At 44.4% G+C, this 72,089-nt stretch overlaps 1 protein-coding gene and 1 pseudogene across 1 annotated transcript in view; both read right to left on the bottom strand.

The window, feature by feature from the left end:
* Positions 1-16,923: 16,923 nt before the first annotated feature.
* LOC101611556 lies at positions 16,924-28,799 on the bottom strand (annotated as a pseudogene).
* Positions 28,800-57,860: 29,061 nt separating this feature from the next.
* Positions 57,861-72,089, bottom strand: part of LOC123456068 — a 22,459-nt gene continuing 8,230 nt past the window's right edge. The window contains exon 3 of the mRNA XM_045138694.1: positions 57,861-58,174. Within this exon, the coding sequence (XP_044994629.1) occupies positions 57,861-58,174 (314 nt within the window). The remainder of the gene's footprint in view (positions 58,175-72,089) is intronic.

Below are 72,089 nucleotides of genomic sequence, written 5' to 3'. Positions count from 1 at the left end.
TTCTCCCTCTCTACCTGCCTCTTTCTCTGCCTATCACTTTCAAATAAATAAATGAATAAAAATAAACAAAAGAAATTTTTTGAAGTTCATTAAAAAAAAGAATAGCTATGTTTCCTTTGTGATTGTGGCCAAGTGTGTCACATTCCAAGAGGATGAGTGTCTCTCCTAGAAGTTAAAATAATAGGGGTCCCTCCTCACGTCCTCACTGCTCATCTCTGATACACAAGGCACAGCAAGTCTTCTTTTATCATTTAACCCTTATTTTGTGCTGTGGCAGGGAAAGTCATTGAACATACTATCTTCTCAGTCTTCACATGAAATTCCCAGAGGCAAGGCAAGAGATCCAGAAAGAAGAGATGTCTAGAAAGAAGAGATGCCTAGCCTTCTGTCTCCAAGCCATCAACCTTGCTGATTGATGACATCATTTTTCTCTTAATTACCAATGTCTATCTGTGGGCATCCATTACAGAAGAGCCAGCCTTTCCCTTCAATAGTAAAGAACAGGAGAAAGAAACTGGCTTGGCAGCTGAGGGTAGCTGGGCCCCAAAAGTGAATGTTTGTTTTTCTTTTCCCCCCTCTTGGGTAGAAGTGAGAAATGTCCTTGTGCCTGTAAGAGGAGGACTTTTCCCCCCTTTACTTCTTTTTTCCCTGAAGAACTCCTCACAGACTTCACCTAGCAGGAGGCCAGAAATGTCAGGAGAAGGGTCTGATCTGCCCTTACCTCATTCTCGCTAAAGGAGTTCCCCTTCCCTAGGAACAGAAGGAAAGAGCCCAGTAAGACTGCATGGGGCTACATTCCTGGCATGGGAACTGGTCATCCCGGCTCATCCCCCATCCAGCAAGGTCATCCCTGTAAGAAAGCCCAGGGTCCCCTGTAGCAAGCCCCAGACCAGAAATCAACTTCCAGACCACCTGAATAAGGACTTTAAAAGGAGAGTCTTGATTAGCCAGCTGGCGACTGTCCCTCACAGCCAGCCACTGAGAAGGAGAGCAGGCCTGTCTTAACTTATCAGTGAGCTTTTAAGGCAAAACACCCACATTTTTTTTATAATAGGTCACAAAACCACATTCTTGTACAATGATGGCATTCTCCCACCCACACAATCCTATTTTTCAAGGCAAGCAAGCATGATTAGAAAAAGCACAGCTTTGCCGTTAGCACAGGGTGTGGGACAGATACCAGATGTCTTAACTGGTACCACATCCTCATTCTTGTTTTTATGGCTCTTTGTTGAACTTCAACCTTAGGTGAGGCCTTTGTTTATTATTATGAAAATGGCTGGGTGTCTTAAGATGGCTTTCCTAGGTGAAGCTATCTGTTTCACACCAAGCAGATCACTTGCTCCGGACCCCTCCCAAGTCATTTTTCTGTTTTACCTACTTACATCTTGCTTAACAGTAATCTGTCTAAACCTCACCCTCTGTGATCCATGGATCTTATTTGTTGAATTCATGAGACAAGAATCTGGAGGCCACTGACTTAGTAGAAATTTTGTGTGACTATGAGCATCTGGCACCCTAACTCCCTGGTTAAAAGCCAAGAGCAAGAGCTGAGAATGACTCTGTTCATCTCAAAGGCACCCCAAACTTCCATATTACCAACATCAGCCTTGTATAGGTCCTGAGTACTCAACTCATTCTAATGCTTCCAGCACAGTTCCTATGGCCTATAGTTTTCTACATAGGCTGGGCACTGTCCAAGCATTTTTCTGGGTCATTCCACTTGATGCAAACAACCATGCAAAGAGGTGTGCACACGCTTCTCACTGGCAATGCTTACATACCTTGTCAGTACTTGTAGGCTAAAGGAGCTGGGTTCCGTGTGGCAGACCAGTTGCACTTATGGCCCTGAGTCTTCATCCTTCTTCACCCTTCCTGTGCCATTGTCCTGTGCTGTGTGGTTTTCCATTGTTTAATGCTGAGCTGAGCCCTGTGATTTGATTTGCACAATGAGATTAGAACAGGCATAATACACATGGAAGCATGAAGACGTGTTTGTGCGTTTCTGTTCCTTTTCACGGGCATGTACAAAAGCATGTCCAGACCAGGCTGTTGGAGGATGGAGACCCACTGGTCAGACCCAAGTAATCCCATCGGTCCCGTGTTGGCTGGTCTGCATTCAGCTTATTTCCAGACTTGTGGGAACAGCCGAGACGGGTATGCTGCCCATCTGTCTGAGCTCTAGAATCCATTTGTACAGTAATTTCTAATCAAGTCATCTCCCTATTAAAACCCACCCAGTTAACCAACTTACTTGTATTAGAGTTTTCCAGAGAAAGAATCAGAATGAGCTGGGTAGATGTTGATGCATAAGAGGGGATTTACTATGGGAATGGCTCTCGTGATTATGGAGGTTTAGTCACATAATGGCCGATCTACAAGTATAAGCCTATGGCATGTTGATAGCATGTCTCAGTTCAGATGCAAAAGCCTCAGAACCAAGGAAGCCAATGGCATAATTCTCAGACTCAGCCAATGGCCTGAAAGCCTCAGGGGTAAGTGTCAGGGTCCAAAGGCTAGGGAACTTGGAGCTCTGAGGCTCAAGGGCAGGAAGGAGAGGCATGTTGCTCTGGAAAACAGAGGAAGATAATTTCCCTTTTTGTTAACTGTTTGTTCCATCTTGGCACCCAGCTAATAGGATGGTGCGGGGTACTCAGGCTCCTGACTCACATGCCATCTCTACAGGAAACAGCTTCACAGACATATCCAGAAACAAAGCTTCTCTAGCCTTCTTGGCATCCCATAGTCCAGCCACGTGGATGTCTAACTTTACCTGTCATCCTACCCAGTTTTCAACAACTCAGTTGTAACTGCCTAAAAGGTAAAGCACAGACTTTATGGTTTCATATCTGGCAAGTGAAAAGCCTCCAAATAGGGGCTAGAGAGATGGGTTAGCAATTAAGTTGCCTGCCTGCAAAGCCTAAGAACCTAGGTCTGATTCCCCAGTATCCACCTAAGCCAGATGCACAAGGTGACACATGAGTCTGGAGTTCATGCCTTGTGGTGGCTAGAGGCCCTGGCATAACCATCCTCTCTCTCTGCCTCTTTCTTTCTCTCTCTTTCAAAAAAAATAAATGAAATATTTTTAAAATAAAACTAAAATAAATAAATAAATAAATACAAACAATTCTCTTCAGAGCTATAGGAGAATTTTGTTCACAGGGCAAACCTCTGCCCTCAAGCTTGGAGAAACAAACAGGCAGATATGGGGAATCATTACTTACCTAAGCATAGACCTCCATGGAAATCAGTGGTAGGGCAATGTAATTGATGAAATGTAATTGAGGAGTTGCTAACAGCTCAGTGTGGATAAGTGTCTGTGAGGTAAGAACTCCAGGAGACTCTGTGTAAACTCTACTATGTTTTTATCCTGAAGGCGGCGGCGGGGGGGGGGGGTGCCTCTTCATGCTTCTGGCATGGAAATGAAGTAGCCATCTTGAAATATACCACAGTTCTCTGTTCTTTAAAAGGTATGTCTTCAAGAGAAGCTATTTTATCACAGTCTAACCTAGGAATTTTGACAGCATATCAAGCCCAAGCAAAGGAAAAAAAATCCAATTTTATCCCTCTCCAGTCACCCTTTCCCACCTAAGGTGGAGAGAGAAACTGAGTCATGTGTGACGTTCATAGGTGAGGTGCACAGCCTCATCTAAAGACTGAGACCTAACCAGGGAACAACAGAATACGCCCCCTTTCTGACCTCTTACCACCATATCACAAAAGATCAACTTACTGTTGTTCCTCTCAGCCAATATATAATACCCAGATTTCAACCCAAGAAAATACAAGGTGTTTATACTGAAAAGGAGAAATAAACAACTACTAAAAACCTACCACATGGTTGGTGGGAACAGAGCAAGCACCACAGGCAGACTCAGGAATGGCAGGATTATTGAAATTATTAGATGGTGAGTTTGCATCACCATGATTCCTATGCTAGAGGAGCCAAGCGGGAACTTAGACAACATGTAAGAACAACAAGCAGATAAGCAGAGATGAGAAAGCTAAGGGTCAAAACTTCTTGAGGAAAAAAGCTCTGTGATAGAAATTAAGACTATCGTTGGTTGGAGTATTAGTAGAAAAGACCAGAACTTCTTGATATTTTCCACTCATGATTGCACTTTGCTTAAGAAAGTTTTGTACAATCCTGGCTATACCGGTATATAAAATAGGCAGCCAGCCTGGCATGGTACACCTTTAATCCCAGCGCTTAGGAGGAGAGGCAGAGGCCCAGATACTATAAAGCGAATTCCAGGTCAGCCTGAACTACAGGAGGCCCCTACTTCTCCCTCCGCAAAAATAATAAGAAGAGTAAAAATAGGGATACAAATCAAACGTTTTCTGATAAAAATCATAAAGAAATTTATTTGAAAACAACTCTTAGGCTGGGGAAATGACTCTGTGGGTAAGAGTGCTTGCCATGCAAGCATGAGGGCCTGGGAGGGGCCTGAGGCCACCTGAGTTCGATGCCCCACATACAAGGGTGAGAAGGCCACAGAACTGTAAACCCCAGTTTTGTGAGGAACAGAGACCAGAGAATCACTGGGGTTACTGGTCAACCTGTCTTCATTGAAAAATGGCAGCTCCTGGTTTAGTGAGAGACACTGTCTCAAAGAGAAAGGATGGGAAAGCATTAGAGGAGGTCACTTGGTGTTCTCCTCTGTCCTCTGCCTGCACACATGGAGCATGTGCATCCGCATACAACTGTACATACACACGTGCCACACACCACACCACGCGTGCTACCATACTACACACACACACACACACACACACACACACCCCAACTCCTCCCAGCCCAATTCTTTGATATCTATAACTTTTCATTTTATTAAAGAAAAAAGTCAGTTTGCATACTAATGAAATGGATATACTTGCTTGTCCCAACACAAGCCAATGCAAAGTTATACTAATGCCCAGGAATATAGTATGAGATAATGCAATTTAGCTATTATTTTTCTATCAGAGCATAGGCTGCAATATGAGTTTTCAGGCAGATTTTGTTGGGGCTGCACGGTGGGGTAGCATGTGCAAGGCCAAGTGTGTGTGTCGTGGGTTCAGAAGCGTGGCTGCAGGGAAGTCCTGTGACACAAGATGAGTGAGCACTGCCAGAGACACCTTGGATGCATTACGAATTTCATTATATTTATTTTATTCGTTCATTTATTTTTACACTTTTTTATTTTTTATTTTCATGGGAGGGAGGGAGAGAGAGAGAGAGAGAGAGAGCAACAGAGAGAGAGGGAGAGAGAATGGGTGTGCCAGGGCTTCCAGCCACTGCAAACGACACATGTGCCCCTTGTGCATCTGGCTAACGTGGATCCTGGGGAATCAAACCTGGGTCCTTTGACTTTGCAAGCAAACACCTTAACCACTAAGCCATCCCTCCAGCCCTATATTTTTTTAAGTTTTTGGTCTTTTGAGGAAGAGTCTCATTCTGGCCCAGGCTGACCTGGAATTCACTATGTAGTCTCAGGATGGAACTCCATGATGATCCTCTGACCTCTGCCTCCCAAGTGCTGGGATTAAAGGTGTGTGTCACCACACCTGGCACATAATTCATTTTAAATTAATTTTTGGTCACTGCATGTTTAGAAATCTTTTACTGTTTTGAAGTTTTTTTGCAAGTTGCACATTCAGCTTTGTGATCTCATATATTAAGACCCTTTGGATATGGCTGAGGAAAGAATCTCTGAGGTTAATACCTGGAGAGTAAATAATATACACCAAGATACACATGGATCAAAGAAAACAGTCTTAAAATTAAAAAAAATATTTTCAGTGGAATGGGGATGGGAAGCGAAGGTGACTAAGAATATGGCCTTTATATGACCAAGGAGCTCGCCTGCAAAGCCTAAGGACCCATGCTTGACTCTTCAGGTCTCACATAAGCCAGATGCACAAGGTGATGCAAGAAAGCAAAGTTGCATATGTGTACAATGTGGTATACACATCTGGAGTTCAATTGAAGTGGCTGGAGGCCCTGGAGTGCCAATTCTCTCTCTCTCTCATAAAAAATTAATTTAAAAATATTTTATATAAATAAAAATTTAAAATATGTGACATGAGATGAAAATAAACACCTCAAAATTTGCAGTATGCACTGAAAACACTGTTTCAAGGAATATTTATAGCATTGGATGCAGTAATAAAAATGAAGAGAGATACAAGATCAATTATGTAAACATCAGTATTAAGAAACTGAGAAAAAAGAGAAAATTAAATCTAATATAAGCAGAAGAAAAGCAATGATAAAAATTAGAGCAGTAATCAATAAAACTGGAATCAATGAACCAATCACCTTTGAAACTCTATGTCCAAAAGCTTGATCACCTATATGAGATGGGAATGTTCCTTGGGAGACACAATCTGCTAAAACTCTTACAAGAAAAATGGACAAGATGAAGGTAGACCTATAATATAATTATGAAAAAAATTGAGTCAATAATAAATTTATCTTTCCAAAGAGAAAGCACCAGACCTAGATGGGTTCAATAGTGAATTCTACGAAGCATTAAAGGAAGAAATGACACAAATTCTCTATAATTTTTTTTCCAGAAGACCGAAGGGGAGGAATACATCCTAATTCTTTTTATTAGATTAGCATTATCCTATTGCTAAAACCAAATGAAAGCATTACAAGAAAAGAGAGCTATATATCAGTATCTCTCATAGCATAGATGTAAAAGTCCTCAACACAACTTTAGTAAATCATGCCCATATGGTGTCACATGTCTGTCTTCCCAGCACTCAGGAGGTGGAAGTGTGAAGGTAGCAATTGTGAGTGTGGTGCTTTGATTCGGGTGTCCCCCATAAACTTAGACGTTCTGAATGCTACGTTCCCAGTTGATGGAGATTTGGAAGTTAACGCCTCCTGGAGGTGGTGTATTGTTGGGGGTGGGCTTATGGGTGTTATAGCCAGTGTCCCTTTGTCAGTGTTTGGCACAGTACCCTGTAACTATTGTTCACCTTATATTGGCTAGGGGGTGATGTCCACCCTCTGTTCATGCCATTTTTTTCTCCTGTTGTCATGGAGTTTCCCCTTGAGTCTGTAAGCCAAAATAAATTTCCCCCTCATTTTTTCTCCAAAAGCTGCTTTTGGTTGGGTGATTTTTGCCAGTAACGTGAACCTGTCTGCAACAGTGAGTATGCAGTCAGATGCTCTACCGGTGAGCTATACTCCCAGATAATGAGTATGAGCTACCCTGGGTCATTTAGTGAGTGCCAGACCACAGTGACCCCATAGTGAGATCTCGTCTCAAGTGTGTGTGTGTGTGTGTGTGTGTGTGTGTGTGTGTGTGTGTGTTAGCAAATCACATCCAGCGAAGATGATATAAAAAGAATTATATAGCATGACCAAGTAAGATTTATTCCATGAAGGTAAAGCTAACTCAACATATGAAAATCAATTACCATAATCTATCAATAATCTAAAGAAGAAAAAGCAGATGTTTACATCAAAAAAAGCAAAAACATTTGGTAAAATGTAATACCAAGTCATGACTGAAAAAAAGAAGACAAGAAAAAACATTCTCAACAGACAAGGAACTCATCAGTTTGATTTGAGTATTTACAAGCCCAAGATGGTGGTAGATATCTGTAATCCCAAAACTTTGGAGAGTAAGGTAGGAGGATAATGAGTCTGAGGCCAACCTGGTATACACAGTGACACTCTGTCTCAAAAGCCAAATGGGCTGGGGAGAGATGGCTCATTCAGCAAAGCACTTGCTGAACAAGCTTGAGGCGCTGAGTTTGGATCTTGGCATCCACATAACTGCCATGCAGGCATGAGAACCACCTGTGATTCCAGCACTCCAGATGCACAGCTAGGATCGCCTGGGCAAGCTGGGTAGCTAGACTAGTCAAACCAACGAGCTATGAATAGAATAAACAACCAGCAAACAAAACTACTGTAAAGTCTTAGCTAACGCTATAAGACAGGAAAATAAATTAGTTAAATATATACATATTGAGACGGAAGCAATAACTTTTTCTTTGTAGTTCACACAGTTGTCCATGTGGAAAATTTTAAAGAAGAGGTGAGAGTAAACTTGAAAATCATATGTGTTGGTTAGGTTTTCAGGATACAAAATGAATCCACAAAAGTTCATCATATTTCTATGTACCAATAATAAGCAGATTGAATTTGAAATTAAAAGCACATGATTATGCACATAAGGACCCTTACAATGTAATACCTAGGTATAAATACAACAAAACGTATAAGTTCTATGTGAGGAAAATGACAAAACTTGGATGAAAGAAGCTAAAAATCACAGGAACCAAGATATTCCATACTCATGGATAGGAAACAGTATTGTTAGGATGTCATTTCCTTTAATGTGGTCCATATAATCTATGTAAATGCAGTCAGAATCCTAGCAATTTATTTTGTGTGATTACTAACAAACATGTTCTGTAGTTTATTTGGAAGGCAAAAGGTGCAGCATATCCCACACAATATCAAAATATAAGCACAAAGTTGGAGGATTGAAACTACCTGATTCAAAATTACAGTGTTTTTTGATAAAAGAAAGGATAATTAATAGACCAGTGGAATCAAACAGCTCAGAATTATACCCACAGAGAGATAATACAGTCAGTTGATCTCTGACAACACAATGACAAAGTGATAATTTTGTCAGTATAAGATACTAGAACATCAGAAATCCACATGTCAAAATAAAATCTAGATACAAACCTTATGATCTAGTCAAAAATTGATTCACAGGGCTGGAGAGATGGCTTAGTGGTTAAGGCGCTTGCTTGCAAAGCCTAAGGACCCAGGTTCAATTCTACAGTTCCCATGTAAAGCCAGATGTACAAGATGGCACATGCATCAGTAGTTCATTTGCAGTAGCTTCAGGCCCTGGAATACCCATTCTCTCTCTCTCTCCTAAATAAATATAAATAAATAAATTGACTCACAGGTCTGAATGCACATATACAAAACAGGTGTGGTGTAATCCCACTCTTAAGAGACTAAGGAGAGACTGAGGACAAGGGCCATGAGTTTGAGACCAGCCTGAGCAAGACCCTGTCTCAAAAATAAGGGTGGGAAATCATGTGCCTACTATATGCAGAATCCTGGGTCCAACCCCTAAAATTCATTTTGCCTGGTTAAACCTTTCTCCCTGTGTGGCTATTTGTGATATAGCCAACTTGTTCCCATCTCAATGACTGAACTCATTATAGCATATAGCTGTAGACACAATAAAATACAACTATCAATAACAACTGTAAATATTTCCCCCTTTTGTACGTTCTTTCTTTAAACTAGCCAAGTACTGTGGGAAAACCCTGGACCATACAAAAAACATGGCCCCTCAGATCCTTTCTATGGAACTTCCGGCCTTCTCCAGACTTTCTGATATACTCAAGCAGCACTCTGATCTTTGGTATGGATAAATAATAAATTTCTTCTCCTTCATGCATTTTGATTTCATTTCCTCATTGTGTCTCTCCTGACACACCTACCCAAAAGTTACTAACTCAATCTTGAGACTAGCCGCTCCTCAAGAGCCCTTCTCTTGACCTACCCTCGTAAGGGAGACCTCAGGATCAAATCAGGAAAGAGTCACAACACAGAAGGTAATGTTTGACAGAACCAAGAGGACCTCAGGTTTGATAATGACTCTGCAGATACACTATAAAAAGCATAATACATGAAAGAAATAACTGATAAGATGGACTTCATTAAAATTTAAAGCTGTTTTGTGAAAGATGCCATTAAGAAAATGAGGAGACATGCCACAGATAGGGAGAAAATGTTTGCAGAGACTTTTTGTCGGGGGAGAGGTGGGGAGAGAGAGAGAAAGAAACAGAATGAATTGGTGCACCAGGGCCTCCAGCCACTGCATTCAAACTCCAGTTGCATGCGCCACCTTGTGCACATGTGCAACCTTGCACACTTGCATCACCTTGTGCATCTGGCTTACATGGGACCTGGAGAGTCGAACATGGGTCCTTGGGGTTCACAGGCAAGTGCCTTAACTGCTAAGCCACCTCTCTAGCCCATGCAGAGACTTTTATGATAAAGAGCTAAGGTCCCTTTATATGATCCAAAATATAAAGAACTCTTAAAACTCAACAATGAGAAAATGAGCAACTCAACTTTAAAATGGGAGTATGTCTGGAAAGACACCTTACTAAAAAAGGTAGATAGATGACAAATACACCCATGAACAGGTCCTGCATACCACACGCGTGGTGCTTTGAGTGTATAGTGTCCTCCATAGCCTCCTATGTTGGAATAATTGATCCCTAGTTGGTGGTACTGTCTGGGAGGCCTGTGGAGCCTTAGAGAGGTGGAACTTTGCTGATGGAAGTGTGTTACCATGGGCAGGCCTGAAGGTGTTATGTTGCCCAGCCTCACTTGCTATACTCAGCTCGCTCATTCTACTTCTTTCTTGCTGATGTGAAGATGTGATGTCCAGATGTCTGCACCTGCTATGCTCTTCCCACCATGATGAAACTTCCCCTTGAAGTTGTAAGCTGGAAGTAAACTCTTTCCTTCCATAAGCTGCTTCTGGTCGGGTGCTTTGTCCCAGCAATGAGAGGGTACCGAATACAACATGCCTCTTAGGAAATTCACTTGCAAACAAAGATGAGATATGCCACTCTCCACTTATTAGTAATGATAAAAATCTGAAATATCCATGTCACCAGTGCTGATGACTAGGGTATGGTGGATGAAGATCTAAAACGGCGCAGCTAGAAGATAGCTTGGTGTTCTTTTACAAAACCAAACATACTTTTACCCTATTATCCATGTGTTCCTTGTATTTATCCAAAGTAGTGCAAATATGATGTTTCACAAAGAACTGAATATAAAGAGATGGGTATGGGGCTGGAGAGATGGCTTAGCGGTTGAGCGCTTGCCTGTGAAGCTAAGGACCCCGGTTCGAGGCTCAGTTCCCCAGGTCCCACGTTAGCCAGATGCACAAGGGGGCGCATGCGTCTGGAGTTCATTTGCAGAGGCTGGAAGCCCTGGCGCACCCATTCTCTCTCTCTCCCTCTATCTGTTTTTCTGTCTGTGTCTGTCGCTCTCAAATAAATAAATAAAAAATTAAAAAAATATTTTTTTTAAAAAAGAGATGGGTATGGAGGGATGAGTGGTGAAGAGTGGGGATGGAGGGACAAAAACATATTTATGACATGTAAATCGAAGAAAAATACAGGGTAGGGGGATTTAGGAGAAAGAGAGGGAGATGATTAGAAGAGGGACAAAAATCAACAAAAACAAGTTGCATTTGAAAGTGCCATAAGGAAAATAAAATAAAATAAAATGTGGAAGGAACCTTTGAGAAGTGACTCGAGTTGGCTAAGGTCACCAGGGTATAGCCTTCATGATTTGAATCCTGATGGCTTCGTTAGCAGAGAGACCTGCAGACACCTGTGCTTCCTGTCCCTTGCCATGTGACGCTCTGCGTTGCCTCAGGACACAACAAGCAAGAGCTGTCACCAAAATGATGTCTTTCCACCTTGTACCATCAGAACTATGAGGCAAAATTAACCCCTTTTCTTTATAAAGGGTAACAAATGATGTTTCGCACAAACATTTGCATGTGGGCTATAGTGATTCAAAACCTTGGATGCAGCAAGTTGCCTAAGAATAGGTGGTATATCTAAACAATGAGATCTCACTCAGTGTTAAAAAGACATGGAAGAAACTCACATGCACAGGACTCTGTGAAAGCAGCTACTTTGAGAAGGCTGCATACTGTATGATTTCAACTATGACAATGTACAAAGCAAATCTATGACTATGATAGAAACGTTACTGGTTGTCAGGATTGGGGTGGGAGGAATGAATGGAGAAGTAGGAGAGGTTTTAGGGCTATGAACTCTTGATATAATAATGGTGGACACCTGTCCTCATACAGCTATGAAAATTCAGGACACACGAGTGAACCCTAATGTAAGATGTGGACTTCGGGTGATAATGATGCATCAATGTGGGTTCAGTTGCAATACACGTGCTCCACGCAGGGGTGTTCTGGAGGGCTGGGGACACATGAGAACTATATGGACTTCCTGCTTGATTTTCCAGTTTTCCTAAGACTGCTCTATAAGACATTAAGTCTATTTAAAAAGGGGGAAATTAAATTGCTAACAACAGCCTCAAAATTAAGAGATTCAATCCTGACAAAGGGGACCTGGAAACCTTACTTCCTCAATGTTGCATCATAACATTTGCCCAAGCCAGGGCAGCATATTTGAGGTCCCCCCAAATATTCCTCATCATTTCCCGTGTATTCCTATTGTCCTAACCCCTTCCTTCAACCACATCCGGCCATTCTAACAATTCGATGTTTTTCTACCTCCTCTGGAAGACCTTCTTAATTTATCCTCTGTCTCTGGCCTCTGAACTCCCCCTGCAACTGTGCCAAGCACATGACAGCTAGCCCTCGCTACCTAGTGTGTGTGTGTGTGTGTGCGTGCGTGTGCGTGTGTGTGTGTGTGTGTGTGTGTGTGTGTGTGGTCTAGAGTAGTATATTGGTTGTTCTGTATTATCTTCCACTTTTGTTTTCTTTCTTTCTTTCCTTCTTTCTTTCTTTCTTTCTTTCTTTCTTTCTTTCTTTCTTTCTTTCTTTCTTTCTTTCTTTTTTCAAGGTAGGGTCTCACTCTAGCCCAGGCTGACCTGGAATTCACTAAGTAGTCTCACACTGGCCTCGAACTCTTGCTGATCCTCCTACCTCTGCCTCCTGAGTGCCTGGATTAAAGGTGTGCCTCACCACGCCCGGCTCCCTTTTGTTTTCTTGAGGGGCCATTGCTCACTGAAACCTGAGCTGCTGTTTTTCAGTCAGATTAGCTGACCAGGGAGCCTCAGTTGTCCTTTGGTCTCTGTCCCCAACAGAGAGCTGGGTTTACAGGTGTATGTGGTCCCGCCAGCTTTTCACGTTGGTCCTGGGGATTAAACTCAAGTCCTCTCAGTCCCTTGCGCTATGGGACAAGAGCTCTCAACAACTGAGCCATCTCCCAATCCTAGCACATGGTTTCTATGTATCATATCAGTTGTTGAGTGTGCAAATTCTTGCCTTGTGCTTTGTGGCATCTCCTTCAGACTTGCTGGCATGTAATTTATGGATTAAATCAAGGTATCAACACCTACATTAAAACTTCAGAGCAGGGCTGGGGTTATGACTCAGTTGCCAAAACACTTGTCACACAAAGTGTGAGTGCCTAAGTTTGACCCCAGCACATACATAAATGCCTGGGCATGGCGGTACACACCTGCCATTGTAGTGTTCAGGAGGCAGAGACAGGAGAATCCTTGGAGCAAGCCAGTCGGCTACTAGCTGAACGAACGAGCTTGGGGTTTGGCGAAAGACCCTAATCCCAGTATAATAAAGAGAGACTGAAAACACTTGACATTGGTTTCTGGCCTCCACACCATTCATCCCCACACATATGTGTGCCCAACACACATAGAAACATAAACACACATGCATGTACAACACACACGTACATGCAACGAGATGATACCTGCTTCAGAGCGCTGAGTGGCCACGACGTTTTCACATGGGAAGGTGCATCTCAGTATCGTGAGTCACGGATGGAAACTTGAAAGCAGCTTTCCGAGTCACCTCCTGGTCTCCAAGGTGACGCTGGGGGCTGTTACTCTTCCCTTGAGGGTGTCTGTGTTTCTTAGGGGTCTGGAAAGCCTTCTTAGCAGAGGACTCATACCTCTCTATGTTCACTGTAGGAAGAGATGGAAGACAAACCCTTTTCCAAGTTTAATGATCGAAGGCCTTTCCCCCCATGGTGTTAAGAGCACAGGAGGGATACTTCACATTCCCTTAGTGCTCCAGAGCAGTGATTATCAACTGGGTGGAGGAGGGAGGGGTAGCGTTCAGATTTGATGGTGGAGATGAGAAAGGGCATACAAAAGCCCCCCTGTGGATCCCATCAAACTCACCCACACCCATACTGAGAACCGGGTTCTAACAGTTCAATTTTTGGCATAAGGGAGTGTCTGTCTTCTCAACAGTGCTTATGCTACCGGGGAAATCAGATTCCTCCTCAGTGTTCCTTAAGTATATGGATATTTTGGGGCTGGGAAGATGGCTCAGTAGATGAGCCATGCAAGTGTGAGGACCCAAGTTCTTATCCTCAGCACCCATATAAATGCCAAGTGGGCATGTTGGCTGGCTTCTAATCCCAGTGCTGGAGGGGTGGGGGCAGAGGATCCTCAAGGTAAGGCTGGCTGAATTGGTGAGCTCTGGGTTCAAGTGAGAGCCCTTGTCTCAGTCAAGTGGCGAGCGATCAAGGAAGACACCTGACGTCACTCTCTGGCCTTCACATGCACAAGTGTGCACACGCACCTGCACACACATGCAAACATGCACACGCACACATACAGAAACAAAAGATGGAAAGCCGGGATAGCACAAGACTCTAGTCCCAGCACTCTGGAGGCTGAGGTATGAGGATCCCCGAGAGTTTGAAGCCAGCCTGGAGCTACAGAGAGTTCCAGGTCAGCCTGGGCTAAAGTGAGACGCTACCTCAAAAACAAAAGGGGGGCTGGAGAGACAGCTTAGTGGTTAAGACACTTGCCTGTGAAGCCTAAGGACCCAGGTTTGCCTTGCCAGAACCCATGAAAGCCGGATGCAGAAGGTGAGGCCTGCATACGGAGTTCATCTGTAGGAGCTAAGACCCTAGTGCACCAATTCTTTTCTCTCTCTCTCTCTCTCTCTCTCTCTCTCTCGCTTCCTCTCCATGAAAAGAGAAAGAAAGAAAGAAAGAAAGAAAGAAAGAAAGAAAGAAAGAAAGAAAGAAAACAAAATAAAACAACCAACAACAACCAACCCATCAGGGACAGGGACTTCGCCTTGTTCTATCTGAATCATGATTTCAATCTGTCCATTTTAATAGTCCTGACCTTAGGATATTCAGTGTAACTTGTTTTATAAAGTTCATTTGTCTTTGTGAACCCAAATAATTAAACAGGATTTTAATAACACATATGTATTTATGATGTATACAGGAAGATGCAGGCATAACACACTAATTGAATCATTCTGAAAACACAAATATTTAGCTAGGCTAAAAAAACACATATTAAATATCCAAATCTCCAAACTGCTAAAAACCAGCACCTTTTCTGACAAAGAGAGCAGTTTAATAACAGTGTTGGAAATCTGGCAATATGTTTGTTAAGATCTTTAATTAGGGACAGACTTTCCCAGAGGCCTCTGAAGGCAAAAGGTGTAAATGGAGAAACTGTCCCAGCCTGCACGCTCCGAGGTGGCTGGGCTCTGAGCACAGATGGGCTGGTGAGGAAACTGTGAATGGACAAATGATAACAGACTACTCTGTAATTCCAACACCAGCTCATTAGCAATCTGTCAGAGATTTTAAATACGGATCCTGGTGAAATGCAGAGCTGATGCGACCGTTTTGCAGTCACGTGCCCGTCTGCCTGAAAAGGCCACTGCACACGGATTGGCATCATGGCTAGTAGCAAAGTGCCAGTGTCTGGGGGAAGCTCAGACATTTAGATGCTTTGTGTTCTTGTTGGAGAATGGTGATGTCATGCATTCTTGGGCCATCCCAGGAAGCTGAGGTGACAGAGGTTCCACGATGGAAGTCATTGATAAGTCCAGAACCAAACTGGCATGACAGGAACTATGAAGGACATGGTGCTACCCCCATTTCTAAAGAAGAAATGGGGGCATTTCTCAGTCCACAGATTTAAATTCTCTCACATCGCCAACCCAGGTTCTGAATTAATACAGACTTGTTGGTGAGTGGCTCAAATAGGCGCTACTGAAAATACATTTATTTAGAATAGGTGGTTCAGGCTGCGTCAGAAGGGTATAGAAATTTTTAGCCTGAGGGAAAAAGAAGAAACATATATTGTGTATCAGTTATACACCAACGACATGTCATGTTGATTAATTATGTGATGTCGTCATTTAATTTTCACAACAACTCAATGAGCTATTTCCCCCATTTCACAGGTAGAACAGCAATGGAGCCCACAGAGGTTATATGACCTCATGGAGACAGGATGGCTGGTGCGTGGAGATTGCTCTGTTTGAACACATCTCTGTGGTGGCACAGCCGACCTTTGTCGCTCTCACTGTGCTGTGCACCGGGAGTAGCCTTTAGGGTGTGTGTTACTTTTCTGTGCGCAGGGTTCAGGGCGCCAGAGACTCAGCTGGTTTCCACTCTGAAGAAGCTGTGCAATTTTCATGGTACAAATGGACATTGAATTATTTGAAATACGTTTAAGATTTCTTTGGGAAGGATATCTGTGGTTCCAAGTTGTATGGACATGTCCACAGATGACATGAAGAATTAAACTAGGGCTGGAGAGATGGCTTAGTGGTTAAGCGCTTGCCTGTGAAGCCTAAGGATCCCGGTTCGAGGCTCGATTCCCTAGGACCCACATTAGCCAGATGCACAAGGGGACACGTGTCTGGAGTTTGTTTGCAGTGGCTGGAGGCTCCGGTGTGCTTATTTTCTCTCTCTCTCTGCTTCTTTCTCTTTATTTATTTTTTTATTTATTTGCAATGGGAGAGAGAAAGAGAGAACACAGACTGGGCATGCCAGGGCTTCTTGCCATTGCAAACGAACTCCAGACACATGTGCCGTTTTGTGTACCTGACTATGTGGGTACTGGAAAACTGGACCCAGGTCATCAGGGTTTTCAAGCAAGCACTTTTAACCACCGAGCTTGAATTGCTCTTTTTTTTGTGAAGCTTGTAGTCTTGGAGTTTAGAGATTATAAATGGTGCACTGTGTGTCTACCTTTGTTTATTTGGGTTGGCATATATACTACCATAACCATGCCCGTATCTGGGAGATGAAGAAATACCTGTATTCTTTTACTCCCACTTCTCAGCCTTCTGGAAAACTTAGCATGGAAACAGGATGTTCTTCAAATGAAAACTTTTTTTTTTTTCCTGCTGCAGACTATGTAGGGAGGTTTATTAGGGCCCCAAGGCCGTGGCTTTGCTTGACCTTCTTCCTGGGGCAAAGGTTGTTGGTGTGGCCACACTTCTTACGGCAAGTCACAGCGCGGGGTGCAGATGAGCGTGGCGCTTGCAGCCTATCGTCTTGTTGCACTTGTGCCTCTGGGCAAGCTGGGCCATCTCGGAGATGCCACCCTGCATGTGCGGACTCCTTCTCGATGCTGTAGTCAGAGACTGCAGCCGTCCTCCAGCCAATTGCCAGGAATATCAGCTGCTGCTGGTCTGAAGGTGGGATGCCTGCCTCGTCTTAGATCTTGGCTCTGACATTCTCGATGGTGTCACTGGGTTCGACCTTTAGGGTGATGGTCTTGCCCGTCAGGATCTTCACAAAGATTTGTATTTTGGTGTCTGCTTGGCCACCTCATTACAGAGAATGAAATGAAAACTTTATTGAAGAGGATGGTGGAAGTGTAGCCATCTCATCTAATGACCCTTTTGTCCTTAGCAACCTGTGCAGATGGCAGCGCAGGCCTCCTCTCTCTCAGAACCAACTTTCCCGGTCAAGGTAAAGTATTCGCTCTCACACCCATCCTACCTCAACTCTTCACATGGCTGGATTTCAGTGGAAAAATGGAAGGATTTGTGCCTCCCTCAGGTACCTGAAGGGCAGATTCTGAGGACTCCTGAGTAGACTTACCCTGTTCCCCTGTTCACTTTGTAAACATACATCCTTCCTTAGAGGACCTCCCTACTTTCACAGACTGATCACTTAAAAATTTGTTTATTTATTTATTTGCAAGGAGAGAGAAAGAGAGAGAGAGAAGAGATAGAGAGGGAATAGGCATGCCAGGGCCTATAGCCACTGTAAACAAACTCCAGATGCATGTGCCCCTTGTGAATCTGGCTTACATGGGTTTTGGGGAATTGAACCTGGGCCCTTTGGCTTTGCAGGCAAATGCCTTAACCACTAAGCAAATCTCTCCAGCCCCCAATCACATTTTTAAAGAAAACCTTAATGATCACTACAAACAAGGCAGACTGCTGGAATGCATGACATAAACTTTGTCAAAATAAAAACTAGCTAGAACTTTATTTTAAGGAAATCATTAGATAAGTTTACATAAATTCATGATTCTCAAAGTGTGCTTTGAGGGTCATCACATAAACATCAGTGCTTGTCATTCAGATTCCTGGGTGTTGCAGCTGCCTTTTCATTGCTGGGACAAAGCATCTGACCCAAAGTAGCTGATGGGAAGAAGCATTTTGGCTTACAGTCTTGATGGGAAGCTTCATGATGGCAGGGGAAAGCATGGCATGAGCAGAAGCTGAACATCACCTCTGCCACAACAGGGGGAGAAACAGCAGCAGGCGAGTGGCTGAATTCTACAAGGGGGAGCTGGCTATAGCAGTCTCAGGCCTGACCCTCCCAACAAGACACCCCCTCCAGCAAGGTGCCTCTCAAATTGTCATTGGCTGGGGACTAAGCATTCAAAACACATGAGTTTATGGGGGACACCTGATCCAAGCCGCAGCACTGAGTCTCATGCCTTCCTTATTGAAGCAAGCAACTCTAGATGTGTGACTCAATATCCATACTTTTTTTCCTCAATACACAGGTATTACTTTTATATCCTACTAATTCAATAAAACTACTGAAAACAGGAAAATAAGAATGACTGATCTTGGGAGCTGGAGAGATGGCTTAGCACTTAAGGTGCTTGCCTGAAAAGCCAAAGAATCCAGGTTTGATTCCCCAGTACCCATGTAAGCCAGATGCACAAGCTGGGCGCATGCATCTGGAGTTCATTTGCAGTGGCCAGAAGCCCTGGCATGCCCATTCTCTCTCTCTCTCAAATAAATTTAAATATGCATATTTAAAAAATATCTGATCTGTGCAGGTAATCCCAGTGTAACATCCAATGAAATGTGTGGCGGTGAATTCTGAAGTGACACGGGCCATATGACATGGCTAGAAGACATTCCTGGGTGGTGCGGGAGGTCAGCTACATGGTTCTTTGTCACATTAAAGTTTAAGGGTCATTGATGGATAGGATGTCATTGGAATATTACTGTTTTTTTTTTTTTTTTAATTCAAGGTAGAGTCTCAGTCTAGCCCAGAATCACCTGGAACTCATCTGTAGTCCTAGGCTGGCTTCATTTTATTCAAAAATAAACTCACAGTGATCCTCCTACCTCTGTCTCCCAAATGTTGGGATTGAAGATATGCGCTGGTGTAGAGTATTATTTTTAATAGAGGAACCAAAGGGAACAGAAGAATATAAATGCTCATCAAAAGATTAATTAAAGTGATGGTACAATAATTCACAGCTTTAAATATGTGATGTGGCTGTATATTTATTGACACAGAAAAATGTTTGTAGGATGCTGAATGACAAGAAACAATTTATACTACAATGTGTATGATCTGAAAATATTTTTCTTTTTGAGTCTGATTTGCAGGTCTTAGCTCTAGATAATATCGTTGGTTTTCATTGCCTTCTATATTTTCTGGGGTTCTTTTAGACAACAAACATATACTACATTTATATTCTAATAAGTCAATGAAGCTATTAAAACAGGAAAATAAAAATATTTGATTTCACAGGTATTTCTAGCGTAACATCCAATGAAATTTGTGGTAGTGAATTTGGAAGGTAGCAACAGCTATCTGTTGCATCTAGAAGAATCTAGAAGACATCTCTCGGTTGGTTTAAGAGGTCAGACTGTGTTGCTACTGGAGAGAACTTTTGGAATGCAACAGTGGCTTTATAGCAGATGTTTTATGTCATAGGGCTACTTACTCATCAGAACCAGTGCCTTTTGTAGGAGAAAAGAATGGTACAGAGGACTGAGAACATGTTCTCTAATTTTGGAATGTTAATTGGATACCTAAAAAAAAAAAAAAAGACTGTGAGCTAGAGAGATGTTTTGTTGGTTAAGAGTGTTTCCTGCACAAGCATGAAGGCCTGAGATGGCTGAGTTCAATTCCCCAGGACTCACATAAATAGTTGGATCATGTCTGTAACCCCAGTTCTGTGGGGAGCAAAGACCAGAGAATTTCTGAGGCTCCTGGAAACAGCAAGCTCCAGAATCAATAAAGAGACTGTTTCAAAGACAACAAGTGGTGAACAATGGTCGGGGACGCTCTGCATTCTCCTGTAGCATCTTCGTGCACACAGGGCACCATATCTGCACACGCATGTGCATATCACACACAAACACCACAATATGCCTACTACATACATGCACATGCCAAAGAAAAAAAGACTAGCCAACTCTTATATTTAGGTTTACAAAAATGGGAAAGGGTATTAAAAGGATGAAAGGTAATCAAGTTATAGTACTATCACGTGTTTTATACATTCATTCAAACTTTTGCCCCTCAAAGTTATGTTTTCTCCTCCTTCCTCTTTTCTCTTCCTCCCCTCTTTTTTTCCCCCCCATTCCCTCCTATTGAAGAAAATGTGGGTATGAGAACTACTGACAATTCTGAGACTTTGCCTCTAGACCTCAATTCTGAGAGTACTTTTCTTGGACCGGTCCCGTTTTAAATGTTGTCAGGAGGTACCATAATTGGTTGTGGTAAATGACACTGGAGCCACATTGCCACTCACTCTGGAAACGATATGAGCTCAGCGTGCACTCATCAGATGCATTTCTGTATTAAACTATTACAGGCAGAATGCCTCCATGGGATTCTGTTCTCCTAATAGTTTTCCAGGGTTTGTGCTGAAAGGGTTCTGTCAATCAAGTCTGGAAATCTGCTTAACACCCTGACTCAGGTTAATAAAATGCAGCTGCCTGGCTCGTGCCTCAGAGGCCACTGTTCCCTGGTTCTAATATTATCAAGCCTCTCTAAAAATGCTTCATTATAATTGACACTCACTGATAAGACATCTTTTTAATATAAGAAATGCACCCACAAAGTCTGCTAGAAGAGATACCCCATACCTAAAGCCGTAGCTAACAGGCCATAGGACAGGCTAAAGTGTATTTTCACAAGTGTCCTGGAGACAGACCTGACAGAGATCGTGACGTTCTTGGGTGTCTTGGAATCAAGACCAAGAATTGATACACAGGTAGGGATGGCCCAGACTATAGAGTTGCACATGGGCTCTGACAGCATGCTCACTAATTAATGAGAATTCCAAAAGCCTTATTTGATGAAGACGTCACCAAACGATGGAACATCTGTGCTGGCTGAACAGCAGAGAAAAGAAAGTCTGGGATAGGGAGGTGGCTCAGTGGTACTTGTCATACAAGTAAGAGTGCCTCTTGGGTTAGATCCCCAGAACATGTATACAAAGCCAGATGCTGTGGTAGATATCTATACTCCCCATCTACCTATGTGAGGAGGGAGGCAAGGCAGGAGAAGTTTCCAGACACTCACGGGCCAGCTAGCCTGACAAGTACAGTGGTGAACAATGACTGGAGACCCTCCCTCCACTGAGGAAGAAGGTGAGAACTTATACCCAAAGTTATCCTCTGACCCCCACACATGCACTGTGGTGTGTGGGGGCCTACACTCACACACAGGAATACACATACGCATACACACACCCCTCTTGAATCGCTGGGTGTATGGTCCCAATATCCCTATGTACTAGTTTTTCTAAGGTTAGAATTTCTAGGCTATTTGATTCCAAATTAGCCTAGACAGGAACATTTCCTCTCTGGTTGCATGGACAGAAGCATCCATATACAAACCTTGTCATACAAACAACTCACATTAGAAGAATATTAGGGAGGTCAAAGTGCTGGAGTGAGTGTAGTAGATTTCCAAACAAATTCTACTTTCCAGAAAGTTTCTAATGGCTGCCTCCAAGGAAGGAAAAAAAAACACAACCAAACAAAATAAACAAAGGCAGGGTAGGTAGGGTATTCTTTTCCACAGGGCTCTCGGCATGGTGGAATATCATTAAGTATACAACAGGTAGGAAACTGAGGAAGGAACATTATTAATTATACTGTAGTGTTGTTTATTTGAATGTTTCCTTTCAGAGGCAACATGAGTGACTTCACAGGAAGGGAGAAGAAAATGGTTTTCCATGGGCGTTAGAGCTTTTGTGAGGAACGTCTTAATGAGGCACTCTGGGCATAGTCTTAGCATAACCAACATGGCTTTGGTGGCTTTAAGGTCGCATGTCATTTGTACAAGGGACTACTTGACTCCGCTCTCATTTCCCTCAGATTCTTTTCAGACATTAATTGCCTACATTTTCCTGGTCAAGTGAAAAGAATAAGCACATGCAAATGTATTCCATGGGTCTGGACTTCCTCCTCGTGTGTTTCTGCCAGCACCCAGTCCCCCATGTGGAAGTGAGGAGCAGATAATCTTAACCATTCGCTTTAGGATGGATTGTGACATTTGTATATTAAGGACTTTTTATGTGTTATCCCCTGCACAGAGCTCTTCATAAACACTCTCCACCTGATCCCCCACACAGCTGTGCAGTTGCTGATGATTATTGTATTCCTGTTTATAGGGAATCAAGTAAAAGGAAGGCTGAGTAAGTAAATTGCTCAAGGTTACCCAGCCTTCCACCCTCATCTGCTTCTCCACAAAGCATCGCTTTCAGTGCTTTCCTCTGTCCTTGCTCGGTAAAGATGCGCCACCCTTGAGCTCCTTCCAGACAAACTTGCAGTGTTCTGTAGTTGATATTCATTCCACGTGTTACTTCCAGGAAAGGGTGCTCTATCCCTATTCCTGGAACAAGCCTTGGGTGATTCTTGGCACCACACCCCCTTTGAGAAATTCTACTGTGGGCAGAGCTCCAGCTTCAAGATCAGAGGGATCTGCTTGTCAATTTTGATCTTTATTCTTATCATCTGTGGCCACATAACTTCTAGAACTTCAGCTATTTAGTTTTGCATTTAACATAGGAAAAGCTAAAAAGTCGTCGGGGATGTGTGAACTGTTGATTGTATTCAGGCTCTACGCTTCTGCCAAGGGGTTGCGTAAGGGGTACTGGGAGAGGAAGATAGCATGAGTGTGTTTAGGAGAGAGATTCATTGTTTTTCAAAAGTAGGCTATGATGATACCACTTACCTCTCCTGAGCAGACATCACCCATTTTGATCTTGGCACCATTAAAAAAAAATTATTTATTTATTTATTTTTATTTTAGAGCAAGTGAGACAGAGACAGAGAGAGAATTGGCACACCAGGGCCTCAGCCACATTGAACTCTGGGTGCTTGCGCCACCTAGTGGACATGTGCGACCTTGTGTTTGCCTCACCTTTGTGCATCTGGCTTACATGGGATCTGGATCTACTGAACATGGGTCCTTAGGCTTTGCAGGCAAGTGTCTTAACCTCTAGGCCATCTCTCCAGTCCCCCCTTTTTGTTATTGTTTAGTGCTGAAGATCAAAGCCAGTGCTTTCCATGCTAGGCCAGTGCTCTAACAGTGAGTTACCCTCCATTTCATGATGAGTCCGGATTGAATATCAATTCTTCTCACAAGTTCCAGGGCTTATTACTAGAGATGACACTCCAGGAGAAACTGACCTACTACCCCATGCATATGTCTGTTCAAAACACTAAACTACACAGAAAGGAGTGAAATGAGAAAGAAAAGATCTAAAGCTGCGACGGGTGGATATTGATCACCTCCTCTCATTTTGTTTTCATGAATTTCAAACAGTCCTTCTCACAATGATCGAGAGTGGACCTTGTGGTGGAAGGGCATCCTCAGCCAGAAAGTAACATTTCTGACTACTTTCCATACATTACCACCCACCAGGCAAGCCTTAAAAGGAAGTTTAGGGACTCCATGGCAAGCAAGGAAACAGGCTCAGGAAAATAGTGACGTGCCCAAGATCACATAACAACTGAATAGGAGTTATAACCTAGGAACATTTGGCATTGAATGCTGTTCTCTTCCTACGGGATCCTGCGACCATCCACACTGGGGTTAAGTCCTTTTGTAACTGTCTCCTCCCAGCCCTGGCTCTGCAGCGGCAGCTTCCACCAATCTCACAACCCGCCCTGGTGGGGCACATCCAGCAGTGGGGCTGGTAGTAGGAGGTTTGATAGTAGAAAGCGTTAAATCAGGGCCCAGAGAGATGGTTCAGCAGTTAAAGTTCCTTAATTACACAGCCTGCTTGCCTGGGTTCAATCTCCTAATACCCACAAAAGGCTGATGGACATTTGTTTGCAGCACCAAATGACCCTGATGCACAAGTGTGCACATACACACATGCTCGTGCAAATAAATTAAAAAAAAAGAAATGTAAAGTAAATCCATTTAAAATGGGTTCCTGTTTTCTATAGTAGTTTAAGAAAAACGTTGCCCTTGGACTTCATCTTAAAATTGAAACTGAAGCTTATAAAAATTGGTATTTCAGGGCTGGAGACATGGCTTAGTGGTTAAGCGCTTGCCTGTGAAGCCTAAGGACCCTGGTTTGAGGCTTGATTCCCCAGGACCCACGCTAGCCAGATGCGCAAGGGGGTGCATGTGTCTGGAGTTCATTTGCAGTGGCTGGAGGCCCTGGTGTGCCCATTCTCTCTCTCTCTCTCTCTCTCTCTGTCTGTCTCTAACTGTCTCTTTATTTCTCTGTCTGTCACTCTCAAATAAATAAAAATAAACAAAAAAATTTTTAAAATGATATTCCAGGAGTTAAGTCTGTGAAACAAATTATTCGAAATCTTAGGGGCATAAAACAATGAAGTAGGGCTGGCAAGGTAGCTTAGTAGTAGAGCACTTGCATAGCATGCCCAAAGCCCTGGGCTTGATCCCTGGCACCATGAAACAAAACCACACAACCAAAGTATTATGCTAACCAATTCAGTGGGTCAGGAATCCAATACCTGATTCAAGAGGTTCCCACCATTACTTTCCATGACATCACTAGTAACAATCCCTTTCCATCTACTTTGTCATGATACAAACTCAGGTCATGAGCATTTCCATCAGGACTTTCTCCCCACCCCTTTCTTCTTCCACTGTGCCTCGTCCTTCTCTGACTGAGTCATTCATTAGAGTTTCCTTTCCATGGTTTGGTTCAGCTCCTGGCCTCCTGCTACCCTCTGCGTCTGTGGTCAGGCTTCATCTGTGTAACTCGTTCAGAGATTATGTTGCCAACACTTATCTGGATTCCCAGCCTCACTTTGTTTGAATTGGTTCCCCTGGAGCCTGGACCCAGCCATGATCCCAATCTAACATGTTGCACCTGTCCCATGGGGTGAGCTGGACCTTGCTTATCTGCCAACTTGGTGTGAAGATCGAACTTGGGTACTCCAGCTTGAGTGGCAAGGAATTTACCCACTGAGCCTTCTCTCCAGCCTGAAAATCTTTATTTGTTTATTTGAGAGAGAGAGAGAGAGAGAGAGAGGAAGATAGAAAGAGATAATGGGCACACCAGAGCCTCTAGCCATTGCAAAGGAACTCCAGACGCATGCGCCACCTTGTACATCTGGTTTTACGGGGAAAGCGAAGTTGGGTCCTTAGAGACTTTGCTGGCAGGCAGCTTAACTGCTGAGCCATCTCTCCAGCCCCTCTTTTCAAAAATGACATAAAGTACATTTCTTTATTATATAACCAGTAGCCATGACTATAAAACATTTAGATTTCCTTGTGGTTAAAATGACCCAGGAGAAGTATATAATGCAGAGGTGTAACTACTGTGTTTGCATTTCAGAAAAATCACTGGCTGCAGAAAGGGGTCATGGGAACAAATGGAAGGTTCTGGCCTTGGTTTGGGTAACAGAGGGTGAGAGCCTAAACTCGGGCAGTAGGAGGGATCACCCAGACACTTGCAAGGCAGAACTGAGGGGACTTCCTCCTGGTTTGTAGGGAGCCCAGAGCAGAGGAGGTGGGGAATAGTCCTCAACTTTGAGCCCCACTAGTTGTCAGAAGTATGAAGCTGTTAATGGAAGAAAAAGAAAGATAGAACCACATTTTGGAAAAAAAATATATATATTGAGCTTAGTTTCTTGGGCACGTGCATAGCATGTGTAGTGCTGGTGGTGTGTGTAGTGAATACATGTGTGTACAGATGTGTGCACCTGTGTGCAGGTGTGTGGTGGCCAGCAGAGGAAGTCGAATATTCTTCTCTTTCACGTTTCCACTTTATTTCCTTAAGACAGTCTCTAACTGATCTTGGAGCTTAATGAAAACTTTCTTTCCATCTCCCTGAGGCTGATGTGGAATTCACTATGTAGTTTCAGTGTGGCCCTGAACTCTCAGCAATCCTCCTACCTCTGCCTCCCAAGTACTGGGATTAAAGGTGTGCACCACCACCACCCAGCTTTTAAAAATATTTCATTTACTTATTTATTTGAGAGAGAGGGAGAGAGAGAGAGAGAGAGAGAGAGAGAGAGAATGGGTCTCACTAGGGCTTCTAGCCACCACAAACAAACTCCAGACACATGCACCATGTTGTGTATCTGGCTTACATGAGTAATGAGGAATTGAACCTGGGTCCTTAGGCTTCACAGGCAAGTGCCTTAACACACTTAGCCATTTCTCTAGCCCACCATTACTGTTTTGAAAGAGAGAAGTTTCATCAAGATGGAGACCATGGCAATAAGGTGAGGTCAGTTTGTGGCTCAATTTTCATCTTTCCCAGGCGTCCCCATATTGATTTCCATAGTGGTTGGACCAGTTTGCACTCATAGGAGACTATTCTTGATGCTCATACCCAGTCACCCAGCTAGCTGCGTCCACATGAGCATCTACAGTCAGAGAGTGCTTCAGGGCTCGCTGAAGTCATCTGAGCCTGACTCACATCCTAGAACTGCCCGGATGACTCACCAACTTGAATAACTAAAATGCCTACTGGTTTGAGCCACTTTTTGGGGGTGCTTTGGCATGCATAAATAGCAGGCTGATTTGGGAGATCTTTGGAAGGTTCTCATTATTTTGCATTGACACACCTGCCCAGGTGGGGAAAAGAAAGAGTACCTGATGGGAGAAGGAACGTCACCAGAAGTTCAGTTCAGGCTTGTCTTGTTTTGCTTCAAGACAAGACAAGGAGATAGGGTTGGGATATGAGAAGTTCTGGACTGAACTTCATGAATCACAGGGGCTTTGGCCTTGGACTGAGAAGGAGATGGCACTTTCTTTAGGTTTCCTCTGGACATGCTCACATTTTAACATCCAAGCCCAAATCAGCACCCCATGCTCATGCATCTCCACATCTGCCAGAGCCAAAAGGGCCATCTGAGGCTTCCGCTTGTCGTCACTGGCATGTCAGGAGCCGCAGTGACAGCCGAGAAGGAATCTTCAGTTCGTGTATAATGAGGGTTGAAACTTCTGTCTCCGCACATTGACTATGACTCTTATTTCACTAGGTAAACTGACAGCAGTCTCAGGTCCTTGACTCGGCGAGGGGGCATCAACACAACCACTCACATCTATGCTTTTTCGTTTTTACTTGCTGTCATTTTCAGGGTTCCATTATCTTGTCTTTTCGCAGTTTCATCTAGATTCTTCAATCCTAGACGTACACTCTTCTATTGTGAAACCTATGACCTCGGGGCTGGGGAGATAGCTCACAGGGTAAGTGAGCTTGTTGTTCACACACAGGAAACTGAGTTTAATACCCAGTAGCCACATAAAAAGCCAGGCATGGCCCATGTGCCTGTAATCATAGCAATGCAGAGGGCGGGGGAGTGGAGACAGGAGGATGGATGGTGAGGACTCCCTAGTCAGCTAGACTAACAAACAACAACAAAGCAATCAAGGAGCCCCAGGCCCAGTGAGAGACTGTGTCAGGTAAACAAGGTGGAAGAGCCATCGAGGAAGATACTCAGCACCTTCTAGTTTCTTCACATATGCACATGGAGCTGCACATCTGCACACACACACACACACACACACACACAGGCCCTACACATATTACACATACAACGAAATTATGGCGGTACCGAAGACATCTGGTGTGGAAGACAAAAAACAAACAAATAAACAAATGGTTCTCGTCTTCATGCTGATGTTCACTAGCACATTATCTAGGCTAAGTCATTTGATCTGTTTCCTTGTCTGAAAAATTATTCCTGCAACAAACATTTTTTTTTTTTAGGCTAAAAAAAATCTTTATGTTTTCCTTTTTCTCTAATCATAAAAATGATGCATATTCATTGCAGAAAACTAGGAAATAGCTAGGTAAGTAAATAAGAGATATCTACAAACCCCTCTATAGTGACATAACATAGGAATAGTTTTTAGCAGTTGTACATAAGAATATACACATGCACATACACATGTGTGTACAAATACGCTCATAACATTTTGCCAAATTGGAATTATGTGTGTGTTTTTAATACTGTTTTTTTTCCATTTAATATTATTTTGTGAACATTCCCCACATCATTAGGCATTTCTCAGGATCAATAATTTTGAGGGGCTATGATATATAATCCACTAAACATAGCATAAAGTATTTAACCATTTCCACATCATTGAGCATATGGGATGCCTCTGGTGTCTCACCATGTGACTAACGAAGCCATGCTTTCCTTAGAGTCATCTTCACAGGCATGTTTGGTTTTTTGAAATATTGTTGGTTCTGAGACCTATGTGTTGGGAAGTATTTCCAACCCAGCTTATGCATGGCTTGCATCCTGGTTTTAATTAGGATTCCTCATTCAGACCAAGATGGGTTTGACACATTACCATTGAAAATGTAAACCCTTGCAATGTTGGGGCTGAAAGTCAAATGAAACATTCTTAATCTGAATATTCAGGCTATTTCTTGTCTGCTATGAGGAAAAGGACGAAGGTATCACACCCAGTGATTTGTCTGTTGTGTCTCACAGGAGTTTGGCAGTCTGGGCAGAAGGATCTTGCTCTGGAGGGGGTGGAAGTGTATCCTTGTCTTGGTCACGTATCTTCTCTTCCTCCAACTTGACCTCCAATACAACCCCACGTGCCATTTTGGCATTTGGTACCTTTTTTTTCCCTTGTTGTTTGTAGTGCAGCTAGGCGGTTGCCATCTTGACCGGAAGTGCAACAAACATTTGTTGAGTATTTTCCACAAGCCAGGAACTGCTCTAAGGGTTCAGGATATCCCAGTGAAAAGAAGCACCAAAGAGCCCTGTCCCCCAGAGGCTCACGCTGGAGGAGTCAGACAATGAAAACAAATGCAGTAGACAGGATAATTTACATCATTTGATTAGAGGCGCAATGTGTTATGAAAAAATTAAAAACAGGGTTGGGGAGAACACCTCGAGCTTTCCTCTGGCCTCCATATGTACACTCGTACGGAGCATGCACCTGTATACACACATGTACACACTACACACACCACAAACACACGCATATGCTGTGGTTGTTTGAATAGACGTCTCCCAAAAGATTTCGGAGATTTATTAAAGCTTCTTGGATTTCAGGCTACCTGGCTGGAGGAGGTGTCACTGGGGGTGGACCTGAATTTCAGTCTAAGAGATGTAAAGTGCCTGTGGTTTGGCTGCCAGGTATCTCTCTTTCTTTCTTTCTTTCTTTCTTTCTTTCTTTCTTTCTTTCTTTCTTTCTTTCTTTCTTTCTCTCTCTCTCTCTCTCTCTCTCTCTCTTTCTTTCTTTCTTTCTTCCTTTCTCTCTCTTGCTTTTGGCTTTTCTCTCTGTTTGGTCCTGTAAAAGCTGGCCAGCTTCTTCTGCCATTATGGAACATCCCCTGGATCCGTAAATTTCAATAAATCCCTTCTTCCCATAAACTGTGTCTGGTCGGAGGCTCATCCCAGTGACATGAGGCTGTCTGCTACATATGCCAAAAAACTTACAGAACATCAATGATGGGAGCATCATGAGAGACCCCGTTAGGTACTTGGAAGGAGTAAAGGAATTACTGTGAGACTGTCTGGATCTGGGTTTTGCATAAACCAGGTGCGTGGGGTGCAGGCATTCCAGACAAAGTTCCCACAGTGTTTAGTCACTTTGCATTTAAGTTTGTTAATCCCAGGGGAGCGTCATTACTACTTTAAGACCAACTGTCCATGCATATTTTAAAAACGTTTTTACTTTGATTTATTTGTAAAAAGAGAGAGAGAGATTGAATATGAACACAGGGCCTCTTCTGCTGCAGACAAACTCTAGATGCATACACCACTTTGTGCATCTGACTTCACGTAGGTACTAGGGAATTGAACCTGAGCCAGCAGGCTTGGCAAGCAAATGTTTTTGACCACTAAAATATCTTACAAGTCCCTAACAACTATTTCTTTGAAGAGCTAATAAGTGACCAACTATTCCTTTCCAAATCTAGCCCAGAACACAAGGCAAGAGAGCCTGTAGCCTTATGCTTATTTTCAGGGACCTCTTGTAGCATTTCCTGTGTTTGGGAAAAGTTAGGTGTGTTTTGTGCCCAACATCACCTGGGCATTTCTTATGTGCTTTGCTGTTCTGCATAAATCAGCCGGTGGTGGTTTGAGTCAGGTGTCCCCATAAACTCCTATGTTCTGAATGCTTGTGCCCATGCTGGTGGCAATTTGAGAAATGAAGACTTGCTGAGGAAGTGTGTTGTTGGGGCTAGACCTTGAGGTTTATTGGCCCCTAGCTGTCCAGTGTTAGCTTTGCCTAGTCTCTTGCTGCTGTTACCTCCTACTGTGGTAGAGGTGACGTCCAGCCTCTGCTTATGCTATGCTGTCCACTGCCGTCAGGAAGCTTCCCCTCGAGACTGTAAATGAAAATAAATCCTTCCTTTCCACCCATAAGGTGCTTTTGGTTGGCTGTTTCATCCCAGCAACATAAGGAAACTACAACACAGCTGCAGACAGAGAATATGATTTTACAAAGACATAGGAGGGCTGGGGAGACAGCTCACCTCAGAAGCATGAGGACCTGAGTTTGGATCTTCAGTACTCACATACAAGCTGGGTGGGCATGACAGTAAGTGCCTGTAATCCCAGGGGAGATGGAGACCACAGGATCCCGGGGGTTTGTTAGCTAGTGTAGCCAGATTGGTGAGCTTCAGGTCCAGTGAGGGACATTGTCTCAAAAAAATATGGTGGAGGGCTGGCTTAGCAGTTAAGGCACTTGCCTGCAAAACCAAAGGACCCAGGTTCAATTCTCCAGCATGCACGTAAGCCAGATACACAAGATGGTTCATGCATCTGGAGTTGGTTTGCAGTGGCTGGAGGCCCTGACACACACATTTGCTCCCTTCCCCCTCAAATAAAAAAATAAACATATGGGCTGGAGGGATGGCTTAGCAGTCAAGGCATTTGCCTGCAAAGTCAAAGGACCCAGGTTCAATTCCCCAGGACTCATGTTAGCCAGATGCACAAGGGGGCGCACGCATCTGGAGTTCCTTTGCAGTGGCTGGAGGCCCTGGCTCATGCGCTGTCTCTCTCTCTCCCTCTCTGTCAAATAAATAAATAAATGAACATGAATATATTTAAAAAATATGGTGGAGGATAATGGAGGAAGACATTCACTATCAACCTCCGGCCTCCATGTATGCATGTGCACACACAGTCCTCCACATGTATGAGCCCCACACATGAGAACATGCATGTGCACGTACATGCATGACACTCACATATGACAACTCAAGGTGGTGGAAGACACAGGAGGAAGGATCAGGAGCTTGAGGCCAGCCCTCGTTTATCCCTGGGTCCCTTTGACCCAGCTGGCAAGACAGAGCGTGCATATGTGAGACAGTTAATCCTCAGGAGGCAGCCAGCATGGTGGTTAAGAGCTTGAGCTCCGCAGTCAGATAGCAGGAGTCAGCAATTCCCATTCTGTGTATCATGGCGACGCAGTCCCAGGCAAGTTCCTTCCTTTTCTGAGATCCTGTTTCTTCAGTTGCAAAATGTGGGTAACAGGAATTTCTATGTCATGAAGTTGTTGGGCCAATACAATGAAATAATACATATAAACTTCTTAGTATAAGCCAAGCATGGTGGCACATGCCTGGAATCCAGGCATTTAGGATGCCGAGTTCAAGGCCAGCCTGGGGTACGTAGTGAGACCCCATCTTAAATAGAGAAAAGTGGAGGCACATAATATATGTTAAAGTTGTCACACTTGCTGTGTAGTACTTGAAAGGCCATATGCAAGGCTCAGAAGGAAACAAGAGGAACTGGGTAGAGTGCCCCTGAGTTGGGATCTGTAAACAGGGACAAAAAGAGCTTCACCTGATTGTTGTAGCCCAGTGTCTATTATTTGTTTATGTGTGTGAGAGAGAATGGGCATGAGCGTCCCGGGGCCCCTTGCTGCTGAAAATGACTTCCAGGCATGTTGCAGTCAGGTTCGCATTACTGGTAGAAATCACCTGGCCAAGAGCAGCTTGTGGGAAAAAGAGGTTTATTTTGGCTTACAGGCCTGAGGGGAAGCTCCACGATGGCAGGGGAAAACACTGGTATGAGCAGAGGGTGGACATCACCCCTGGCCCACAGAAGGTGGACAACAGCAACAGGAGAGTGTGCCAAACACTAACAAAAAGGACACTGGCTATAACACCCTTAAGCCCACCCCCAACAATACACTCCCTTCAGGAGGCGTTACTCCCCAAATCTCCATCAGCTTGGAACCTAGAATTCAGAACACCTAAGTTTATGGGGACACTTGAATCAAACCGCCACAAGTGCCACTTTGTGTGTCTGGCTTTATGGGTACTGGGAAATCAAAGCTGGGCCGTCACACTTTGCAAGCAAGCTCCTTTATCCACAGAGCCGTCTCTCCAGTTCCCCAGTGGCCACTTATGTGCTGGGTCCTGGGGCCTGGGGGATGACTCAGTGAGCAATGTGGTTGCTATATAAGCATGAGGACCTGAGTTCAGATTTCCACTTCCCACGAAAATGTGGTTGTGTGTGGCCTGTAATCCCAGTGCTGGGGAGGAAGAGACAGGAAACCCTTGGGCTTACTGGCTAGGTAGTGTAGCCAAATTGGTGAGTTCTGGGTTCAGGGAGAGACCCTATCTCAAAGACCAAAATACACAGCGTGATAATAAGACACCACCACTAACCTCTAGCTTCCATATGCATGTGCACGCCCACACCACACACACACACACACACACACACACACACACACACACACACACAAAGAACACACTCATACATGCACACCCCATACACATGTATGCACAAAACAAAAATAAATGTTGGGCCATATGATATTATCTACGTAAATAGAAAACCATATAACTTTAGGAAGAAAGCTGTCATTATTACCATTGTAAAACACTTGGAGTGTGACGGCCAGTAGTGGGGAAAACTTATTTGCAAATTTCTTGGAGAAGCTAAGTTCTACCCGTAGCTGGGAAGAAGAGAGGGCTCAACAGGGAAGAGCGCTTGCTGTGCAGGCATGAGGACCCGGCTTGGTCTCTGGCGCCCAAGGAAAAGGACAGACACGGTCATATGTGCCTGTAACTCTGGCACTGAGGGAGGCAGAGACAAGAGGATCCCTTAGGCTCCCTGGTTAGTCAGCCTAACAGAAAAGTGGTGAGCTCCAGTTTCAGTGAGACCCTGTCACGAGGAGACAAGGCAGGAGAGCAATGGAGGAGGACATGCGACTTTCTCCTCTGGCCTCTGCATGAGTGTATGTGTGCAGATACTACACGCACATGCACACAGACACAGTGCAAACCCACCTACATCCTACATGCACACAATAACCCACCTACATATCACACCCATACATAATACAAACACCCACCTACATATCACACACAATGCAAACACCCACCTATACACACACACACACACACACACACACACGCGTACTAATTATTTTTACAGGACCTTGAAGAGAGTAAAGACTTTTGCCGAAAGACCAAAGAGCTAGGAAGCACTTTAAGGGCAGGCAAGATTCTTTCAAAGTTGGAGCATAAAGGAGGAAATAAGTAGCCAGTGAGTGCAGTCCATCTAGTAAAAGGGTTTGGGGCCGCTATTGCATGACTTTGCTTGGGGTGACCCTTTCTAGCCACTCCAGACTGAGCCACCGCAGACAGAGGAAGGCCTCCATCAATCCAGTGAGTTTGCCCGGCCTGAGTGGCTCACGGGCAGCTGTGCTGGGGGAAGTTCGGCTCCAGGATGACAGCTGTGGGTCTGGAGTGAACCTGCAGGGAAGTTACTGGGCTAGAGACCCCTGTCCCCAGCAGTGGTTTGCTGCTCACGTCATGCAGGGGGCCTAGCGAGCCTTTGAAGGCTTAATCTCCCGAGCCTCCCTCAGTCCACAGGCAGACAGTGAGCACAGGCAAGAGATTCAGCAAGGTCTTGTTCTCCTTCTTCAGGTGTCTGTGGCAGAAAACAGGAGGCGTGAGTGAGAAATCGGCAAAATAATAATAATAAAAAAAGCTCTACATCAAATACAGTGTTTGAGAAGGAATAGTTCTAGAAGGTTCTAGAAGGCTGGTGCAGGCCGATTCTATGAGCCCTGCTGCCAGAATTATTCTGGTTTGCCAGTCCAAACCGAGCAGGAAAGGATCTGCCACTCCTTCTCTCTGCCTCCAGGTCAGTGGCCTCAGGGCCCGAGGTCACCACTCGGTAGGATACCAGCTTGGGCTTAGGAGCAGGAAACCCTTCAGGCAACCAAGCAGGAACCATGACCCACCATTAAACGCCCTGGTGAGGAGCACATGCAGGAAGAACCCTGGAGCACTCGCTTACTGTGAGCCACAGCGACGACATCTCCCCTCTCCAGAGATGCTTGGATGGGGACCCCTGACCACACATAATGCGTGGACTTGACCAACTGGAATGACTTTGTAGTCAAATAGACTCTGGTTTGAATTGTTACCTTCTCATTTCTTTGTACTGCATTCAAGGCAGATATATATATAGATACACACACACATACATACATACACATACACACACACACACATATATGTAGGGAGAGAGAGAGAGAATATGTGTGCACCAGGACCTTTAGCTGCTGTGAAGGAACTCTAGACACATGCTCCACCTTGTGCATCTGAATTTTTTTTTATTTTTATTTTTTGGTTTTTTGAGGTAGGGTCTCACTCTAGCCCAGGCTGACCTGGAATTCACTATGGAGTCTCAGGGTGGCCTCGAAATCATGGCAATCTTCCTACCTCTGCCTCCCGAGTGCTGGTATTAAAGGTGTGCGCCACCACCCCTGGCTGCATCTGATTTTTTAATTTTATTTATTTCATTTGGGGGAGGGAGAGAGAGAATGGGTCTGGCCACATTTCAAAGTCTCGAATCCTAGGAGGGGTTGGGAAGTGGCTCCGTGGGTCAAAGCACTTGATCACAGACAACCTGAGTTCTGGTCCTTAGAATCCAAGTAAAACCAGACACAGCGGAGCACCTTTGCAACCCTAGCAGGGGGAGAGGGCAGGTAGAGACAGGCCAATACCCACGAGATTGTGGGCCAGCTAGCCGGGAATAAGCTGGGGCCAACAAGAGACCCTGCCTCATGCTGGGAAGATGGTTCAGCAGTTAAACGGTCTTGCTTGCAGAGCCTGCTAGCCTAGGTTCAGCTCCCCAGTACCCACGTAAAGCCAGATGCCTGAAGTGGCACATGCACCTGGAGTTTGTTTTCAGTGGCAAGGGGCCCCGGCGTGCCCATTTTCTCTCTCTCTCTCTTTTCCTCTCTCTCTCTTTGTTCACAGATAAATAAAAAGAAAAAAAAACAGCTATTTTTAAAGAGAGACCCTGCTTCAAATGAGGTGAAAGGTAAAGGCGACAACCAACATTGTCCTATAACCTCCACGCACGTCCCTGTTCCCACACCTCTCCACGCGAAGATTGCGCTCAAATTTCTGAGCCTGTTTCCTTATCTGCAAAATGGAGCTAACAACTACCCAGGGGTTTGTTTTGTCAAAATAAGATGTGTTGCATCACAATTGGAAAAGCAAAAGCTTTTCTAATTTTCTCGAAGGAATTTAATTAAGGTGTGGGGGCCAGAGCAGGAACCAACACAGTGAGAGGGTCTCAAAATTCTCCTTTATCCTGGCCTCTCAGCTGCAGATACCAGGTGAAAGAGAAATGTAGCCAGGTAGGAAGCCAGATTCCAGCTCTCAAGCAAGAAAACGCACTCTAAATAATTTGCAGACAATGTCGCTCTCTTTCCTTCAACACTGGGGCCATCGGCGTGATGCCAAAGCTGCCAGCAGCCTGGAAGATATTTTAAACCAATTCTGAGACCAAGCGACAGGCCATTTGCTCCATATGCCACTGACACATTAATCTAGGCTAGGATGCTAAGCACCTGGGGAAATCCATGCTGAAATGCCACTTAGGCAGAGCACACCGACTCCAGAGGCAGAAGTTCATCAAAGCAAACAGCGAGGGCAGCCAACGAGATAGAAGTGGAGAGAGAGCGACAGGAGCCGCAGTGGCCAAAGCTTGAAAGATTTTCCCAGTTGAAAAATACTTCTAGGAGAGCCACATGTCTTGATTCTGCAAGACATCAAAGTTGAACAATAATGGTCTGGACAAATGAGCGTCTGCTACTTTTCTTGAGTGTGCATGTGTGCTTAGATGTGCGCAGATACACATGCTCACGTGCGCGTGTAGATGTCAGAGGTCAACATCAGGTCTCTTCCTCAATCACTCTCCCCCTGGTTCTTTGAGACAGGGTCTCTCACTGACCCTGGAGCTTACAGATTTGGCTAGACTGGCAGACCAATGAGCCCTAGGGAGCCTTCTGTCTCCACTTCCCCAGTGCTGGGATTATAGGTGGGTACCACTGGGCCTGGCTTTTTTTTTTTTTATACTTGTTTTTATTTGTTAGAGAGAGAGAGAGAGAGAGAGAGAGAGAGAGAGAGAGAGAGAGAGAGAGAGAGAGAGGGAGGCAGATATATAGAGAGAATGGGCATGCAGGGACCTTTAGCCACTGCAACTGAATTCCAGATGTATGCAGCACCTTGTGCAACTGGCTTATGTGGGTCCTGGGGAATCAAACCTGGGTCCTTTGGTTTCACAGGCAAACATCTTAACTGCTAAGCCATCTCTCCATTCCTGGGTCTGGCTTTTTATGAGTGTACTGGGGATGGAGCTCAGGTCCTCCTTGTGTGGGTGTGTTTTTATCAGCTGAGCCCTGTCTCTAACTTCTAGTACCTGCTACTTTTGGGGGGGGGGTTTCGAGGTAGGGTCTCACTCTAGCCCAGGCTGACCTGGAATTCACTATGGAGTCTCAGGGTGGCCTCGAACTCAGGGCGATTCTCCTACCTCTGCCTCCCGAGGGCTGGGATTAAAGGCGTGCGTCACCACGCCCGGCTTTACTTTTTAAAATAGATATTTTTTGTTTCTTTATCTGAAAGAGACAGAGTGTATATACAGGAAGAAAGAGAATGGTCGCCCTAGGGCTTCTAGCCACTGCAAACGTACTACAGACTCATGTGCCATCTTGCACATCTGGCTTAATGTGGGCACTGGGGATTTAAACCCTGGTTCTTAGGCTTGGCAGGTAAGTGCCATAACCATTGACTCATCCCGCCAGCCCCTAGTACCCGCTGCTTTTACATGCATAATCCTACGTAGCCACGAAGCCTGTGACCCTTTCATCCACTGACAATGACAGGCAGTGACCCAGCCCAGCAGAATCGCCTGCTGTAGCCCTGCCATTCCATCGTAAAAAGCCCAAGAAAGTGGCTGCCAAGAGACTCTAGTGAATGCCCAGCATCAGACTTTTCAGGATGCAATTTGGTGGGAGCTTCCAGGCCTTTGGTCTCCCTCTCCCTTTACCCAGCACTGTTTCTTGGTTACTCAGAGCTGTAATGAGCTTCTCCACTCCAGCATGGGGCAGGCTCACAGCCAGCACAAGAAAAGGGCTGAGCTCGTGTGGGGCAAACAACTTTATCTCACGGGTAGATCACACATCTGTTTCTTTCCTTCTCTGCTGATGTGGCTGCACTAATGATTTTTTAAAGTAGGAATAAGGCAGAATCATGAATGTCTGAGAAAAGAAAAATGTTACACAGTAGGGAAACTGCAGCAGATATCATCAAAGGAGCTCACAGTGAATGGCCACCCACCCTTGTCATTGGACCAGAGGGTCAGTCTAACTTAGGGCAGCTTTATAAACAGATAAAATCACCTCCTTAATTGTATTCTTCCCATCAAATATGGCTTTAAGACAAAATAACTCTTTCTGTTAATGTTACTTCCATAGCTGGAAAAATTGTAAATATAAGATGAGGTCACCAAAAAAATTGTGTTCCCCACAGTTCTCTGTGATGAGGGGTTCAGTGGTGTACACGTTGAGGATGGAGCCTGGTCCACGTGGAATGCGCTGCCCTTTGCCCTATAACGACCACTGGAAATTTACTCAGCTGTACTTAACTCTCCTAGACTAGCCTCACCTGGCAGCGTCAGTGAGTGTTAAAAGATGCCTGCGTCATGCTGGAGAGATGGCTTAGCAGTTAAGCGCTTGCCTGTGAAGCCTAAGGACCCCAGTTCGAGGCTTGATTCCCCAGGACCCACGTTAGCCAGATGCACAAGGAGGCGCATGCGTCTGGAGTTCGTTTGCAGTGGCTGGAGGCCCTGGCGTACCCATTCTCACTCTATTTGCGTTTTTTGCTCTGTTACTCTCAAATAAATAAAAAATGAACAAATTAAAAAAAAAAAAAGTATTAGAGAAATAGGATGTTTTAAGGAAAAAAAGATGCCTGCATAGTGAGGAACAACAGTTGCCAACGCGTCAGGTACCTGTGTGAAGATGGTGGGTGTGACCTGATCACTTTTGCTTTTCAGTGGTGACACATTATTTCTATGAATTCTTTTCTTTCTTTTTTCCCCCAAGGTAAGGTTTTACTCTAGCCCAGCCTGACCTGGAATTCACTCTGTAGTCTCAGGGTGGCCTTGAACTCCCAGAGATCCTCCTACCTCTGCCTCTAGAGTGCTGGGATTAAAGGCGTGCATCACGATGCCAAGCTTGTTTTTATTTTAATAAGTTATTTATTTGAAAGAGGGAGAGATAGAAATAGAGAGGTAGAGGGAGAGAGAGAGAGAGCATGCGCGAGCATGCCAGGGCCTCTATTCACTGCAAACAAACTCCAGACACGTGCTCCACCTTGTGCATCTGGCTTACATGTGTCCTGGAGAATCGAACCTGGGTCCTCAGGCTTTGCAGGCAAGCGCCTTAACCACTAAGCAATTTCTCCAGCCCATTTCTATGAATTTTTACTAAGGTCTAAGGAATTTAAATCAGGAAATAATAAGCATTTTCTGAGCACCCACCATCAGATCCACTGGGCTGCTTTAGGAAGGGCTGTGCAGTGCAGAAGGCGTGCCCCCCTCAGCTAGGTCCTGAGGGAGAGTGAAGCAACCCCTGACACCTTTGCTCTCAGCCCCCAGACCCCACATCTTGAAGGAGAGCAAGCCTGAGACTGAACTGCAGGTACCTCCATCTCTGTCCCCATCCTTCCCTCCCGCAGCTGACTCCAGGGCAGCAGGAAGCTGCATATAAGGTAAAACACGTCAGACCTTCCCCTCCGTGTGTGCAGACGGCTCTGCGCCTCACACAGAGTGAGATGCAAGGCCCACCTGCGGATTTCTCCTGCTTGGGCTCCCGTTGCCTTCCTGGGTCACCTACCTCTCTCCATCGCTCTCTCCAGCCACAGGAACTTGGGCAAACAAAGTGAGCACGCTCCTGCCATTGTGACCTCTGCACCCCCAACATTTTTGTTTCCTAGACACATGTGCTTTCAATTTAGTTACCTGCGCAAATATCACATCATCAGAGAAAGCTTCCTTGACATACATTTATTTATCTACGTGTATAGGGGGGCATGCTAAAGTCTCTTGCTACTTCAAGTGCCCATATGCCTGTACATGAGTGCCTGGCGAATAGAACCCTAGGCCAGCAGGCTTTGCAAGCAAGCGCCCCTAACTGCTGAGCCATCTCCCCAGCCCTATACTTAACTTTTAAGTAGGCCCCCGAGCCTACTTTCTGTCGCCTTTGTGGGGCTTCCAAGGCCTAATTTCGGAAGGTTAAGGTATTGAGGTCTAGTTCCTGTTGCTGCAGATGGTCCCAACCCCACTCCCAACAGCTGTCATCATCCCTGCCACTCAGCCTCAAGTCCCTTCATCCTGCCACCACCTCAGTGGGTCTGGAGATGTCGTCCGCCATCTAAGGAGTCATCTGGGAGGGTTTGGGCCCTCATGCCCAGGGAACCTGGGATGCTGTTGTCCCTTTGAGCTGAGGTTGGTGCAGTTGCTCATTTGTAATTCTTACTGGGCAGTACAAATGCCATAGAGAGTTGCCCCACTGGATCCCTAGGTCCTAGACACTCTCATCTCGGCTATATCATCTCCATTTCATGATAGCTACCCCCGTTCTTCCTAGAAACCATGGCCAATTGTCATAATAAAGATTTCACAGGCTGGAGAGATGGCTCCGTGTTTAAGGCATTTGCTTGCAAAGCGTAATGATCTGAGGTTTGATTCCCCGGCACCCACGTAAAGCCAGTTGCACAACATGGTGCGTGCATCTGGAGTTCATTTGCAGTGGTTACAGGCCCTGGTGTGCCCATTCTCTCTCTCTCTCTCTCTCTCTCCTTGCAAATTAATTAAATAAATAAAAACGATTTCACAAGTGGATCAATGAGAATGATGGTGACAGGGACCAATTCTATATTTCTATCTGTTGACTTCTGGCCTCACAGGATTTAGCAGTTAAGGACCTGGGACTGAGGGCTCCTGGCATGCCCTGCCTGCTGAAAGATGTGGGTCAGCACTGGAGGGCATGCTGTTACCAGTGACCCACTGGCTATGCCCTCCCATTATTCTACTGAAGGCCGAAATACACTGGAAAGGAGTTTATCCATAATCATATGTCTTTTGTCACACTCCCTCCCTGACCATCAAGTAAGCCCCTTAATCTGAGGCAAAGTTGTACAAAACCCTTCATAGTCGAGAAGAACTGTGTGCCCTCAGAATCAGATCATAGTGCTGCCAACAGCATGGGTGCCAGGAAAGACAATGCCAAAGCAGTAATGGAACTGGGACCATGTAACCAGTTTGTCATCCAGTGCCAGCTATGTCCCTGAGAGCAGTGCCAGTCTGTGTTGCTGGCTGGATGTCCAGTGATGGTGGGTGTTACACCAGCCTGAAGAGAGGAAGTCAATATTGCCTTGACCATGTGTAGTCCCTTCCCGGAAAAATGGCTTAAAAAATTTCTTATTTGAGAGAGAGAGAGAGGCAGATAGAGAGAGAATGGGCATGCCAGGGCTTGTAGCCACTGCAATGAACTCTAGATGCATGTGCCACCTTGTATATCTGCCTTTACGTGGATATTGGGGAATTGAACCTGGGTACTCAGGCTTCATAGGCAAGTGCCTTAACTGCTGAGCCATTTACCTACTACAGAAAGTGCTTGCAATGTCTGAGGCATCTCAGAGATGCTGGCTCAGTAGATATGCCTATGGCTTCTGAAGAAAGAAAACTTATCAAAAACAATGGTCATGTTATCAGGAAAGGCAGCTGCAAAACCAAAACAAAACAAAAGGGCTAGAGAGATGGCTTAGTGGTTAAGGTGCTTGCCTTCGAAGCCTAAGGATCCACGTTCCTCTCTCCAGATCCCACGTAAGCCAGATGCACAAAGGTGAGGCAAGTATCAGGTCACACATGCCCACTAGATGGCACAAGCGTCTGGAGTTTGATTACAGTGGCTGAGGCCCTGGGCCAATTCTCTCTCTCTCTCTCTCTAAAATAAAATTAAATTAAAACAAAACAAAAATGAAACCTATGGGTAGACTCATTTCTTTTAGGAATCGCTAGGACAGATGGATAGCTTGGGCTTTTTCTCATTTCTCCAGTGTATGGTGGGATTAGCTATGCACATGTGATCTTCTTCTGTATCAGGGGGAGAATATGTCCATGCAGAAAGGGCTCCAGCTGTTGTGGCCATGGCCAGGCCCTGGGGTGGCCAGAGGATGGAGTGTTTGTTGCAGCCAAGTTTTGAGGGGAAATGAGTGTGTGAAGTCCTTTTCCTCCTACCTGAGCTGCCCAGCAGGCTTCCTGTGAGCAGAACAGCAGTGTTGAATCTCCCAGGCACCAATACAGAGTTGAGGAAAGATCAAAGCACTTGGGCTTTGGTTTGACAAGGTATCTAGAAGACCGTGAGAGGAGGAGCAGATTCTCTGTGGTCTTCTGCCTTCAAGGCACACTTTCTCCCATGCTAAAATTCTCCGTGACTCTGCCTCAGCAATTAGCATGAAGACATGAGCGACCTTTGACAATCATTAGCTCCTTAATCATCATCTGCCTTCCCTTTTGTCTCCAACAGATCCTGACCCATTTCATTTCTGGGTGATAAAACCTGTCCATTATTTCTTAAGTTCAAAGGACTTTCTTTTAAATGTTTCCTTTTATTATGAAAGTCATACTTATTTAAAAAAAAAAAACAGATGGCTCAGAACATTACAAACTGAAAAGAAAAAGTTTCCCTCTGCACCCTACCAAGAGCCACACGATCCCACCCCTAAAGGTCCAACATTGGTAGCCGTAGTTATGGTTCTTTTCATCCACTCCCCTTTCATCAAAGAGGGTTGAGCCTTTCCACACAGCTCACACATATGTGTTCTTGGGCTACTTAGTTTTCACAATTTACTTTTTTTTTTTAAAGAAAAGATTTGTTTTTATGTATTTACTTATTAGAGACAGAAAGAGAATGGGCACACCAGGGCCTCTGGCCACCGTAAACGAACTCCAGACGCATGCACCACCTTGTGCATCTGGACTACGTGGGACCTGGGGAATTGAATCCTTAGGTTTTGCAGGCATGTGCCTTAACCACTAAGCTATCTCTCCAGCCCACATTTACTTTTATTATTTATTTATTTATTTAATTTTATTTTGGTTTTTCCAGGTAGGGTCTCACTGTAGTCCAGGCTGACCTGGAATTCACTATGGAGTCTCAGGGTGGCCTTGAACTCACGGCGATCCTCCTACCTCTGCCTCCCGAGTGCTGGGATTAAAGGCATGCGCCACCACGCCCTGCTATTTATTTATTTGAGAGAGAGAGAGGGCATGCCAGGGCCTCCAGCCATTGCAAATGAACTCCAAATGTATGAGCCTCTCTGTGCACCTGGCTTACATGGGTCCTGGAGAGTTGAACCAGGATCCTTTGGCTTTGCAGGCAAATGCCTTAACTGCTAAGCCATCTCTCCAGCCCACGTTTACTTTTTTGTTGAATAGTTTTCATGTATCCATATGGATTTTCCTCTTGCTTTTTGTTTTTCTTTCTTTCTTTTCTTTTTTTTTTTTTTAGTAGGGTTTCACTCTAGCCCAGGCTGCCCTGGAATTCACTATGTAGTCTCAGGGTGGCCTTGGACTCACTGTGATCCTCCTACCTCTGCCTCCCGAGTGCTGGGATTAAAGGTGTATACCACCGTGCCCAGATTTCTTTTTAATGAGTATGTGTATCTATTGTGTCATTTTACCAGAATTTTCCAACCAATCCCTTATGAGTGGGATTATGATGTTTCTAATTTTTTCTCTATTACAAAGATGATTTTGCTGACTCATCTTGCATTTTTTAACATTTAAAAAAACATTTTATTTTTATTTATTTGACAGAGAAAGAGGGAGAGAGAGACAGAATGGATACATCAGGGCCTCCAGCCACTGCAAATGAACTCTAGATGCATGCGCCCCCTTGTGCATCTGGCTAATGTGGGTTCTGGGGAATCAAACCTTGGTCCTTTGGCTTTGCAGGTAAACGCCTTAACCACTAAGCTATTTTTCCAGCCTCTAGACTTAACATTTTGATAGTAATTGCTAAAATTGTAACCATTTACCAGTATGGGAGACTCTTGTTCCATGTCCTCCCAAGGGCCCTGGGGCTCCAGAGAAAGTGGTTAAGGCTTTGAAGTCAGGCAGCCTTTCTTCTGTATGGTGGCTCAGACTCATTAGCAAGGGGCACCTTCTAAGTTACTAGACCCCTTGGGGCTTCACATTTCTTACCTATCAGTTGAAAAAAAAAATACTACCCTCTTTGTAAATTTGTTTTGGGAATTCAGTGAAGCCATGCAGATGAAGCTCAGGGAAGCTGTTTTCCCTACCTGAATGAAGCTCTGTAACATGTTATTCCTGTTTACACCTGCTTCCTGTTGACTGTTCTTCCTGGAATGACCCTTTCTTTCCTCTCTTTCTTTTCTTTTCTTTTTTATTTTAATTTAACTTAATTTTTGAGGTAGGGTTTCACTCTAGCCCAGGCTAACCTGGAATTCACTATGTAGTCTCAGGGTGGCCTTGAACTCACAGCGATCCTCCTACCTCTGCCTCCCAAGTGCTGGGATTAAAGGTATGTGCCACCACGCCCGGCCCTTTTTTTAAAAAATAGTTTTTTTTTTTTTTAAAAAAAAATTATTTATTTATTTATTTGACAGAGAAAGAGGGAGAGAGGGAATGGGTGCACCAGGGCTTCCAGCCACTACAAACGAATTCCAGATACGTATGCCCTCTTGGTGCATCTGGCTAATGTGGGTACTGGGGAATCAAACCTGGGTCCTTTTGCTTTGCAAGCAAATGTCTTAACTGCTAAGCCATCCCTCCAGATTTTTTTTCTTTTCTTTTCTCTTTCTTTCTTTTTTTTTTTAAATGGTGCAGATTTCTAGGCTGGAGATCCACTTCCCAGTTCCATGGTCTAGAGTGCTTGCCTGTCACGGGTGAGGTCCTAGGTTCAGCCCCCAGCACTGCAAAAGGACTGAACTAAGAAGAGACGGACATGCTGGGGTTTTCCAATCACTCGTTTACTTTGTGTGCTCCGTGCATGCCATCAGACAGGTGGTGACATGTCCATGGAGCGTCATTCCAGGAGTTTGGGCACCTGCGTTCCTGGTCCCAGGTTCCATTTGTGGTTTGTTTGAAACAGGGAATCTAATTAAGTTGTCCAGGCTGTTCTCAAACTCTAGGGCTCAGTGATCCTCCCAGCGTAGCCTCCTAATAGCCGGGGCTGCAGTGTGTGCCACAACTCTCAATGAAGCTTCCTTTTTTTTTTTTTTTAAAGATATTTATTTATTTATTTATTTGAGAGCAACAGACACAGAGAGAAAGACAGATAGAGGGAGAGAGAGAGAATGGGTGCGCCAGGGCTTCCAGCCTCTGTAAACGAACTCCAGATGCGTGCGCCCCCTTGTGCATCTGGCTAACGTGGGACCCGGGGAACCGAGCCTCGAACCGGGGTCCTTAGGCTTCACAGGCAAGCGCTTAACTGCTAAGCCATCTCTCCAGCCCGAAGCTTCCTTTTTGGAAACATCTTGTGGAAGCGTATCAGTCCTAAGAGCTTACAGACATTTGAGAAGGGAGTAAGTTTTGGGGGTTATTGGGTGACTGAAAAGTTTCCTTCAGTGGGGCTGGAGAAATAGCTCAGTGGTTAAAGTGCTTGCTTGCAAAGCCTGATGGCCTGGGTTCAGTTCCCGAGTTCCCACACAAAGCCAGATGCACTCAGTTGTGCCTGCATCTGGAGTTTGTGTGCAACGGCAGAAGGCTGTGGCATGCCCATATATTCTCTCTCTCTCTCTCTCACCTTGCAAATAAATAAACAAAAATATATTTTTTCTTTTTTTGAGGGAAAGAGGCAGAGATTGGGAGAGAGAGACAGAATAGGCACACCAGGGCTGCCAGCCACTGCAAACAAACTCTAAGATGCATGTGCCACCTTGTATATCTGGCTTATGTGGGTCCTGTGAAGTTGAACTGGGTCCTTTGGCTTTGCAGGCAAGCGCCTCAACCACTAAGTGATCTCTTTAGCGCATAAATAAATAAATAAGTTGAAATGAAATGAAATGAAAAGCAAATCTCCTTCAGGAAAAGATTCCTAGAATTCCTTACAGAGAACTGTGCATAGCCTCTGCCACTCCCATGGCCTGCCCTAACATCTCTGGTCACATACAAAATGATGTAGAAATCACTGGTAGTCTCTGTTTATTCTCAATGTAGGTTAGCTCAAAGAGCAACTTAATTATTGTGTGATGCTTATAGCTGCACTATAGTGTGTGCATTCTCAGTACAAATCCACAACCTTTTTGTTTTTCAAGAACTTTTGATCTGAACTATCAAACACTAGAGGATGTTGGCTTAAGTGATTCATTTCCCAGAAACTAGGCCCCCCATTTTGATAAACTGATGCACGTGCACACACACACACACACACACACACACACAGACTCACGCATGCTGGAGGGTGAACCCAGGGACTGTAAACACACTTTACCAGTAAGGTGAATCACCAGCCCCTGATTTTCCTTTTCTTTGCCTTTCCTTTCCTTTCCTTTCCCTTTCCTTTCCTTTCCTTTCCTTTCCTTTCCTTTCCTTTCCTTTCCTTTCCTTTCCTTTCCTTTCCTTTCCTTTCCTTTCCTTTCCTTTCCTTTCCTTTCCTTTCCTTTTCTTTCTTTTCCTTTCCTTTCTTCTCCCTTCCCCTCCCCTCCCCTCCCCTCCTTTTCTCTTTCCTCCCTTCTCTTCCCTTCTCCTTCCCTTCCCTTTTCTTTTCTTTTTAAGATCTGGAAAATTTCAAGACAAGACGATTCCAACCACATCCATTAACTTACAAGAAAGAATTCCACATACTGAGGAGGAAAGAAAATCAGTCACTTCCTTCTCCACAGCATTCATTCCCCATGGATTTTTCTCAGTTGCTGAGGGGTAATTCACCTCCCCACCCTCAGATGGCTTCACGTGGTGGGGAACAAGATGGAGTGTGCTCTATGGCAAGGCCACGTTAACCCTACCAGGGTTAGAAGATCAGTGTGAGCCTTCACTGCAAGGAGATTTTTGTTTTGGCAAGAAAAGCCACTATCAGATCATTTGAATTTATTTTCCACTTCAGTTTGCCCATCTGCTCCAGGAAATCTGATTTAAATACAATTTATCAGAAGCTTTCCACAGGCATTAAGTTACCTAGCAACTCCAAGTTTCCTTCAATGCTGTTTCCAACATAAAGAACATTCACAAGTTAGAGAGGATGTGTTTTTAGCCCTCAAAGTTTATGAAGCAAGAATTAAATATTAAACCTGCCATTCTCACTCTGCATGAATATAGAACCTATTAAATTACATAGAGTCTTGGGGGCTATATTTCTAAAGAGAAAATTTTAATTAACCTACATGACCATAAACTTAAATGAAATAGTTCTGATTAAATTGAAATAACAAATCCAAGGATGGTATTGCTTAGCTCTAATTTAGGATCTTTAACAAAATCTAATTAGTGCTTTTTTTTGGCCTGCTTTGGGAACTCAGAAAGATTTAGTATTTCAGGCTTTGGCAAACATATCCCTCACCTCCATTATAAAGGTGTGGGCTTAAAGCGGTGGGTTAGGTGTATACAGAAGAACACTGAGCAAAACACATCTTTATATACGTATCTATGAACATAAACGCATATATAGCCACAATTGAAAACAGAAAAAGAAAGTACTCATGGGTCCAAAATGGAAAGGAAAACCAAGCAGGTTAGACTTGAAGCTGTGGGAGCTGGGAAGGTGGCTCAGCAGTTAAAGGTGCTTGCATGCAAGCCTGCCTACCTGAGTTCTACCCTCCTCCTCCTCCTCGTTGCCCATGGAAAGCCAAGTCAAATGCAAGTGCCCCATGTATCTGAAATGCCAGTGTGCCTGCAACAATGGCAGGCGGAGCCCGGAGAATTCAGAACTTCTCCAGCAGCAGCGGCCAAATGAGAGAAACTCTTGTCTCAGAACAGAAGGTCAAAGGAAAAGAGGAACACCCCCAAGATTGTCCTCTGACTTCCTGATTTCTACACATGAGCTGTGGCACATGTGTACCCTTACACACACATCTGTTATACACATACACACAAACATACAAGCACACAAATAAACAATAAGATAAGAAGCCTGGGTGTGGTGGCGCACGCCTTTAATCCCAGCACTCGGGAGGCAGAGGTAGGGGGATCACCGTGAGTTCAAGACCACCCTGAGACTCCATAGTGAATTCCAGGTCAGCCTGGGCTAGAGTGACACCCTACCTCGAAAAACCAAAAAAAAAAAAAAAAAAAAAAAAAGAATAATAAGAAGAAAAGTATAAAATAAATTGAAACAACAGAGCCCACAGAGACCCAAGAGTGAACCAGAAGCCCAGGTTTAGAGTTCTGTTCCTTGGCTCCCGTCACCCTTGCATGCGCAGGAGGCCAGCGCCAGATTCTCCACGTGAACAAAGAAGCCAGAACCTCTCAACCTGCTCATGCTCAGGGAAAAAAAAGCACTTTGCCCAGCACCTATGGCTGCCATCAAGAAGGAATTAATTTGCCAGTGGGGAGATTCAAGACTCATTAAAATGACAAGAAGCAGAAAAAGCTCAGTGCTTACCATGGGACAAGCCACCTTTGTCACGTGTCAGGGCTCCGAGAACATTGCAGAGAAAGTGGCAGAAAGGGTGTGCATGCTAGACAGAGAGCTGTCTCTATGGAGATGGTGGTGGACACGGAGAACACTCAAAATTCATCAAAGCGGGGCTGGAGAGAAGGCTTGGTGGTGAAGGCACTTGTCCGCAAAGCCAAAGGACCCAGGTTCAGTTCCCCAGAACCCACATAAGCCAGATGCACAAGGTGGTGCATGTGTCTGGAGTTCTTTTGCAGCAACTGTAGGCCCTGGCATGTCCATTCTCTCTCTCTCTCTCTCTTTGTATCTATGTGCCTCTCTCTTTTTCAAATAAATAAAAAATGAAAATATTTTTAAAAATTAAAAAAAAAAATCATCAACATAGAAAATAAGAGGCTGTCAAGAGGTCAATGCTAAAGATTCCTACCATGCCTGCAGATAACTTATAAAGAGAAAAGGCTTCTGTGACTCTCGGTTTTGGAGGCTGAGGGTCCAAAGAGCAGGGGACAGGCTTGGTACATCACCTTATGGTGGACATAGCCATGTGGCTGTATGTGAATGAGCAAGTAGTTATATCTCTAACCAGGAGGAGAAAGAGAGAGTGGGAGGGGGCAGGCTAAACTCCATTTTTAGGAGAACTACAACCGAGTCTCGGGAGAATTACTTCCTGAGGGCGTGTCCCCAGTGACCTCAAGACCTTTCACTGGGCTCCACCTCCCAAAACTTTCACCACTTCTCAATGTGTTACTGTGCAGACCAAGCTTTCCAACCTCATGGATCCTGAGGGGCATTAACGATATCTAAGCTGTTGCAAATAGACTTTGGGTAAATGCTCTGGTCTCATAGAGCCCCCAGGCTAAGAGCCAAGATAAGACCACCTAATTATGTAGTCAAAAGACCGAATCTGCCTGGGACGTACAGGAAACTTCACAGAGAAAGGTCTTGTAGCTCTTTAAGGAGATAGACCCATTGTGCCAAGTCTGTTTGCTTTCAACACCTCCCCCACCCCCGCTTCAAGTTATCTCTGGAAGAATTTCCTGGCATCACTACCTTTGCTGATGCCCTTTTCCCTACATACCAAATAAACTATTCCTATCTCTTGTGAGATATTTGTCTGTCCTCCTTTTCTACTGAGGTTTTTAAATCTTTAAAATTAATTTCTATTGACAGCAATTAGCACTGGACCTGGCATATGGCAAGTGCTCAATTATGTGTCAACTCTGTGTGTGTGTGCGTGCGCGCGTGTGTGTGTGTGTGTGTGTATGCATTTGACATGTTTATTTGCATTCACATACATATAGATGAATGCAAGCACATGTGCATAGTCATAAACACACATTTGCCAAAGAAAAAGGCTGGCTAAGGAAAGATTTCATCACTGCTGTCATGAAAGATGCCTTCTCCCAGACACTTGCATGGTGTCCAGGTGATAGAAGTTCAATTAAGATAGAAAGGACCAGGCTGGAGACGTGGCTTAGTGGTTAAGGTGCTTGCCTGCAAAGTCAAAGGACTAAGGTTCAGTTCCCCAGGACCCACATAAACCAGAGACACAAGGTGTTGCATGCCTCTGGAGTTTGTTTGCAGTGGCTGGAGGCCCTGGCATGCCTATTTTCTCTCTCTATCTGCCCCCTGCAAATAAATAAAAAACCAAAATAATTTTTTTTTAAAGATTGAGGATGGGGCTGGAGGGATGGCTTAGTGGTTAAGGCATATGCCTGCAAAGCCAAAGGACCCGCATAAGACCAGATGCACAAGGGGGCGCACACATCTGGAGTTCATTTGCAGTGGCTGGAGGCCCTGGCGTGTCCATTCTCTCTTCTCTCTCTTTATCTCAATCTGCCTTTCAAATAGAAATAAAATAAAATATTAAATAAAAAGATTGAAAGGACCAAATGAAAGAGCATTTTTGGTGGAAGCAGTAACAGCAAGGGCAGGCTGCTAGTCCTGACAGTCCATGCTGCAGCAGCTGAGCTAGGGCTTAACTGCCACCATGGCTCCTGCTTCAGCCCTTTCCCCAAAACATGGCCCTGCGAGTCTTACCTTTGTCCCCATTTCTTTATAAGTTATTATTTATTTATTTATTTATTTGATAGAAAAAGAGGGAGAAAGAGAGAGAGAGAGGGAGAGAATGGGCATGCCAGGGCCTCCAGCTGCTGCAAACAAACTGCAGGTGCTTGTGCCTCCTTGTGCATCTGGCTAATGTGGGTTCTGGGGAATTGAACCTGGGTCCTTTGGCTTTGCAGACAAACGCCTTAACCGCTAAGCCATCCCTCCAGCCCCTTTGTTCCCATTTTTATCTGTGGCTTGGTAGGGAGACATGTGGCTTGAGAGTTACAATGTCCTTTTCTTTTCTCTTATGCTTGTTTACTTGCATGCATGTGCTCACACCATGTCAGAGAACAATCTTGCACTATCGGTGCCTCGTCTTCTTGGAGATAGGGTCTATTGCAACGTGCCGGGCTAGCTGACCTGAGAGCTTTGCTTTACATGGGCCCTAGAGAGTGGAACCTGGGCAGGCAGGCTTTGCAAGCAAGTGCCTTTAACCACTGAGCTATTGCCCTAACCCTAATGTCCCTTGCTTTAAATGCTTAGGTATTTTAGAAAGTAAACTTGTCCTCTATGAGCTTTCACTCTTTACATTGGAAAGGATCGTGGGAGGATGAAGATTTTGAGGAAACTCTAACCCTCAGCTTACCTAGGACAGTGTCAGTATCTGCCAATCCTACACTCAGAATTGATTGCTAATAACTTTCTTTTACTCTGAAAATTGTCATGGTGTGGGTGACAGACTGTATGATCATCCTACCCTCACCACTGTTAACTTGAAAACATTTTATTTATTTGAAAGAGAAAGAGGAACAGAGGCGGAGGAGAGCATGGGTGCACCAGGGCCTCTAGACACTGCAAATGAACTCCAGACGCATGCGCCACCTTGTGCATTTGGCTTATGTGGGTCCTGGGGAATTGAACCTGAGTTCTTTGGCTTTGCTGGCAAGTGCTTTAACCACTAAGCAATGTCTCCAGCCCACCACTGTTTATTTTAGATATTTAATGTATAACAAATCTCACAGACTCCAAAATCTATTCAACCAGTATTTCTTTTCAATTTATTTTTATTTAATTAATTTTTTGCATGTGTATAATGTGTGGTATGGTAGGGGCACATATATGTATACATGTATGTAGAGATCCGAGGCTAACATGGGACATCTTCTTTGGTTCTTCTCCACCTTGTCTTTTGAGATAGGGTCTCTCCTTGAACCTAGGGCTCACTGATTTGGTTAGACGAGCCAGCTTGCAAGCCCCGGGGATCCAACTCCCTCTGCCTCCCCAGTGCTGGGGTTACAAGTGCACAAGACAATACCTGACTTTTTAACACAGATGCTCAGGCAGTACTTACTCACTGAACCACCTTTCCAGTATTTTCTTAAAAAGTGACTTTGTTTTTAAGTAACTGCATGCCATTTTCATGAGAATAAATAGCTCATCAAAATTGTCCAAGCAGGACAACTTGCAGTTTTCCTGTTTTTTTCTTTGAGCATCCTGATTGTGAAATCAACATCCTTCTTTCCTGGAGAAACCTTCTAACTAGTACTTGTCTGTCCTTCTAAGAGCACTGCGGAAAATGAGCGGATGATGGGAACATCCCTGTTTTTTTTCCTGAGCGCACACAGGAAGGGGAAAGGACAGACAAGCAGCTCCCCAGCCAGCCTGCACTTGGGGGGTGTCCACCAAGTCCAGCTCCCACATCAGCCGTTCCACACTCCCCAGATCAAATCTCAGCCGACAGGACCAACTGGTGCGTCCTGGAAGTCTTTAAAAAATGATTTTCCAGCTGTGAGGGGCTGCACCATTGTTCTGTTGTTTGGGCACCTTGTGTCTGGCTGGCCCGTGGGCAGCAGCCATGGGGACAGCTAGGATGACAAAAGTCGCCCAGCCACTGTCCCCCACCCCCCCAGCTGTCTGATGTGAGATCATCACAGGCCCTGCATATGGCCCTGCTCCCTCATCATTCACCTCTCAAATCTCCAGAATTTTCACAAGTTAGAGGAGGCGCCAGGAGAAAATTTGCGGCCCCTGAGGGCGCCCTCGGGGTGGTTAATAGCCAAGGAGGGTGACAAGAAAGGGGGAAGTTTAGTGTGCTATGGTTTCCAATTGTTTGGCTAACAGCCGGAGGTTGACCTTGAGCTTGCGTCTGCCACATGGCTCACGCACCAGCCGGGCAGCATGTTCAGAGGGATCAAGAATAATGGAACTTGAAGATGCAAATGTTATCATAAATACTTCTCTCTCCCGCCCCACCCCTAAAGCTCTGTGTGCTGGGAGAAACCATTCTCAATTTACAGCAGAAAGTCACTTTCTTCTTTTCTTTTTTTTTTTAAATATTTATTTATTTGACAGAGAAAGAGGGTGAGAGAGTGAGAGGATGGGCGCGCCAGGGCCTCCAGCCACTGCAAACGAACTCCAGATGCATGCGCCCCCTTGTGCATCTGGCTAACGTGGGTCCTGGGGAATCAAACCTGGGTCCTTTGGCTTTGCAGGCAAGCACCTTAACCACTATGCAATCCCTCCAGCCCTTCTTTTCTTTCTATCTATCTATCTATCCATCTATCTATCTATTATTTTCACCCATAGGTTATAATCTTCATCCCCAGCCCCCATTTCCCTGAAGACCCTCCTCAGTAGGCTCCTTGGTATTCATTGTGGTGTAATGAGGGCCTCTGTTACTTGCTTCCTGCACTAAGGTCTTAAGGTCAGGCTTCAGTACCAGGGCACTCCACAAACAGCCAGCCTGACAAGCCTGGTTTCTGTGGATCATGGGAAGTGAGGCATGCTGTGTGCTTTGCAGCAATGGATGAAGGATCATGGGAAGTGAGGCATGCTGTGTGCGTTCGCAGCAGTGGATGAAGGATCATGGGAAGTGAGGCATGCTGTGTGCGTTTGCAGCAGTGGACGAAGGATCGTGGGAAGTGAGGCATGCTGTGTGCCTTGGCAGCAGTGGATGAAACAAGAGCACATGAAGAAGCTACCTGGCCTCTATGAGAATCATGGTGCAGGCCCGCTGGCCATGGGCCTACCTGGTCAGCTGCCTGTGCTCCAGGGGCTGGTGTCCAACATGGCTCTCTGCCCTCAGTGCCAGAGGAGAAGAGAGCACAGAGCTGGCATGGAGGGGACAGGGTCTACTGACCACTTACTCAGCTGCATGTCACCCTCTCTCTCTGAATGTTGTCTCTCTCCTCAGTGCTGCTTGGGAGAGATGGAGGGGCTTGGCTGGGTTTCTTCAATATCAAACCTGGATAATTTTTTAAATGATTTATTTATGGGCTGGAGAGATGGCTTAGCGGTTAAGCTCTTGCCTGTGAAGCCTAATGACCCCGGTTCAAGGCTTGGTTCCCCAGGTCCCACATTAGCCAGATGCACAAGGGGGCGCACGCGTCTGGAGTTCGTTTGCAGTGGCTGGAAGCCCTGGCGCCCCCATTCTCTCTCTCTCCCTCTTTCTTTCTCTCTGTGTCTGTCGCTCTCAAATAAAAAATAAAAATAAAAAAAAATTTTAAAAAAAATGATTTATTTATATTTATTTATTTGACTGAGAAAGAGGAAGAGAGAGAGAGAGAGAGTGAATGATGGGTGCGCCAGGGCCTCCAGCCACTGCAAGAGAACTCCAGTCGCATGCGCCCCCCCTTGTGCATCTGGCTAACGTGGGTCCTGGGGAATCGAACCTGGGTCCTTTCACTTTGCAAGCAAAGGCCTTAACTGTTAAGCCATCCCTCCAGCCCAAACCTGGATAATTTAACTGGGCCCCCATCTAGTCATGACGGTAGCTGACCATGTAGGGCTCACCCGTGGCCTTCAAATCCAAGTCCCAGACATTTTGGAGAAGATAATCAATGTTGTTACTTCCTATTTGAAAAATCTCATCCTGATGTGTGGCTGACTTTTGCATCCCCTTAAGGAGTTTGTATGTATGCAACTTAGTGTATAACATAGTCAAGTCTAGGAAAGACAGGGTGATGTCTTTATGGTACTGCAATCAAACTCAGGGCCACACGTATGCTTGACTTTTGCCTAATTGTCATCATTTGGACATCAGTATCACCCCGAAGTTATCACAATTATTTTGTAAAATCACATACAAAATGTCAGCGGCAGACGTTGCTACGTTTATATTATAGAATGCCTCCATAAATAACATGGCAAAGGCATTTATTCTTGTTTGTGAGAAAGATGAAATAAACACAAAAAGCACTAGCATTGCCACATGGCTCTTGCTCAAAATCTCCTTCCAAAAGGATCACATTTGTGCAGTCCTATTTGCCCTGAACTCCACTGCAAAGACAAATTAGAGGCATGCATCACTTAAACATGGGCTTCGGAAACCAAACCAGTCTGGAACAAATTATAAGACATGTGATATTCACATTTTCAATGGTAAGAGATACACACTGAATTAATTAGTGGGAAACTATTATTAGGTGCAGGCATTTCACCATCCATTAACTGCCGTATCCTCATAAACAAGCTCTGCCCGCGTGGCTTGCTTATAAGCTCTTGCAGTTTGCATAAAGAAAGAAAAAGAAAATAAACTGGAGGCTCTTTGAATATCACAGAGTGCTGAGATCGCATTTGCCATTGCTTTTTACATCTGCACGTCTTTCAAAGGCTTAAATTATTTTTACTGAATAGCCAGCTTAGGTAATGAGCCTGCATTTATACAATTGTTCTTGGAATGGGCTCTGAGAGCTTTGTGTGGTAATGTTTCCAGAAAGGAAAAACTTGCTTCGGGAGACCCACAGACCATTCTTCTGCAGGAGAACGAATGGGTCTGTGTTTTCTGTAAAGGTGGTTAACCCACAGGCAGAAACAACTGTTCAGGATGTCTTTTTGCAAATTCACACTTACGTTTGTTGATTCCATATTAAACGGAACACCCAGACACATGGAAGGTAGAGCCCTCTTTTAATTAACCCTCTTGGTATAGGCCTGTGTGATTAAAGATGCTGGAGCTGCTCCTGGGGTTTCTGCTACTGAAAATACTAACAATAATCATTTGTTTTGTTTTTATATTTAAACACATTATTGCATAGCTTGGTGCAGAGATAATTACCAATTTTATCTCCTGTGTTTTTCTAATGTTCATTAATAACAATAAAGGGTTGTAGGTTAAAAACTCATTTAATTGCCTTTATGTTAATGACATTATGAATAGCCTTAGCTACAAGATTCTAATTCTGTCCAGTATCCTCTCTCTCAGTGGAACCCCAGGAGGGCTGCTCATTTTACCAGCATTACTGATTCAGAGTTTTTCCTTGCAGGTGGGTTTTTGTACATAATCAGAATTAATGCACAACACATTTCGCAAGGAATGGAGTAGAAACACTCAGAATAAGTAATTAACTAGAGTGCCCAAGGAAATATGCCCCAGCATTTTTTTAGCATATTCATAAAACATTAAGAACAGTCATAAACACAGTAGAAACAATTTCCTGGTAATATGCTTTTAGACCATTTTCTGGCTCCTTTTCTTTGCTTCCTCACATAGAGAGAATTTTTTTTTTTAAATCTGAAAATCCCAAGGTTGCAAATAAAAGGCCCCCAAGTGTGGTGTTTTGGGATCCCACGTGCTTCTGTGATGTTGGAACCTAGCTTAGCAGGAGTCTGGATACCCAGTCCTGGCTCTGTGTCCATCGTGTCGTTTGTTAGGCAGGACCAGGGCTAGATGAGCCTGCAGCCACTCAGGAAATGTGCCTACCCTGCTACTTCCAATCTGGAGCCACAACCCCACAGGGGAGAGGATGCTGGGCTGCGGGAGGGGGGGCGGGGCCTGAAGCAAAGGGCTAAGAGGTGAGTACTGCCAGCGACTCACAGCCCAGCACCTTCTCCAGCTGACGTTAGTCCCTCTAGCTCTTGTAGGCTAATGGCTCTCAAGCGAGGGACTGTCCTTGGCCTATTAAGGCTGTACGTTCCTATGTCCAATCTCAGACATCCTGCAGAAAATAAAAAAAAAGGTCTATTGAAGAGTTTAAAAGTCTCATTCCCTTTACCTCCAGGAGGCCATTCAGGAGGGGTCTCAACTCCAGAGTGCCCAGTGGGATTGGGAGAGGTCTTTTTCCTGCACCCTGCACTGCCTCACAGACACTGTACCTAATGCATGCCCTGACAAGTGCATGCAAAGCCTCACAGCCTTTGTGCTGCAAACCCTGACCTACCCCAGACAGACAAGCCGTGGCGACCCACTAGGTCATTTGGATGTCATCTGGTGGGCACTGAAACAGCAGATCTTTCCAGCCCACTTTGATCTTGGTGTTCCCTTGGGTACCTGGTGGCACCAGGAGCCCATTCAGGCACTATTGCCTTTCTTTGAGCCAGCGTTACATGAGTCAGGGCATAGCACACTGAGAAGTCACGGGCATTGGAATCAGAGGGAAACACGCAAGTGCTGCCTGCAGTCATCAGCTCAGTTACTTATCACTGGACCTCGGTTTCCTTTTCTGGAAAGCAGAACACACGCACACAGGTAATATTTGGATAACATTTAGCATAAAGCCCAATTATAAACTTATTTTAAAGCTTCTTATATATTTATTTATTTGAGAGAAAGATCATGGGTGTGCCACGGCCTCTTGGTGCTGCAAACTCTAGACACATGCATCACTTGGTTTTATGTGAGCACTGAGGCATTGAATCCAGGCTAGCAGGCTTTACATACAAGTGTCTCTAACCACTTCACAATCTCCCCCAGCTCTCTAAAGACCAACTATTGGGTAATGCTTAATAGCTCACTTTCTCTCCTGTTCTATCTCCATATCAGGTTTTCACATGGACAGTCCAACTTTGGATATTACCAATAATCTTTACCAGTTCCGAATATCCCTGAGTGAGGGTGTCAAGGCCATATTTGTACAGGCATGTTCATAGCAGCATGACACATCCCAACGAAAATGTGGAAGAAGCCCCGGTGTCCATTAACAGATGAAGGGATAAGCAAAATGTGGTATGCAGTAGAGTATTCGCCTCAGAAGGGAAGGAAATTCAGACACGCTACAGCATGGGCCAACACTGAGGGCTGTATGTTGTGAGATCAGCCAGTCACAGGAGAAACATACTGTATGATTTCATTTACAGAAGGTACTTCCCAGAGGAGTCAAAATCATTGAGATAGAAAGTAGGCTGGAGAGGAGGAGAGAAAGGGGAGTTATTGCTGAGTGGATACAGAGTTTCATCTTCTCAAGACAAAAAGATTATGGAGATGGGTGATGGTGATCGTTGTGCAATGCTATGAACATCTTTCACACCACTGCATGGTACACTAGATTGTTAAGATGGTATGTTTTACCTCATCTGTATATTTTACCACAATAATAACAATTAGGGAAAACTGTGATCATAATAAGTATGCAATGATAAGTTCTTATTTTGAGAGAGTGAGGGGGGAAAAATGCCCTGGTTCTTTTTAGAGGTCAGCATACAACCAAAATGGAGCCCACAGAAGAGGAGGGATGAGCCCAGCACAGGTCTGATTAAAGAAGGAACAAGGACATGTGTCAGATCTCAGGTCGCCTACAGCAAGACTGCTTTCAGCCCTTCCAAACACTGGTTACAGAGAGGTAGCAATGCAATTAGTTTGCTATGCACCTAGGTTCTTTAATACATTAGCTCATTTAATTCTCATAACATCCTTAAGTCATGGTAGTAAACCCAATGTATAGCCGAGGAAACAGATCCTCCATCCAACATGTCAAATGCTCATGGGCTCAGAGCCATGCTGCTCTCGTGGGGGTATTGGTTACCCACGGTGGGGTCGGGAATGCACCAGCCAGCTCATGTTGGGAAGACAGTGCCCGGAAGTACTTCTTGCCACCCCCTCTTTGACAGTGTTTCCTAAGTCTTGGAGAGCATTGGGTGAAGTCTCCATCAGTGCTGAGCACTTCACAGCCTCTTAGTTGCTGCTTTGATGAGCTTTGAGTCTCCTCGCTGTTTACCATCATGTCCACAAACTTGGTTCTCTGGCTGGCAGTGAGAGCAGCACTCATCTTCCCAGGACGACTTCTGCAATGGTCCCTGATCCCTGGTGGGTGGCATAGAGATGATTCAACCAGGGCTGGTCCTGGGCTTTCTCTTTATTTACTTATTTTATTTGATAGAGAAAGAGGGAGAGAGAGAGAATGGGCACACCAGGGCCTCCAGCCTCTGCAAACAAACTCCAGACATGTGTGTCCCACCCCTGTGCATCTGGCTAATGTGGGTCCTAGGGAATCAAACCTGGATCCTTTGGCTTTGCAGGCGAATGCCTTAACCATTAAGCCATTCCTCCAGTGATGTTCTACTCATTTTTTTAAAAAAATATATATTTTATTTATTTATTTATGTAAGAGAGAGAAAGAATGGGCACTCCAACCACTGCAAATGAACTCCAGATGCATGTGACCCCTTTGTGCATCTGGTTTATGGGGGTCCTGGAAAATCAAACCAGGAGCCTTTGCCTTTGCAGGCAAACACCTTAACCATTAAGCCATCCCTCTAGACTGTTCTATTTTTTTTTTTTTTTCTGAGTTAGGGTCTCACGCTAGCCCAGGCTGACCTGGAATTCACTCTGTAGTCTCAGGGTGGCTTTAAACTCACAGCAATCCTCCTACCTCTGCCTCCCAAGTGCTGGGATTAAAGGCGTGAGCCATCATTTTTTAAAAATTTTTTTGTTCATTTTTATTTATTTATTTGAGTGTGACAGAAAGAGACAGAGAGAGAGAGAATGAGCACGCCAGGGCTTCCAGCCACTGCTAATGAACTCCAGACATGTGTGCCCCTTGTGCATCTGGCTAACATGGGTCCTGGGGAATCGAGCCTCGAACTGGGGTCCTTAGGCTTCACAGGCAAGCGCTTAACCGTTAAGCCATCTCTCCAGCCCATGAGCCATCGTTTCTAATAAAAGTATCAAAGCCGGGCATGGTGGCTCATGCCTTTAGTCCTAGTGCTTTGGAGGCAGAGGTAGGAGGATCACTGTGAGTTTGAGGCCACCAAGAGACTACATAGTGAATTCCAGGTCAGCCTGGGCTAGGGTGAGACCCTACCTCGAAAAATTAAAAAAAAAAAAAAAAAAAAGAATAAAAGACCATTTTGTGGTGATGCCAGGGGCCAATGATCTTTCACAGTGAAGTCAAAATGTCCTAGTGCTTTAACTGTTAGTGGCCTAGCTTTTCTCATAACAGCATAACTGGGAAACACACGTGCCCTGGTCTTAAAATTCAAGATGTATGTTTTGCAAGCCCAGTTGGAAAGATCTGGAAGTAATTATTGTGCAAATAATTTTAGTAAAAGACACTTTATGCTCAAATATGTGAATACTAAAATATCATTTTCTCAGACTACTATAAATTTGTGTAGCACATAAAATTTTATCAAATGTTTTTCTATATTTATCTGGCATCAAACAACATGACGGAGCGATAGCAGAGTCCCTTCTGCTCTGAGGTAAGACCTCACTTCTCCCAGCCAAGTGCTAACGAGGCCTAATCCTGCTGGGATTCCAAGAGCAAATGAGATCAGGAGAGTTTAGGCTGGTATGGCTGGAGACAAGATTTCACTTTTCCAAAGAACAAGCCCCAATACCAAATGAATATACATATATTCATGAATATAAATAAGTATACGAAAATGGATCTGGATCTCTAGAGGTCCTTTGCTTCTCAAAAAGTGTGATTGTAGTGAGACAGACGCTCAATGGTTAAAGGTGCCTGCAAAGCCTGATGGCCTGGGTTCGCTTCCACAGGACCCATGTAAAGCTGGATGTGCAAAGTGATGCATGCATCTGGAGCTCATTTGCAGTGGCAAGAAGCCCTGGTGTGCCCATTCTCTCCCTCCCTCCCTCTCTCTCTCTCTCTCTCTCTCTCTCTCTCTCTCTCTCTCTCTCTCTCCCTCTTTATCTCTCTCTCTCTGCCCCTCCCTCCCTCTCTGCTTGCCAATAAAAAAAAAGTTAAGTGTGAATGTCAGGCCAGTAATGATAGAATCACCAGTGGGTTAAAAGTTCAGACTTGGGACTGAGGAGATGGCTCTGTATGAAGAGCTTCCTGCTCCAGCCCCAGGGCAGAAGTTCAGATCCCAGCACTGATGTAAATGTTGGGTGTGGTGGTAGGTTGTCTAGTATAATTGGTGAGTTCTAGGTTCAGTGAGAGATCTGTCTCATAAATATAAAGTGAAGAGGGCTGGAGGGATGCGTTAGTGCTTAAGGCATTTGCCTGCAAAGCCAAAGGACCCAGGTTCAATTCCCCAGGACCCACATTAGCCAGATGCACAAGGGGTCACATACATCTGGAGTTTATAGTGGCTGGAGGCCTTGGTGTGCCCATTCTCTCTGTGTCTGTCTCTCTCTCCCTCCCTCCCTCTTTCTCTGTCAAATAAATAAAAATAAAATATTAAAAGAAATAAGGCGGAGAGTTGGCTCAGCAGTTAAGGTGCTTATCTGAAAACCCTAATGACCCAAGGTAGATTCCCCCGTTCCCATGTAAAGCCAGATGCACAAAGTAGTGCACGCATCTGGAGTTCATTTGTAGCGGCTAGAGGCCCTGGCGTGCTCATTCTCTCTCTCTCTTTCCTTGCAAATAAATAAATATATATTAAAAAGTGTAAGGTAGAGAAGTGATATAAGAAGACACTTGATGTTGTCTTATAGCTTACACACATACACACACACACACACACACACACACAATTTGAGACTCTAAGGCCTCACTCAAATCTACTGAATCAGAATCTATGTTCTAACAACACCTACCAGAAACTCGTGTGCACATAAAGTTGGAGCACTCAGTTGCTGCTCTCTGAGTCTAGACTTCAGCCCTTCCAGAACGAGGTCTGCATCAGCCTCCGCTACCCCTTTGTCCTTAGCACCCACACACTGCCCAGCCCAGGGGAGATGCCTCACTAGATCACACCAACAACTGTGTCACTGGGTACCATGGGTCACTTCCTCATGCCTACTGCTCTGCCAACCAGTTAGCATCCAACCAGAAGACAGTGTGGTTTTCTACACCCCCACACCGCCAGCAATGTCTTACCCCCGTCCATCTGATAAAGGAAGAGGACTGCTTGAGAGACACACGAAAGCCTAAAGCCTGTGGTTTTCAGCCCTGCGTCTCAGCCTGCAGGGAGTGGCAACATTGTATTGTGCAACTATTTCAATGAAAACAACAGAAGTGATAAAGAAAGAGCTATTTATATCAAGTGCTACTAATTAAATGAGAAATAATGGGCCCTGCTGAGAAAGGATACAGTCGGAGAGAAAAAGACAAACTTCCTGCCAGTAAAGACTCGCGGACAATGGGGCCGTTTTCCTAGTGGGATAATTATGACTCCTGAAGTAGATTGTCCAAGGCAAGATGAGGTAAGTACCAGCAGAGTCTAATGCGCTTCCAACCCTATTATCAATGATGCCTTCACACACCAGCTCTGGGTCACAGATTCTGAAAATACTAAATGCTTAATTCAGTGCTGCCCTTTCACCCCAAAGATCTCAGGGCAAGAGAAAAATGTGTGTACCAGTCCGGCGCTCCCTGATTTAACTCTTCACTGAAATGCTGTAGGCATAAGCGAGGAGAGGGGGAAATTGTAACTCCTCGCTTCTCTTTCCCACCCAGAAGGCTATTTCCATATCAAACAGCTGTTAGAGCAACAATGTGCTCATCAAAAGGCTTGTGAAGATGATCTCCCACCCCTGCCTTATTTTTCATCAAGATCACGCTGAAAAAATATTTTAGAAGCAGGAGACTGGTGGTGTGGAGGTGAATGTCTCCTATTCAGAAAATCAATGCACATGGAGGCTTCATAAGGAGATGTTGATTTATAAGCGACTGCGTTGTTGAAAACAACTTGCTTTCTCATTAGTCAGACCTAGTTCATGGTTATGATAAAAATAAGGCAATTTAAAATACATACTTGTGGCGCATTCGTGACTTTCTAGTTGTCCTTGGGAGATCTGGGGCCTAAGTAGAAAGAATCTCAGAGAAGCTAAGGGTCTGTGAATGAGACACACACAGCAGCATGCTCAGATTCTTGGGCATAAAGTTCTGGATTTCAATCCTGGGCACAGTCTGTGAGGCACTTCTCTATGTCTGTGCATCTCATTTGGAAGATGTGGGTGACAACAGAGAGCTGTTTGTGAAGCTCAGTGATAGAGCACTTGCCTAAGATGCATGAAGCCCCAGGTTTGAACCTTAACACCACAAAATTAAACCGTCTACAGTGCCTGGGAAGAGCAGATGGTCTGTTCTATCCCTATGTGGAATACATGATGCCTAGCTGAGCTGAGTTCCGGGTACATGTTCTTGTTATAAAATTAATGGCTTCAGGGCTGGAGAAATGGCTAAGCAGTTAAGGTGCTTGCCTGCAAAGCCTAAGGACCCATGTTCAACTCTCCAGACCCCATGTAAGCCAGACACACAAAGGTGAGGCAAGTGTAAGGTTGCACATGCCCACTAGGTGGCACAGCATCTGGAGTTTGATTTCAGTGCCTGAGGCCATGGTGTGCCGATTCTTTCTCTCTGTCTGTCTCTCTGCCTTTCTCTCACTCACTCTTACAAAAAAATAATGGCTTCTGTTTGACTAAAAAAAAAAAAAATTCCAACTTTACATGAATTTATCAAGTACCTTGTGTAGGAGTGAAACAGACAAGACTGAGAAACATTAACTGGAGCCTACTTCTTGCCTTAGTGAGCTTTTCAATTCACTGGGGAAACGATACAGAGACATGAAATGATTAGGGAAAATGAAGAGAGAATATGATGACATCTAATACACGCTGGTGGCCTGAGACAGACTGATGACTCAGGAGAAGCAGGGGGGAGGGGTGGAACCCTGGGCAAGGAGGGATAAATGGGATTGTGGGAGGAGCCTGGAGGATGCCAGGATCTTTAGTAGCACCAGCGTGAGCTGCGGAGCAGTGAGAGCCTACTAACATGTGCGCTTGAACTGTCCTGGTCATCTGACAGACAGACGTTGGGAGCACGTCTGTCCTTATGACAATGGGTTACCTTCCCGGTTATTCTTAACAGTGGGGTTCATTCATTCATACATGTTTATTGAACACATAATATATGACAGGTATTGGGTGCACATGTATACACACACATACAAACAAGAAAAACCATATCCTGATTTCTTATGTGTGTGTGATGGGGGAGGCAGGTGTGCCACATTATGCACGTGGAGGTCAGAGGACCGCCTCGGGGTGTTTGTTCTCTCCTTCTACCTTCCTTTCGAGACAAGATCTCTCTTTCATATATACATATAGATATATGTATATACACAAATATATATATATATATATATACATACACACATATATATATATATATATATATTATTGACAACTTCTATACTTACAGACAATTAACCATGGTATTTCCCTCCCCCCTCCTCCACCTTCTCCTTCACAGCTCTGCTCTCTGTCATATCTCCTCTCTCTCTCCATTAGTCCTTCTTTTAGTTTGACGTCATCAACTTTTTCTCCTATTATGAGGGTCTTGTGTGGGTATTGCTAGGCACTGTGAGGTCTTGGATATTGAGGCCAAATTCTGTCTGGACAGTTGTATGTAGGGTCTTACATTTGGCTTTTACATTCTTTCCGCCACCTCTTCTGCAATGGACCCGAGACAAGACCTCTCTTGCTTTGCTACTGCATGTGGGCTAGTCCCATGGGCTTCTGCCTTCTCCTGGTTCTGCTCCTATTATCATAGGTACATTGGCACCACAGACTGTGTACCACTGATGTCTGGTTTTATATGGGTGCCGAGGAGGGTAGAACTTGGGTTGGCAGACTTGCAAGCAAACACTTTTAACCTTGGAACCACCTCACTAGCCCCCATACCTTGTTTCTTTTTTTATTGTCTACATGAGCTCATGTGCTGGACCTTCAGTCACGATGAGAACATACCTTGACTTTTACGGTGTTTGTATTCTGTGGGTATGGGTGATTTAAAAAGCATGTAATGGGGCTGGAGAGAGAGGTAAAGGCACTTGCTTTCAAAGCCTGATGGCCCCAGGACCCACATGAAGCCAGATGCACAAGGTGGTGCATGCATCTGGAGTTTGTTTGCAGCGGCAAGAGGCCCGGACATGCCCTCTCTCCTCTCTATCTCTCTCCTGCATTTAAGTATGTAAATAGATGATGCAATGTCAGTTGAGTTGAAACAGGAACAGGGAAGGATGGTAGGTGGTTATCTTACATAAAGTACTTAGGAAGCCATCCCTGTTCTCTATGAACATAGGCCTGCAGACCGGAGGGGGAGTATTCCAGGGAGAGAGGACAGCAGATGGAAAGGCACCAAGGGGCCATTATTACATTTCCCGCTTGGAAAGAAGACTTGTGGCACCTGAATGGACCTTGCAGACTGCCGCCCTAGTGCACCAGCATGCCTACCCAGATGACACAGCGATAAGCCAATCCCAAAGCAAGGTCGTGGAGGGAAGGATGTTAGCAATGCGATTGGTGCTTGCAAGCTGATGGTTCATTAATCCAGGCAGACTTAAGAATGTGTCAGATTGGTTAGGCTGTCATTCAAACTTGACCTTAGTTAGAAATTACTTTCCAACTTCCTACTTGCTTAAAAAAAAAAATCCAGTGTAAGTTATTACTGGATAAAATCATATTATTTAGTAAAAATCCATGAAGTATGCAGATTTCCATGTAAGACTGAGTACTCTACTCTCTGGAACCTTCATCTTGAGACTTCCCCCTGAATAATACCACATTATTGTCCAACACCAATAATTCAAGTGACAATGTGTTGTTACAGCTCTGTTAACCTGAAATTTTGAGCTAAATCTGTCAAAAGTTTTCAATTGTGCCTTTAAAAAAAATGTTTAGTGGTACGAAAAAAAAAAAAAATAATGCCACAGAAGTAATACGTTAAGAAACCTTTGCTTCAACATGAAGAGTTATTTTTACTTAATAATTTCTGTTAACAGCCTGGTTACGTATTCACATTTGCTCATTTTCTTAACCTGTGCTGATAAAATGTAGACGACAGCTAATATACTAACACTGGCATTTCAGCCTCCTCACGGTGGGGGGGGGATGGGATAATTATCAAGGTGTTTATATAAGTAGTATGTTCTTCAAATTCATGGTTTCTGAACCTTTCTGTCGAAAAGACTCTTGGGACACTATTGAAGGAAAAAGTGCTTTTTCCTCCTACCAGATGGATTCGTTGGCTAGGGCAATATTTTTAGTCATGCCAATAAAATGAAAGGGGGAACAGAGAACTGCAGGGTGGTTAGTGTGGGGCTATTACCAAGGCAGAAATGAGGCCAAGGAGATGATAAATGAATACCTCTCGCCCACTCCATCAGCCAGAGCCTGACCCAGACCCTTATCCCACATCTGAGCTCCAAGCAAGCCACCATTTCTCACAGCAGCACTTAATAGTGGACATGAACTTAGCCCTCCCCAAAAGGGCTCACCCACAGTCCACCCTCGGTGCTTCTCCAAACTGTAATCATTTGCTCACTCGGTAATTTTTATCAAATAGCATGTACCTTTTCCAGCCACTTATTGGCCAATTAAGTCAAGTTCTCACTGAAGGGGTCCAGCTGGCTTCAAGTTATCTTGGATGAATTGATTGAAGACATGGTGCAATCCATGAACCCAGTTTAATGATCTAGGTGATAATATTTGTAATTCTTCTCAGTCAGGGGAATTTGCCGCAGCTGTTGCCGGCAAATCCGTGCTCTGATAGACTGAAGTATCAGAAAAGCATTAATCTGCCCTCGGTTCCGCGGTGATGGGGGCATTATGGAAAGGGGAAATTTAAAATTCACTTGGCAGTGCCAAGTGAGATGATCTTTCTGACGATGTGCTTTTTATTTTATTTCACTGTGAATGTTTTCTTTAAAGGTAGAATACGGGGAAGAGATATGATTGATAATCATCTGGAGTGAGGAAATGCAAATAAATGTTCATTTAATGTCACCCCAGCAAGCAGCACATCTAATGTTTGAGATATATACATATATCCAATATATATATATATGTATATATATATGCCGCTTTCAGGCAAGAAAGTGATGTTTTCTAACTTATTGGGGTGGGGCTCTGAGGACTAAAATCATTATTTTTATATGAAGTGTTACATGGAAGACGTCACTAAGAAGAGTCTGTGTTCTTACCCCCTGGACTCACTACAATTGAAGTGGTAATGAAGAAATGTCAAACAGTGGCATGGGCCTTAAATGTATCTCCAAACACTTTTCCACACAGTGACATGTTTTTAAAAAGTAATCATTAAATAATTTGCTCGCTTGTTTCCCTGGGAGTGGATTTGTTCTCTGAGCTGCTGAAACGTTAATTCTCCTCCCTATGAAGCAAATGCTGTAAATAACACTCAGGAGGTTTGTGGGGTGTCGCCGCTTCAGAATCCTTAGAAACACTCTCCCACGGTGGGTCTGTGAAGTTTGTTTACACACTGAAAAGCTGGTTTTGATTTGCTTAGGGAAGTGGCATTTGTGATACTAATTTACACTCTGCTGAAGAGCGGCTGCCCCTCTCTTTCTGGGGAAGGAGTTCCTTTTCGCGGAGAGCTGTGATTGAACGTAGCTTTGGGGATGTGAGACTCGCTGGGAAAGGCTGACGCCTTAGATGAGATTTTGAATTCTTTCCAACGAAGCAGGAAAAACAACAGATTTAGACAGACTTATTTTCAACTTGAAAGTAGGCTTTGGTGGCAAAACTTGCTTGGAATAAGGTTGTAATTTAGATTCAAAGTTTCTAATTTCACAAAGATAGGGAACGGAAAACAAGGGCTGGTATTTTGAAAAGCATTTAAAATTTTTATTTACTTATTTATTTTTGGGTTTTCAAGGTAGGGTCTCCCTCTAGCCCGCGCTGACCTGGAATTCACTATGTAGTCTCAGGGTGGCCTCAAACTCATGGCGATCCTCCTACCTTGGCCTCCCAAGTACTGGGATTAGAGGCATATGCCACCATGCCCAGCCTAAATTTATTAATTTAAAAATTTTAAATATTTATTTATTTATTTATGAGAGACAGAGAGAGAATGGGCATGCCAGGGCCTCTAGCCACTGAAAATGAGCTCCAGATGCATGCACTACCTTATGCATCTGGCTTACATGGGACCTGGAAAATTTAACCTGGATCCTTAGGCTTTGCATACAAGTGCCTTAACTGCTAAGCCATCTCTCCAGCCCTTTATTAATTTTTTATTATTATCACGTTTTCAGCAGGATGAGCAATACCAGACAGAGGTTTGGGGTTTGGCATGAAACAAATAGAATTCTCCCTGAGTGGTTGAAAACTTTACCTTTCTTGTACTATTTTTTTTGAAAATCCTCTTTCATACATTTGTTAATGGGTTAGCCTAACTTAAATTGTTTTTTTTTTAATATTTTTGTTTTAAACATAACATCTTATCCAAATGAGATGGATAATGATAGCTGATAACAAGTGTTTCAGACAGACGTTTTATTGTCGTGAAAACATTCCAGAGAAACAGTTTAAAAGAGGAAGTATTTACGTTGGCTCACTGTTTCGAAGGCTTCACTCTGCCAGTTGGCTGGCTCCATTGTTGCTGACTCATGGTGAGTCTGTTCATCATGGTAGAAAGTGGCAAAGCAAATTTGCTCACCTCCTGGTAGTCAGGAAGCAGCAAAAACAAAAACAGAAACAAAAGATAGAAAGGAGCAGGGACAAGATATGGCTCCCAGGATACACTCCCACTGTCTTAATGCCTCCCGCTAGGTCCAACCTCCCAAAGCTTCTGTTTTGGCTTGAAAGCAAAATGTCTCCCATAACCACATGTGCTTGTGAGTAAGCCTTAAATTTGAGCCCCAGTTGGGGGAGCTTTTGGGAGGCAAAGGAGGCGTGTTGCTGGGGGCAGACCTTGAGGTTCTATAGTCCAGCCCCACTGGGTGCTCAGAGCTAGCTCACTCTTGCTGCTTCCTCCCTAATGATGTGAGAAGATGTGACGTTCAGCCTCTACTCTGCCATGATGAAATCTCCTTCAAGACTGTAAGCTGAAATAAACCTTTTCCTTCCATCCATCAGCTGCTTCCAGTCAAGTGTTTTGTCCCAGCAATGAGAAGTCAACTGCTACAGTTTTTTTTTTAATCACCTCTGATGACACCATCACAATAATGAATATATTAATTAGTCAAGTGATTGGTTAGAGCCCTGATAATCCAATCACCTCTCAATGAATGTACCTACCAGTTAGAGAACAAGTTTTCCATACTGTTGCAGTCAGGTTCGCATTGCTGGTAGAAATCACCCAACCAAGAGCACCTTGTGGGGAAAAAGAGGTTTATTTTGGCTTACAGGCTTGAGGGGGACACTCCATGATGGCAAGGGAAAGGATGACATGAGCAGAAGGTGGACATTACCCCCTGGCCAACATAATGTGGACCATAGCAACAGGAGAGTGTGCCAAACACTGGCATGGGGAAACTGGCTATAACACCCATAAGCCCACCACCAACAATACACTACCTCCAGGAGGCTTTAATTTGCAATTGCCATCAGCTGGGGAACATAGCATCCAGAATATCTAAGTTTATGGGGGAAAACCTGAATCAAGCCACTACATTCCGCCCCTGGCCCCCATAAACTGATAACAAAACATGATGTAAAATGTAATGCATTCATGTGACTTTAAAAGTCCCCATAGGTTTTATCAATTCAATGATGTTCATACATCCCCATAATCCAAGGTCTTTTAACTAAGCCATAATACCAAAATATAACCTCAAAAAAAAAAACCCATAATGACAAAGAATAAACATTCACACTGCAAAAGATGGCATTGGGCATAACAAAGAATATTCAGTCAATACAAGATTTAAAACAACCAGAGCAAACATCAAACTCTGTAGCTTCAAGTCCAACAACTCTAGCCACTGACAAATCTCCAAATCCGATAATTCTAACCAGCAACAAGTCTCTAGCATTCCAATTCCACCCCTCCAGCTAGGCTACTCAAAGTCATGGAAAACTTTATCAGGGCCAGTAGCTTTCCTTAGCAGCCATCTCATGGTCCCGGCATCTCCACTGGGTCTCCATTGCTATCCATGGTTCATCCTCATGGCCCCATGGGGTCTCCATGCAGGCAACCAGCAAACCTGCTTCACACTGCCCATGGCCATTTCCAAACCACAAGACTGTGTTGCAAACTTAATGACCCCCTCTTTCTTGCATTTCTTATACTCCACAACACCAGGTAGTGTGCCAACTTGTTAATCTAGGGGAGGGGAATAAATCAGACTTTGAAGAATAGGACACTCCTTGAGCACTCAGGCCCCTTCAAAAGACTCTACATTCTTCTTGTTGCCCCAGTGCAGGTCAGCTGGCCCAATCTCAAAGGTTGTAATCTTTCAAACAATTTGCAGGTGAATGGGCAGCACTGTAGGCCCAAAGATTTCATTTTTTCTGTGCCATATCCCTCTGCTCACACTAGTCCATTTCTACACAAAGCAACCCCGCACAATTTCTCAAGACACAGGCATAACAGCAAGCCTCATACAAACTGCTAGCCCAGTCCAAGCAAAGCTCTTTCTCACCCTCATAAGCCAAACCTCACAGTCCATAGTTCTTACTGCATTCAGGTCTTTCAACCCTGACCAGAATGGTCCATCAAGCAGTACTTACAGCACTTCAAGGCATCTCTTAAGCCAAATTTTCAACTCCTTCCACATTCCTCTTGAAAATCAGCTCCAAAACGCCAAAGCTACACAACCAGGTGTCTAGCAGCAATCCCGCTCCTGGAACCACTTTACTGTTGCAGTCAGGTTTGCATTGCTGGTAGAAATCACCCAACCAAGAGCACCTTGTTGGGAAAAAGAGGTTTATTTTGGCTTAGAGGCTTAAGGGGGACACTCCATGATGTCAGGGAAAACAACGACATGAGCAGAGGATGGACATCACCCCCTGGCCAACGTAATGTGGACCATAGCAACAGGAGAGTGTGCCAAACACTGGCATGGGGAAACTGGCTATAACACCCTTAAGCCTGCCCCAACAATACACCGCCTCCAGGAGACTTCAATTTCCAATTGCCATCAGCTGGGGAACCTAGCATGCAGAACATCTAAGTTTATTGGGATACCTGAATCAAACCACCACACATATATTAATAGCCAAACCATAACAAAACACTTGTCACATGCCAGGCTCTATACTAAGGGTGGCAGAGTGATGTGGATGAAAGCAGCATTGGTTCCCAGGAGCACCAAGTGTCCATTCCTGCTTCTTTGTCTCCAGTTTGGTCCAAGCTATTCATGGCGTCAACACTGAATCAACTATAATGACACGGGGAAGAGAAGACACACTGGAAAAGTTACACAGTCACCAAGTGTCAGAGTCCAGGGTTCCAACCAGGCAGGCTGGACCCAGTGTACACTCTTCCTGCTGCGTGGTATTTTCCTTCTGGCCACTAAACACAAAGTCTCCAGGCCTCTCTGGTTAGCTTCTCTGCATGCTCGCATTGTTCCTTCCACAGGAAAGGAATTTTGGAAGGGAGTGTCATCACACCACAGCCATTCCTCTTCTTTGTCTCTAGGTGGCCTTGTCTTAGGCCCGTGACTGAGGCCTGTCTAACATCCAAACAGCCCCAGACATGTTTCACATTTGCTTTTGAATCATCAAAATGTTAGCAAAGTGTCAAAAGGGGAAAGAGTCTGCTCTTAGATACAGATAAATACAGGTCAACCTCAAAAATAATGAAATGTCAAGTTGACCTTGAATTCATGTCTCCTCGATTCTGATTCTTCTTGAAGCGTACTTTATTTCATTGAAACATGGATAAACATTTCTCTTGCCACGTGATTTCAAGTTATTCTTGGTGTCAAAGAGTCTATTTTGTCTAAATCTGGTATGGTAACAGCTGTTGAAAAATACACTGACAAGAAGAGCTGGTGTGGAAATAGGGACTTCAGAAGCAAGAAAACTAAACATCGTCACGTGCCACTTAAGGACACATTCTGAGAAATGTGTCATTAGGCAATTTTATCACTGTGCGAACACATTGTAAGGACATCATAGACTATTCCTACGCAAACCTAGATGATGACAGTCAACGTCTTGATCTGGCCTGACGTGGCACACTGCTTGAAGTGAACTTTTTTTGTTTATGAGTAGGAAAAATCAAATAATGAGAAAAGACATATTAAACACATAAAACAGAACATAGTTGTTTGCTACCTTTATCAAGTATTAGTCAATGGACTTAATTATAAGTCTTTACTTGGGTATGCTAAGCAGTACAGTAATATTACTGACAACACCACCATCACAAACATGTGGTTAATACCATTCACGATGGGACCTCTATAGCACCAATAGATGATAGGAACATTTCAGTTTGTCATAATCCTACGGAATCACTGTCATGTCATGCTGTCCACTGGTGAGCTAGACCTCATTGTTATGGTCATCACTGTACCTATGAAAACCATCCATAACATCATCTGAACTCGACAATGAAGACAGGGTTTACACTCATGCTAGTTTTTACTTTTTTTTTTTTTTTTTACTGCCTGTGGCGTTCCTTCCAAATGTTAGTCAACATTTCTTTTCTTTTCTTTTTTTCAAGGTGGGGTCTCACTCTGGCCCAGGCTGACCTGGAATTCATTATGTAGTCTCAGGGTGGCCTCGAACTCATGGTGGTCCACCTACCTTTGCCTTTCCAGTGCTGGGATTAAAGGCATGGGCTACCACGCCCTGCTCAACATTTTTTTTTTTTTAATGCATTAGCTGTGCCAGGCATGGAGGTACACTCCTTTAATCCCAGCACTTGGGAGGCAGAGGTAGGAGCATCACCATGAGTTCAAGGCCACCCTGAGACTACATAGTGAATTCCAGGTCAGTCTGAGCTAGTGTGACACCCTACCTTGAAAAACCAATAATAACAATAATAATAATAATAATAAAATAAATGCATGATTTGAGTCAGCTTCTCTCTCTGTTTCTCTCTCTCTCTGTCTCC

Source organism: Jaculus jaculus, chromosome 19, assembly GCF_020740685.1.
Source record: "Jaculus jaculus isolate mJacJac1 chromosome 19, mJacJac1.mat.Y.cur, whole genome shotgun sequence".
NCBI classification, from domain to species: domain Eukaryota; kingdom Metazoa; phylum Chordata; class Mammalia; order Rodentia; family Dipodidae; genus Jaculus; species Jaculus jaculus.
This window is presented reverse-complemented; position numbering and strand designations above follow the sequence as displayed.